The following is a 71,327-nucleotide window of genomic DNA, read 5'->3' as shown; positions in this document are numbered from 1 at the left end:
CATACCAATAATAACCATTATTAATAACAATGCTTGCATGGGCCATGAGTGAGCCAGCCTTAATTGCAATGACTAGTATCTTACTCTGCAGGTGGACCTACTGATTTCAGTGGGCCCGTATTACAACCACTTTATGAAATCCTCGAACGGACAGCTGAATTCTGCAATCTCAGTCCCAAAGTCCATGCATTTTGCACATGAGTGGGAGGGATCGCCGGACTTCTCTGTAGGGCTTCATAGTCCAAATCACAATTTAGCTCCAGGAGACTGGTCATGGAGCAAAGTTCTACTTAGCTGGAGTAAATTTGTCACAATCTGCCCCATGAAAATGAGCCCTGTCTCCTAGAGGCAATGGAGCCTGGATGGGAAGTCACTTTTATTCCCTAAAAAAACCCTGCCAGACGAAAATGATTTTTATTTTGTCCAAAACATTCATAGAAATGTTTTGGACTTTCACTAAAAGCCCCAAACCCACCATTTACTCACTCCTGCACTCTGTGCCCCAATTTTTGTCAGATCCGCTATTTCTTTCTTTTTAAATGTAAATTTCAGTTTGTAAAATATGAATAATTTTCAACTTTTAGCTTTAATGAATACCCCCACAATTTTCCATATTTCAGGTCAATTTCCAGTTAATAAAAAAAGACATTTTCTGGGGGTAAGAAAAAGCAAACAAACAATTGAGATGGAATTTCCCCCTTCAGTTCTACCTGTTTGCTTTCTTTTCAGAGAGAAAAGCAGTGCCATCAAGATCCTGTCCTCGTATCCCCAGAGATGCTGTAGTGCTCATTAGCCAATTGGTCTCAAGGAATAGCAGTACCAGTGAGAGAGGAAAAATAATCATGGGGATTGAAAATAAATAAATGGGAACTGGAAATAGAGTCATGCATTTGCCACAGGTATCAATCACTACATACAATCTCTATGCTCAGTTTCATTGCATGACATGGATTTCATAGATCTAAGACCGGGCATGGAAAGATCATTGTTACATTAGTATAACTTATTACTTTTGAGACTAGTTCACTAGATGATCCATTGCTAGATATCATAGATCACATGAAATTTGTATCTTTGTTCAAACGCCAGGTGAGTGAGCAGCCACCATGGAGAACCAAACTGCAGTGACAGAGTTTATCCTTCTGGGCTTCACAGACGTTGTCTGGCTGCAGATCCTGCTCTTCGTTTTGTTACTTTTCACCTACATCTTGACCATAGCAGGAAATATTCTCATTATCTCCATCACTCTGGTCAACCGGCGCCTCCACACGCCCATGTATTTTTTCCTCAGGAACTTCTCGCTTTTGGAGATCGGCTTCACCTCAGCGTCCATCCCGAAAGTTTTGTTCAATGTGGCGTCGGGCTGCCAGTCCATATCTGTGGCTGGGTGTTTTTCACAATGTTTATTTTATCTCACTGTGGGCACTGCTGAGTTTTGCCTGCTGGCGGCCATGTCCTTCGATAGATACGTGGCCATCTGCAAACCCCTGCACTATACGTCCATCATGAGTAGTCATTTCTGTAACTGGCTGGTGCTGGGCTCTTGGCTTATTGGTTTCGGGTATGTGCTCGCCCCACTTGTTCTATTGTTCCGGTTGCCATTCTGTGGCCCCAACATCATTAACCATTTCTTCTGTGACAGTGCTGCATTGCTTAAACTTGCCTGCACAGACACCCGGCTCCTAGGACTCCTGGCTTTCCTCTTGGCCACAGGCAGCATATTGGGCACTTTAGCCGTCACTGTCTTCTCCTATTTCAAGATCATCTCCGCGGTGATGCGCGTCCCCTCCGTGGCTGGGAGGCAGAAAGCCTTTGCCACTTGTGCCTCTCACATCACCATGGTCTCCATGGCTTACGGCAGCTGCATCTTCCTGTACGTGAAGCCCATGGGGAGCAGCAGGCTGGACTGCAGCAAGAATGTGGCTGTTCTCAACAGCATTGTGTTCCCGCTGCTCAACCCCTTCATCTACAGCCTGAGGAACAAACAGGTGAAAGAGGCCTTGAGGGAGGCTGTCAGGTGGAGCACGGTATTTTCTAAGAACTCCAAAGTTTGACATTAAGGTGACAAGTAGAAACAAGGTTGGAATCTATCGAGCTAATAAAGGTACAGATCAATTTCAAATTATGCAGCAACAAAACTCAGGCCAGTTAAGAGCTTAATGCCAAATTGGGTCACCATTCTTCATGCCGATTGGTAGGCCCACTAAGTTCAATGGCTCTACTTAAAGGGTGAAGATGTCCAGCATGGGAGGAAAGGTCTCTGAATCTGGCCCTCTGCTGCTCTGGGTTTGGATCTTGCCTTTTTACAGTGCTTTTCAATCATCCACAATCTTTACCCTCCAGACAGCAAATCCACTTTCCTCAAACCACATGTCCACATACAGCTGTGCCGGCTGACTGCACCTCGATTCCAGGGGGTTAGTTTGAGTCAGGGTTGCCAATTTTGGTTGGATGTATTCCTGGAGGTTTCAGTACATGACACAGTCTTTAATTAAAGATTAATCTTGGATTCCTGGAGACTTCAGGACAATTCTGGAGGGTTAACAACCCCAGTTGGAGCTGAATTACTCCACTGGAGCTAGAGTGAGCGTGATCACACTGGGTATGTCTAGACTGCAGTCGCTGGGTATTTTTAATGTACATATAGGCAGTGATATTGTTTTCAGATGGTAGCTCTGTAATGCTTTTACCTTCAGAATACGTGTGCTGGCTTAGAAATTGGAAACTGCTGCCACTCCATTGGTCATAGCCTTTGGCGAGAAAGCAACACCCCGGCACTGTCCGTTGTGGCTTGCTGGGGATTTCACAGTGTATGGTGAGGGGCTGGGCATCCTTAATACCCTAGTCAGAATGGCATGGGGCAAGGGTCCCTTCCCCGAGACAGCAGTCGGCTGGAGACCTGATCCGGCATTCTTGGAACAGCCCAGGAAGGGGGACACAGGTGCAGTGACTCTGAATCTGCGACACTTTGCTCTAAGGAAGGGGAAATGTAATGAATGCTGGTGACCAAAGGTGACTGCAAAGATGCGTATGCTGCCTGTGATTTGGATAGGAAGGATGGCTTGTGCCTGAGACATCTGCCTAAGGCTATATAAGGTTGGGGGTCAATTCTTTATTCTGCCACAGAGTCCCTGCGTGGGAACGGGTAAGTCACTGCCTCTCTCAATGCCTCATTCCCCATCTTGTAGAATGAAGAAGGTGATATCTTATTTCTCTGCCACTTGGTGTGTCGGGAGAACACCATGAGCTCTGAACTTGGCTGGGGACTCTAAGCACAACCATACATTTTTTTTTTCATGAATGAGACACTTACATTCTGTGAATGGTACAAAATTACCAAAGTGTTGCAAAAATATGAGTAAACATAACCTGTAGGATGTGAAAGTTCTCTGCCAGTGCTGCTCGAGAAACATCTTAAAATGTGTAAAAAGCAACAGAGGGTCATGTGGCACCTTTAAGACTAACAGAAGTATTGGAGCATAAGCTTTCGTGGGTGAATGCCCACTTGCATTCACCCACGAAAGCTTATGCTCCAATACTTCTGTTAGTCTTAAAGGTGCCACAGGACCCTCTGTTGCTTTTTACAGGTTCAGACTAACACAGCTACCCCTCTGATCTTAAAATGTGATGTCAGATTATTTATCTATACAGAGTCAGAACTGTGCAGACCACAGAATTATGACCTTCTAGCTAGGCAGGGAAGTATTTTTTATTGGTAAATGCCTGTAAATGTTGATTTCAGCTGTACACACACAAACCTATGAAAAAATATTTCTGATGATAATATAAATTTTAAGATAGGCAAAGTAAGAAAAATCTGCTTGAGAACTTATTAGAGTTTCAGTTAAGGAGTTTATTTTGTATATTTTGACATGTAATGTTAACCATTTGTGTTTTCATGGCGATAAATCTTGATCTTTTTACTCTCAGTGTTCACTGTCACTAATCATTCTTGTCTGACTGCCACTCCCATATGTGCCTGGAATTGTGAACATTTAAATGGATAAAAATAAGTTAAAAAAAAAAAAAGCTTGAAACTCACTATTTTGTGACAATTTAAATCGATATCAATATGAAAAAATGCTAAAAAAGATACTTTGATATTTTCTATCAAAATTATAAAAAAAAATTAAAGTTGAATTCTGCCAAGCTTCCTTATAGAGCAGCTAAAGAACGGGCTGGACAATATTGGGGAAGGGAATCGAATGGTTAATCGTGCATGCCTTTAGAAATGGAGGTTCTCTGTCAGCGCAACAGCTGTTTCTGCAGGGCTAGTCTAATCTAATGAAGTCCACGGTCACCTCCACATGAGCTCACCTCTGCGGTCACTGTGGTGAAAGGTGTATTTATCTTTTACTTCACGGTATCTCACTTGTGGGAGCTGTGGCCCAAGGGTTTGAGTTCTAGCCGTTGTACTGGCACATCTGTGTTCAGTCCTTCCTCAGGCAGAGTGGACACTTGACTCCCAGTACTCTAACCACTGGAGGATGGGGGGGGCTCCACCATCTCCTCTTTTTGTTGAAGATCCTATCGAAATTTCATTTGCTTTTCATAAAAAAGCAGCTAAAATGCCCCAAATCAAAATGAAACAATTTGTTCTACCCAAAATGACTTTTAAAATGTTTTAAAACCAGAACAAAACCATGCACCCCACAGCAGTTTAAAAAAGAATAAGGTGGTGTGTGCCAAGATTCTAGCTGGAGTATAAAGACACTGGGGACCTTAGATCATCTAGTCTCATCTCCTGTACAAAACAGGGCAGAGAATTTAATCTGGTTATTCATGTACTGGGCCCAATACCTTGTGTTTGACTAAAACATAACTTCCTGTCTGATGGAATAATCATGTGAAGAGAGAATCTATCACTTGACTTCGTGATTTGTTCAATGATTGGTTGGTGTCACAGACTCACAGATCGTGCCCACTCTTGGCCCCGTGCGGTCTGTGGGGGGTGCCCCTTTTAGTGAGACAGCCCTTCTCGGGGGTCCACTCTCTCTCGGGGTCCGGCCCCTCCACCTCCTGGATCCGCATCTCTCCGAGCCTTAGCACGTCTGTCTCTGCCGTGGGCCCCCTCAGGGAGTCCACTCGCTCTGGACCCCCGGGGCCTCCACCCCCGAAGGGGTTGATGCAACCCTGTTCTCTAGACCGGAGTGACTTTCAGCCAGCATGAAACAGGAGGGTTTATTGAGAGTTGAACACAGCACAGGAAACTCTCTGACCCTCAGGCCTGGCCTCCCTCAGCCCAGCACATCCCAGTCTCTCTGCATCCAGGTGGGCTCTGCCTGCTTCCCCTCTCCAGCCCAGAGCCCCCCTGCTCCCAGCTGGGCATCTCAGATCCCCGGCCCCAGGCCCCGCCTCTGTCCATTGTCTTCCCTCCAGGTAAACAGGGTCATAAACCGGGGCCTCCTCTCCTGCTTCTCCCTCTGGCTGGAACCGGCTGGTTAGGTCACTGGGTCCTCACTCTGCAGCCCATTGTCCTCCCACTGGCCAGAACCGGCTGCGTCTCCTCAGCTGGGCCTCTGGGTCACCAGGTTGCCAGGTCACCGGTCACTGGGGTATCCATCCTCCTGGCCACCGGCTGGTCCCCACGTCCTCTCTCCGGTCCTCTGCAAAACACACTCCCTCTCCCCTCACCTCGTTAAACCAGTAACACCCAGGGAAACTGAGTCCCACCCCCTCTGCATGCAAACCATTGAAACCCCACAGAAAACAAGAACACCCCCCACTTCATCACATCTCTCCCCCCTTCGAGGCTGAACGGAGCAGGGTCACTTAGCCAGTGACCTGGGGAAGTTCAGGGTCCCCGCCCCGCGATAAAGCATCCGCTATAACATTGGCACTCCCCCTCACATGGACCACCTCCATGTCATACCCCTGGAGGAGCAGGGCCCACCTCAGCAGCTTGGCATTAGCCCCTTTCATTTGGTGCAGCCACGTCAGGGGCGAATGGTCGGTGTACACGGTGAAGCGCCGCCCAAATAGATATGGCTGCAGTTTGTTAAGGGCCCACCCCATGGCCAGGCATTCCTTCTCTATGGCCGCATAGTGCTGCTCCCGGGGCAGCAGCTTCTTGCTCAGGTACACAATGGGGTGTCTCTCCCCCTTAGTATCAGTTTGCATCAGTACCGCCCCCAGCCCTGTGTCCGAGGCGTCGGTGAACACCAGGAAGGGTTTGTTAAAATCCGGGTTTACCAGCACTGGCCCCTGGATAAGTGCCCCCTTCAGCGCACAGAGAGCCCTCTGGCACTGCTCGGTCCAGACCACCTTGTCCGGCTTTCCCTTCCTACACAGCTCCGTGAGGGGTGCTGCCAGGGAGCTAAAGTGGGGCACAAACCTCCGGTAGTACCCTGCCATCCCAATGAAAGCCTGGACCTGCTTCTTAGTCTGGGGGGCGGGCCAGGCCTTGATTGCCTCCATTTTGGCCGGCTCCGGCTTCAGGTGGCCACTCCCAACCTTGTGGCCCAGGTATAAAACCTCTGCCATCCCCACCTTGCACTTTTCCGCTTTTATGGTCAGTCCTGCATCCTGGAGGCGACCCAGCACTCTCTTCACCTGGGACACATGTTCCTCCCAGGTCTGGCTAAAGACACAGATATCGTCAATATATGCTACTGCAAAGCCCTCCATCCCCCTTAGTAACTGATCCACCAGGCGCTGGAAGGTGGCAGGTGCCCCCTTGAGGCCGAAAGGCAGGACCAGGAAATCGAAGAGCCCTATTGGTGTGGTGAAGGTGGACTTCGCCCTGGCCTCCGGGTCCAAAGGCACCTACCAGTAGCCTTTGGTAAGATCCAGGGTAGTGAGGTACCGGGCACCCCCCAACTTGTCTAAGATTTCATCAGTCCTGGGTATGGGGTAGGCATCGGACACGGTAATGGCATTGAGCTTCCGATAGTCCACACAGAACCGGATCGACCCGTCCTTCTTGGGGACCAGCACCACGGGTGAGGCCCAGGGACTGGCGGACGGCTGGATCACCCCTAAAGCCAGCATGTCCCCGACCTCTCTCTCCACGTCCTGGACTGTTTTCCCAGTGACCCTAAATGGGGAACACCTGATGGGCGGGTTGGTTCCCGTCTCCACCCGGTGGACAGCCAGGTTAGTGAGCCCAGGCCGGCAGGAGAACAGCTGCCGGTATGAATGCAGCACGGCTCTGATCTCTGCCTGCTGGGCAGGGGTTAACTGGTCTGAGAGGGGAATTGATTCTAGCGAGGGGTTAGCCCCAGACTCAGGGAGGAGTCCCACCAGGGGGTCCTCTCCTTTCTCCTCCCACTGCCCACACACAGCCAGCACCAACTTCTCCCTGTCCCAGTACGGCTTCATCATGTTGACGTGATACACCCGGTGGCTGTGAGCCCGGTTGGACAGTTCCACCACATAGTTCACCTCGTTTACCTGTCTGATGACCATGAAGGGGCCGTCCCAGGCCGCTTGCAGCTTGTTCTTCCTCACGGGGATGAGGAGCATCACCTGATCCCCGGTAGCATATGAGCGGGCACGGGCTGAGCGGTCGTACCAGACCTTCTGCTTCCTCTGGGCCCTTGCTAGGTTCCCCCTAGCCAAGCCCATGAGCTCCACGAGCTTTTCCCGGAAAGTCAGTACATACTCTACCACTGATTCCCCATCGGGAGAGGCCTTTCCCTCCCACTCGTCCCTCATCAAGTCCAGGGGCCCCCTCACCCTCCTTCCGTACAGCAACTCGAACGGGGAGAACCCTGTGGATTCCTGGGGCACCTCCCTATATGCGAACAGCAGGTGGGGTAAATACTTGTCCCAGTCCTGCGGGTGCTGGTCCATAAAGGTTTTCAGCATCCTCTTTAGGGTCCCATTGAACCTCTCCACTAGCCCGTTGGACTGAGGGTGGTAGGCTGAGGCCCAGGTGTGTCGGACCCCACACTTCTCCCACAAGCACTGGAGCAGGGTCGACATGAATTTAGACCCCTGGTCTGTAAGGACCTCCTTGGGGAACCCCACTCTGCTGAAGATGGTCAGCGGCACATCTGCCACGGTGTCTGCCTCGATAGAGGACAAGGCCACCGCCTCGGGGTAGCGCGTAGCAAAATCTACCACCACCAGGATGTATTTCTTCCCTGACCGGGTCACCCTGCTGAGGGGCCCCACTATGTCCATGGCCACCTTCTGGAAAGGCTCTTCTATGATAGGCAAAGGTCTCAGCGGGGCTTTACACTTATCCCGGGCCTTTCCCACCCTCTGGCAGGAGTCACAGGTCCTGCAATACTGTCGGATAGCGTCGAAGTCCCCGGGCCAGTAAAAGTTCTGCAGCAGCCTCTGCCTGGTGCGCCGGATGCCCTGATGCTCCGAAAGGGGGATATCGTGGGCCAAGAACAACAGTTTGCGGCGGTACCTCTGGGGAACCACCAGCTGCCTCCCGACTTTCCAAGATTCAGTTCACCCTGGACCAGTCCATTCCCGGTACAGGAATCCCCTCTCCCACAGGAATCGCTCCTGGCAGTCCTCCCCCTGGGATCCTGCACTGTCGTGGCTAGCCAGGGCCCTCAGTTTCTCCAGGGAGGGATCCACCTGCAGCTCCGTTTGGAATTCAGCTGCTGGGTCTGAGGCTACAGCCCTGGCTGGTGGCGCCTCAGTTTCCCCACCCTGGGACGGAGGCTCCGGCCCAGCCCTGTCGAGCCCTACCCTTGGCGCTTCAGCCCCCCCCCCCTCGGGAGGTCCCGCGCCCCTCTCTGGCTCCGGGTAAGGACCAGGGCGCTATGAGTGTCATCCGGCCAATTCTCCAAGTCATTACCCATTAGCACCTCGGTAGGCAGGTGGTCGTGCACCCCAACTTCTTTGGGTCCCTCCTTAGCCCCCCAGTTCAGGTGTATCCTCGCTACAGGCACCTTGACGGGAGGCCCAAACACTCCCCTCAGGGTCAGGTAGGCATCGGGCACTAGCTGGTCAGGGTCCACCACCTCGGACCGCGCCAGCGTCACCTCTGCACCCATGTCCCAGAACCCCTGGACACGTCTTCCCCCCACCTCAATGGGGATGATGTGGCGATTGTTCCCCGGGGCCTGTCCCACGCTCACCTGGCGGATTGGGTACGGGTGCTCTGGACCTGGGGCCCCACCTTCCCCTGCTGGCCTGGCCTGGCGGTCCCCTCCCCCTGGCACGGCCCTCTCGACTGCAGCCCCTGGGCCCGGTGGTGCCCCCTCTCGGTGGGCTTCCACCCAGTTAACACCCCGCGGGTTCTGCTTGGCTGCCATTTCCTTCATCTTCAGGCACTGTGCCACCTTGTGCCCCTTTTGGCCACAGTAATTACACCTCACGTCTCTCAAGTCCCACGACGGGGGTCGCCCCGCCCCGGCAGTCCCGGGCACCCCTGAGTTGGGCTTCCTGGAGTCCCACGGTTGAGAGGGCTCAGGGTGACTCCCCTTATGAGTCCCTGTCAAGGCTGTATCCCTACTTTGAACTTTAGGGTACAAATGTAGGGGCCTGCATTAAGACTTCTAAGATTAACTACCAGCTTAGTTTTGGTCCGCTGCCACCATCCCAAAGCTAATTTCCTTCCCTGGGTAGCCTTGAGAGACCTTCACCAATTCCCTGGTGAATACAGATCCAAACTCCTTGGATCTTAAACAAGGAGAAATTGACCCTTCCCCCCTCCTTCCTTTCACCAACTCCTGGTGAATACAGATCCAAACCCCCTTGGATCTTAAAACAAGGAGAAATTAATCTGGTTCTTAAAAAGAAGGCTTTTAATTAAAGAAAAAGGTAAAAATCATCTCTGTAAAATCAGTATGGAAAATAACTTTACAGGGTAATTAAACTTAAAGAGCTCAGAGGACCCCCCTCTGTCTTAGGTTCAAAGTACAGCAAACAAAGATAAACACTCTGGTAAAAGGTACATTTACAAGTTGAGAAAACAAAGTAAATCTAAGACGCCTTGCCTGGCTTTTTACTTACAAGTTTGAAATAGGAGAGACTTTTTAGAAAGATGGAGAGAACCTGGATTGATGTCTGGTCCCTCTCAGTCCCAAGAGCGAACAACCCCTTAAACAAAGGACACACACAAAAGCCTTTCTCCCCCCCAAGATTTGAAAGTATCTTGTCCCCTTATTGGTCCTTGGGGTCAGGTGTCAGCCAGGTTACCCGAGCTTCTTAACCCTTTACAGGTAAAAGGATTTGGAGTCTCTGTACACAGAGAGCTGTTACCCTTCCCTTTGTAGTTATGACACGCCCCCCAAATCACAGATAGTGTTGGACGTTCGGTTCCACACTGGCTGTGATTTCTTCCTGGAGTTCTAGGAGAAAACAGAGTTAACAAGACACATGTACCTTTAGACATACTACTGATTATATAAAAACTAACAATATGTTTCATTCCAAGAACAATTGTTAACCAGTTAACTTTGGGAAACTTTCCCAGGAGAGTGCATCAGCCACTTTGTTAGAAGCTCCCGAAATGTGTTGTATTTCAAAATCAAAATCTTGGAGAGCTAAACTCCATCGAAGAAGTTTTTTCTTATTTCCCTTGGCGGTATGAAGCCACTGTAGCGCAGCATGGTCTGTTTGTAGTTGGAAATGCCGTCCCCAAACATATGGGCGTAGCTTTCCCAGCGCGTACACAATGGCGTAGCATTCCTTTTCGCTGATTGACCAGTGGCTTTCCCTCTCAGACAGTTTCTTGCTGAGAAACATGACAGGATGGAATTCTTGATCCGGTCCTTCCTGCATTAAAACTGCTCCCACGCCTCGCTCGGAAGCATCTGTGGTTACTAGGAACGGTTTGTCAAAGTCTGGGGCCCTTAGCACAGGGTCAGACATGAGTGTTGCCTTAAGCTGGTTAAAGGCCTTTTGACACTTATCAGTCCACTGAACTGCATTTGGCTGTTTTTTTCTGGTTAGGTCTGTCAGCGGGGCGGCGATTTGGCTGTAGTGTGGTACAAATCGCCTATAATATCCGGCCAAGCCTAAGAAGGATTGGACCTGTTTCTTTGACTTTGGAACCGGCCACTTTTGGATAGCATCCACTTTGGCCTGTAGGGGATTTATAGTTCCTTGACCCACCTGGTGCCCCAGGTACGTCACTCTGTTTTGGCCTATTTGACACTTTTTAGCCTTAACAGTTAGTCCTGCCTGTCGGATCCGCTCGAAGACTTTTTCCAGGTGCTCCAGGTGTTCTGTGTCAATGGAGTGGTATGCCCGTTCGGTCCGGCCTGGAGTGGCTGAGAAAATCGGTGCAAAGCTTGTGCACAGCTCCTTGATCTGCTGTCGCTGCAGACGTCCCAGGGTCGTGGAGAGGTTCACCTCTTCCACGCCACCATTCCTTTTTCCTTCGTAGTAGACACCTGCAGGCCACTCCGCGTCATCTGTTTCCTGGGCTGTAAACTGGCAAACGTTTAATTCTCTGGAATAAAAGGGCTTAAGAGAATTAACATGGTATACCTTAGGCTTTATGTTGGATGTGGGGGAGGCTATGAGATAGTTAACAGCTCCTAGGCACTCCTGGACCGTGAATTGTCCTTCCCACGACGCTTCCATTTTATGGGCCTGGAGCGCCTTTAAGACCATGACTTGGTCTCCTACTTTGAAGGACCGTTCTCTGGAATGTTTATCATACCAGGCCTTTTGCTCTTTCTGAGCATCCTTTAGGTTTTCTTTAGCAAGGGCTAAAGAGTGTCGGAGGGTGTTTTGTAGGTTGCTTACAAAGTCTAGAATGTTAGTTCCTGGAGAAGGCGTAAACCCCTCCCATTGCTGCTTCACCAACTGTAATGGCCCCTTAACCTCACGGCCATACACAAGTTCAAATGGTGAAAACCCTAAACTGGGATGTGGTACAGCCCTGTAGGCAAAAAGCAACTGCTGCAACACTAGGTCCCAATCATTGGAGTGTTCATTTACGAATTTACGTATCATGGCCCCCAAAGTTCAATTAAACCTCTCCACCAGACCATTGGTTTGATGGTGATGAGGGGTGGCAACCAAGTGATTCACCCCATGAGCTTCCCACAGGTTTTTCATGTTCCCTGCCAGGAAATTAGTTCCCGAATTTGTAAGGATGTCGGAGGGCCAACCTACCCTGGCAAAAATGTCTGCTAATGCCTGGCACACACTTTTAGCCTTGATGTTGCTTAAGGGTACAGCTTCCGGCCATCGGGTAGCAAAATCCATGAAAGTCAGTACGTACTGCTTTCCTCTGGGTGTCTTCTTTGGGAAAGGACCCAGAATATCCACAGCTACTCGCTGAAATGGGACCTCAATTATGGGTAGTGGCTGGAGAGGGGCTTTAACCTGGTCTTGGGGCTTTCCCACTCGTTGGCACACCTCACAAGACCGGACATAATTAGCAACGTCCTTGCCCATTCCCTCCCAGTGGAAGGACTTCCCCAACCGGTCTTTGGTTCTGTTCACCCCAGAATGGCCACTGGGATGATCATGGGCTAAGCTCAAGAGTTTTACCCGATACTTAGTGGGAACTACCAGCTGTCTTTGAGGATGCCAGTCTTCCTGGTGCCCACCAGAAAGAGTCTCCTTGTATAAAAGTCCTTTTTCTACAACAAACCGGGATCGGTTAGAAGAGCTGAGAGGCGGTGGGGTGCTCCGCGCCACCACCCAAGCTTTCTGAAGGCTGTCATCTGCTTCCTGCTCGGCCTGGAACTGTTCCCTTGATGCTGGAGACATCAGTTCCTCCTTGGACTGTGGACTGGGGCTTGGTCCCTCTGGAAGCGATGCAGGTGCTGGGGCTGTTTCCATTGACTGTGAACCGCTGTCCGCTGGTGCACTATGTGGTATCTCAGGCTCTGGCTGAGCCTCTTGGGTAGGGTTATCTGCTGCTTCCACCAGTTCAGGCTCGCTGGTGCCCTCTGGCATTGGAGTTGTAGACGGGGTTGCAAGCGCTGGACTCAGTGTTGGCAATGGTTCTGGTGCTGGTTGCGTTGCCAGTTCCGGTTCTGGGACTGGCTTTGACTGGGTCTCTGGGATTTGAGCCACTACGGCTGTTGCAGTCGTTGGCAGGGGATCCGGTTTCACCACCTGTGTTTGGGTCTCCGGTAACACAGACGGGGCCCTGGTGGACGGCTCAGGAACTGGGATGGGGGTGAAAGCTTGCTTAGCCTGGCTGCGGGTGACTATTCCCACCCTTTTGGCTAGCTTCACATGGTTGGCCAAGTCTTCCCCCAGGAGCATGGGGATGGGATAATTGTAATAGACTGCAAAAGTCCACCTTCCTGCCCAGCCCTTGTACTGGACATGCAACTGGGCTGTAGGCAAGGTTACAGACTGTGACACGAAGGGTTGAATTGTCACTGTAGCCTCCGGGTTGATGAGTTTGGGGTCCACTAGGGATTGGTGGATAGTTGACACTTGTGCCCCAGTATCCCTCCAAGTGATAACCTTCTTTCCGCCCACTCTCAAGGTTTCCCTTCGCTTCGAGGGTATGAGAGAGGCATCTGGGTCTGGGGATCTTTGGTGTGATTGGGGTGTAATGAACTGTAATTGGTTGGGGTTCTTGGGGCAGTGAGCCTTTATATGCCCCAGTTCATTACATTTAAAACATCGCCCTGCTAAGGTATCACCGGGTCGATGTTGGTTGGTGGAGACTGGTGGGGTGGGGTGAGAAGGCGTCTGGGGTTTCCCTTGGGATGTGGGTGGGGCCTTGGGTTGTCCCCGGTGGTAAGGTTTTGTTTCGGCTTGCCCCTTCTGATATTCGCTCCAACTGCTACTAGCTTTTTTTTCTTTTCTGTCACCTCCACCCATTTGGCTCCAATCTCCCCCGCCTCGGTTACAGTTTTGGGCTTCCCATCTAGGATGTACCTTTCTATTTCCTCAGGAACACCCTCTAAAAACTGCTCCATTTGCAATAGGAAGGGCAACTCTTCCGTAGATTTAACATTTGCTCCTGATATCCAGGCATCCCAATTATTCCCAATGTGGTAGGCATGTCGGGTAAATGACACATCAGGTTTCCACCTTAGGGCTCTGAACCGCCGACGGGCATGCTCAGGTGTTAGCCCCATTCTGATTCTGGCCTTGTTTTTAAAAAGTTCATAACTGTTCATGTGTTCCTTAGGCATTTCAGCCGCCACCTCTGCTAAGGGTCCACTGAGCTGCGGCCTCAGCTCTACCATGTACTGGGTTGGAGGGATGTTGTATCCAAGGCAGGCCCTTTCAAAATTTTCTAAGAAGGCCTCAGTATCATCGCCTGCCTTGTAGGTGGGGAATTTCCTGGGATGGGAAGTGGTACCTGGAGAGGAGTTGTTAGGATGGTCTGATGCACCCTGCCTAGTCCTTGCTGCTTCCAGTTCCATCTCTTTTTCTTTCAGCTTCATCTCTCTTTTATGGGCCTCCTGTTTGGCTTTTTCTTCTCTTTCATGGGCCTCCTGTTTGGCTTTTTCCAGCTCCATTTCTCTCTTGTGGGCCTCCTCTTTGGCTTTCTCTTCCCTGTCTTTCAGCTCCATCTCTCTCTTGTGGGCCCCCTTTTTGGCTTTCTCTTCTCTGTCTCTCAGCTCTATCTCTTTTTCTTTCAGCTCCATAGCTCTCTTGTGGGCCTCCTCTTTAGCTTTTTCTTCTTTGGTAGTCATTTTCCTGGTTTTCTTGTGCTGGGTCACACCCCTCTGCAGTTGACTGAAACTGGGATGTACTTAGCTCAGGCTCCTGCTGAGTGCTGCTGAGTTAACAGAGACTTTCTAACTAGCTACTTCCGAGGATGTAAAAAAGAAAAAAAAACACAATTCAGCTTGTAAATTATCTTTACCAGTTCAAAGTTTGTTTGCTTATTTGAACACTTCTCTTAACAAAGCCCCTGTTAAAAAAACTTAACACCTCTGCCTTCAGGCAAGGAGAGATAAGATATGCATCTACCTTCAGCTCTGCTTTCCAAGCAGCTAGAAGGAAAAAAAAAATCTCTTACTGGCTTTTGGGTTTAAAATGTATCCCACCGCTATGCCACCATGTCAAGGCTGTATCCCTACTTTGAACTTTAGGGTACAAATGTAGGGGCCTGCATGAGGACTTCTAAGCTTAACTACCAGCTTAGTTCTGGTCCGCTGCCACCATCCCAAAGCTAATTCTCTTCCCTGGGTAGCCTTGAGAGACCTTCACCAATTCCCTGGTGAATACAGATCCAAACTCCTTGGATCTTAAACAAGGAGAAATTGACCCTTCCCCCCTCCTTCCTTTCACCAACTCCTGGTGAATACAGATCCAAACCCCCTTGGATCTTAAAACAAGGAGAAATTAATCTGGTTCTTAAAAAGAAGGCTTTTAATTAAAGAAAAAGGTAAAAATCATCTCTGTAAAATCAGTATGGAAAATAACTTTACAGGGTAATCAAACTTAAAGAGCTCAGAGGACCCCCCCTCTGTCTTAGGTTCAAAGTACAGCAAACAAAGATAAACACTCTGGTAAAAGGTACATTTACAAGTTGAGAAAACAAAGTAAATCTAAGACGCCTTGCCTGGCTTTTTACTTACAAGTTTGAAATAGGAGAGACTTGTTTAGAAAGATGGGGAGAACCTGGATTGATGTCTGGTCCCTCTCAGTCCCAAGAGCGAACAACCCCTTAAACAAAGAGCACACACAAAAGCCTTTCTCCCCCCCCAAGATTTGAAAGTATCTTGTCCCCTTATTGGTCCTTGGGGTCAGGTGTCAGCCAGGTTACCCGAGCTTCTTAACCCTTTACAGGTAAAAGGATTTGGAGTCTCTGTACACAGAGAGCTGTTACCCTTCCCTTTATAGTTATGACAGTCCCTGATGTGCGTCTCCCCCCTACCCCCGATCTACTGTCCACAAACTTATCTGCCAGCGCCCCTGCACGGCGCAGATCTTTGGGCTTCCGGTCCACTAGCCTCATCTTAAGGTCCGGTGGGCAGATGTCATACAGCTGCTCCAACCCCACCAGGTTATACACATCCTCTGCGGTAGTGGCCCCTGCGCCCTTCCCCCACTTGCGGAGATATTCCCCCAGCAAGTTGGTGACCTCCTTGTAAGAGACACCTGAGGCCTTGCGCACACCCCGGAACCGTTTCCTGTACGCCTCGGGGGTCAGTTCAAACTTCAGCAGCAAAGCCTGTTTGAATAGGTCGTAGTCCCCCGTCTCAACACCATCCATTTGGCTGAATGCCTGTATGGCTTTGGGACCCAGCAGGGGGGTCAGACAGCGAAGCCTGTCTGCAGGGTCAATCTGGTTCAGTTCACAATCCTTCTCAAAGGCTGTGAGGTAGGCATCAATATCCCCCCCCTCCTTGAACTGGGGCAGCAGTTTGGTGTCTAGATTCCCCACACCATTGGTGTCTCGGGGCCCTTCCCCACTTACCCCGCGGCAGGCCCTCTTGGCCCGCCTCTCGTCCATCTCCAACTCGTGCTTCCGCTGTTCTACACGGTCCGCTCGTTCTCTCTCTCTGTCCACCAGCCTCCGATCCTCTAGCTCCAGCTCCTTTGCTTTCAGCTGCAGCTCCAGTCTCCGCAGCTCCTCTAGGGGGGAACCTGACTGGAGTCTCCCTGTACTGACTGGGGAGTCAGGTCTGACCCACTCCCGGTCACTACACAGACTGCCCCCACTACTACTCCCCGGTTCTCCGGGCACCCCGGGAGCCCCCCTGGGGGTCTGGAGCCTGCGCCTCAGATGGGTCATTCTCTACAAGCTGAGCAATCAGCCACTCCTTAGTGAGCCTCCCCACGCTCAGCCCCCTCTCCCTGAAGAGAAGTGCCAGGTCGCTCTTACGGAGCTGGTTATAGGCCATTTCCAGGCTGGTTCCGTTCAGTACCCTCGTTCTATCGCTGGCAGCCACTCACTGCAAAGCGCCTGCGCCCGCAGCCAACGTCTACAGGGCGCATCCGCGAAAGATCCCACTTCTTACACCATGTTGTCACGGACTCACAACGTGCCCACTCTTGGCCCCGTGCGGTCCGTGGGGGGTGCCCCTTTTAGTGAGACAGCCCTTCTCGGGGGTCCACTCTCTCTCGGGGTCCGGCCCCTCCACCTCCTGGATCCGCACCTCTCCGAGCCTTAGCACGTCTGTCTCTGCCGTGGGCCCCCTCAGGGAGTCCACTCACTCTGGACCCCCGGGGCCTCCACCCCCGAAGGGGTTGTTGCAACCCTGTTCTCTAGACCGGAGTGACTCTCAGCCAGCATGAAACAGGAGGGTTTATTGAGAGTTGAACACAGCACAGGAAACTCTCTGACCCTCAGGCCTGGCCTCCCTCAGCCCAGCACATCCCAGTCTCTCTGCATCCAGGTGGGCTCTGCCTGCTTCCCCTCTCCAGCCCAGAGCCCCCCTGCTCCCAGCTGGGCATCTCAGATCCCCGGCCCCAGGCCCCACCTCTGTCCATTGTCTTCCCTCCAGGTAAACAGGGTCGTAAACCGGGGCCTCCTCTCCTGCTTCTCCCTCTGGCTGGAACTGGCTGGTTAGGTCACTGGGTCCTCACTCTGCAGCCCATTGTCCTCCCACTGGCCAGAACCGGCTGCGTCTCCTCAGCTGGGCCTCTGGGTCACCAGGTCGCCAGGTCACCGGTCACTGGGGTATCCATCCTCCCGGCCACCGGCTGGGTCCCCACGTCCTCTCTCCGGTCCTCTGCAAAACACACTCCCTCTCCCCTCACCTCATTAAACCAGTAACACCCAGGGAAACTGAGTCCCACCCCCTCTGCATGCAAACCATTGAAACCCCACAGAAAACAAGAAAACCCCCCACTTCATCACAGTTGGTAGATAGATATCACATTAGCAGGCTAATTCCATAAATCAAGGTTAATACACCTCTACCCCGATATAACACAAATTCGGATATAACGCATTAAAGCAGCGCTCAGGGGGGGGGGGGCTGCGCGCTCCGGTGGATCAAAGCAAGTTCGATATAACGCAGTTTCACCTATAACGCGGTAAGATTTTTTGGCTCCCGAGGACAGTGTTATATCAGGGTAGAGGTGTACCATAAATCCCCAAACGTCAGTCTGAAATCCGATCTCTTTAATTCAGGCTCTTATACAGGGTAAATGTGATCTCCCCCATTAATGAGAAAATTAAGCCTAATTCTCCCTGACTGAAATATTGTCAGGTACTTTCTAGATGTAAATAATTGAAGCACAATCAATTGCTCATTGCCACATTAAATAAATTACACCCATCGGTAACCTGCAGCTGTTTCCTTGTTGTAGGGATGGGTTGTCCATGAGCATCTCGGAATGACAGCAATCTTTTTTTTTTGGTGCTCACATGATAATAATTCAGCTTCCCCTTTTCTTTACACTATGTCTAGCTCTTTTCATAATCCCCGTCTCCGTGGCATCTAATCCTCTCTCATTGAACAAAGCCCCTGTGAGATAGAACAGCATCATTACTCCCATTTTCCAGAATGGAACTGAGACACCGAAAGATAAAAGCTGCAGTTTTCATAGAGGACTAAGGGAGTTAAGCAACCAAATCCCATTGAATTTTTAGGGTTTTAGGCTTAAATTCCTTAGACACCTTTGATAATTCCATCCTATATGTGTAGTACAGTGACAGTGGGGAATAAAATGTGGGTTTCACCCACTGCAAATGTTTACCCCCCACCCTTAGGTAAGTTGTTTCCCTTAAGGGATTTGGATGCCCAATGCCCTTTAATTGTAATGGGAATTGAGTGTCCCATTTCTTTAGCAGCTTTGACCCTGTCAGACTAATTGGTCATAAAGCAGAATCACAATATTGATGACAGGAGCAACTCAAAGAATTTGGGGTTTACTAGAAAGAATACTTTTATTATATCACACAATTGCTTTATTCATTATCAAAAAACATCACAAAGAGACACTGAATGGAGAGTCATAACAGAACAAAGCACATTTAGGACACATAAACAGTTGTAAGAACCAACTTTTAACCAAGTAACAGAAAATGACCAGTTCATAAGGCAATTTTTTTTTAAACAAAAAAATCACCAATTGCCATCAGTTTTACAGACACACTAGTTATTTCTATGGTACCCATCATGATGATGTCTACCTTCCAAGCAACCATTAATGTCTTTACTCTTACAACCCCTCACTGAGTAAGGAAAACCAAATTAATTACAAATTAATTAGATGAAGAATTGAGACATAGAGACACTAAATTGCTTTGTGACAGGTTTGGTCACAGAGATCTCCTTGGGACTGTCACCTGATGTGCTGAAATTACCTCTGAGTCCATTTTCCCTACCAGCTTGGGACTCCAGAACCCTGCCTTGTTGAGCCAGAGATGCTAGCCTGCTGCAACACAGACCCAGAATTTAACTAAAACCAGCTCAGCAGGTTACCTGTCTCCAGCACCCAGACACCTAGCTCTGAATGGGATCCAAACCCCAAATAAATCCATTTTACTCTATATAAAGCTTATACAGGGTAAATTCATAATTTTTTCACCATCTATATCACTGATAGAGAGATGCACAGCTGTTTGCTCCCCGAGGTATTAATCACTTACTCTGGGTTTATTAATAAACAAAAGTGATTTAAGTGGTTTCAAGTAATAACAGACAGAACAAAGTAAGTTACAAAGCAAAATAAAACAAAAATAAAGTCTAAGCCTAATACGTTAAGAAACTGATTACAGGTAATATCTCACCCTCAAATATGTTCCAATAAGCTTCTTTCACAGACTAGACTCCTTCCTAGTTTGGGTCTTTGTTAGATCCAGCAGACATCTCAGGTGGTAAGCAGGGGTTTTCTCATGACTGGAAGCCTCCTTTGTCCTCCTCCACCCCCTTTTATAGCTTTGGCACAAGGCGGGAATCTTTTGTCTGTGCTTGTCCCCACCACCGCTTCATCAGTGGAAAAGTACAAGGATTAAGATGGATTCCAGTATCATATGATATGGTCACATATCACTGTAAGTCCCTTATTTTCCATTCTTCCTGGGTTGGCCCACACATACACTGGAAGATTTGCAGATAAATAAACCATATACAACCAATTGTCCTAGTGAATTGGAGCCATCGAGATTCTAAACCACCATTAATGGCCCACACTTTGCATAATTACAATAGGACCTCAGAGTTATACTTCATATTTCTAGCTTCAGATACAAGAATGATACATGTATACAAATAGGAGGAATATATTCTGTAGGTTATAACCTTTGTTATGATACCTTACAAGAAACCTTTTGCATAAAGCATATTCCAGTTACATCATATTCACACTCCTAAGCATATTTCCATAAAACATATGGAGTGAAACATCACAGGCTTGTTAAAGGTGAGGCAGAGAGAGTAAAGCAAAGAACTGATCCAGGAACTCCAGAAGGCAATGGCTTCTATATTAAGAATTTTTGTTCTGCTGCTCAGCACCATCATAAAATACCAGGAATGGGGTTGGGATTTTCAAAGGAACCCGTGGAAACTAGGTACCCAACTCCCATTCAATTTCAACAGCATCTGGGAAACACTCTCCCTTAGAGTCATTTGAAAATAAGAGTCTAAAATATGAAATGCCTCATATTACCCATATAATATAATTATTACCCATAAAATAGAAAACCTCATATTATCCATACCTTCAGGTGTACTGAGGGTATGGGTAAATCTCTGCTCTTTCAAGCACTGAAGAATTCAGGATAGATAGATAGATAGATAGATAGATAGATAGATAGATAGATAGATAGATAGATAGATAGATAGATAGATAGATAGATAGATAGATGGTATCTATGGGGATGGATGGATAGATCGGTGGGTGTCTATGGGGATGGATAGATTGATAGATTGATAGGTGTCTGTGGTGATGGATGGGTTGATAGATTAGATAGGAATTATTTGCTCTTTAATATAGTTCTCTCTCCAATCTCCAGGCTTTCACCGTCCACCCACTATTAAATATTGGGGTCTTTACAAAACACTGCACTGCCAACAGCCTTCCTCACTGCCTCCTGAACTTGCCTGTTCCTCAGGCTGTATATGAAGGGGTTGAGCAGAGGGGACACCACCGTGTTGAGAACAGCCACAGCCTTGCTGAAGTCCAGCCTGCCACTCCACATAGGTTTGACGTACATGAAGATGCAACTCCCGTAGGTGATGGAGACCACAGTGATGTGAGAGGTGCAGGTGGAGAAAGCTTTCTGTCTCCCCTGGGCAGATGGGACGTGCATCACAGTGGAGATGATCTTGATGTAGGACACAAGGGTGATCACTAGAGTGCCCAGCACTGAAAGCAGAGCTGTGATGAAGCCCATGTACTCTATGAGCCATGTGTCTGCACAGGCAAGCTTAATCAATGGTGTGCTATCACAGAAGAAATGGTTAATCACATTCGGGCCACAGAAAGGCAACTGGAACAGTAAAATCATCGGAGCAATAATAAACAATATGCCTCCAATCCAGGAGCCCAACGCCAAGAGAGTGCAGACTTGACTGCTCATGATGGCTGTGTATTGTAGACGGTTGCAGATGGCCACATATCTATCAAAGGACATGACTGCTAACAGAAGGAACTCGGTGGTACCCAGGATAAAATAGAGAATGGATTGAGCAAAACACCCAATTAAAGAAATGGTTTGACCACCTAATGCCATGTTGGCCAATGCTTTTGGGATGATAACAGAGGTGAAGCTGATTTCCAGGAGGGAGAAGTTCCGGAGGAAGTATTACATCGGGGTTTGGAGTCGCCGGTCCACCAGGGTGATAGTGATGTTAAGAATGTTGCCTGCGATGGTAAAGAGATAAGCAACTAGGAGCACCAGACAAATCAGGAGCTGTAGGCGGTGGTCATTGGTGAAACCCAAGAGGATGAACTCCATCACCACAGTTCGGTTCTCCATCTTTCGACATACAAAAGCAGTTAAAGAACAGTGAATAGCACAATATGGAAGAGGGAGCAGTCACGAGCCTACATCCCCAAGACCTCATTCCCCAAACCTGCCTTCCATCTGCATCTCTAGGGGCTTCTCTCGGCCCTTGTGTCTCTGAGCGAGTCTCCAATGTCCAGTATGAGTCCTGGGCCTTGTTCGGGAATTGTCACTGGAAATCAGACTCCGGAAAAATGTTAAACTCCTTGGGGAAGATCCTAGCACAGACTCTCTAGCCTCTAGGTTCTTCTGTAATAATAAAACGAATGGAACTGATCTTAATTATAATAATGGAGAAACTGAGCTTCAATCGATAGAGAATATATATCTATAGTTATATCTCTTTTCTCATAATGGAATGGGACAAGTAGAAAATCTGTTCAGTTTTTAAGTTTCTCAGGGCAGACACTGTCCTTTTGAAATACATATATATGGAGTTACCAGCAGGCTGATGTCAGATTGGGGGATCAGCATCTGAGGTAATATATGGGCAACATTTTCGAAGGAGCCTAAAGGAGCTAGGCACCCTAACCTTGATGATTTTCAAACCAAGAAATAAATTCATAACAAGAATTGTTTTTTTTTTTAATGCAGAGCTCAAAAAGGTGGAGAGATTGCTGCCCATCATGCTGCCCAATGTTGCCTCATTGTTTCCTTGTGCTCCCCTGTCTGGCTGTATCTGTTTGTCAGTCTCTTGTCTTATAGAATTGTAGGACTGGCAGGGACCTCGAAAGATCATCTAGTCCAGTTTCCTGCCCTCATGGCAGGATACGTATTATCTAGAACATCCCTGACAGGTGTTTGTCTAACCTGCTCTTAAAAATCTCCAATGATGAAGATTCCACAACCTCCCTGGGCAATTTATTCAAGTGCTTAACCACCCTGACAATTAGGAAACTTTTCCTAATGTCCAACCTAAACCGCCCTTGCTGCAATTTAAGCCCATTGCTTCTTGTCCTATCCCTCAGAGGTTAAGAAGAACAAATTTTCTCCCTCCTCCTTGTAACAACCTTTTATGTACTTGAAAACAGTTATTATGTCCCCTCTCAGTCTTCTCTTCTCCAGACTAAACCAATTCAGTTTTTTCAGTCTTCCCTCATAGGTTATGTTTTCTAGACCTTTAATAATTTTTGCTGCTCTTCTCTGGACTTTCTCCAATTTGTCCACAACTTTCCTGAAATGTGGCACCCAGAACAGGACATAATACTTCAGTTGAGGCTTAATCAGCGCGGAGTAGAGCGGAAGAATTACTTCTCATTTCTTGCTTACAACATTCCTGCTAATACATCCCAGAATAATGTTTGCTTTTTTTGCAACATTGTTACACTGCTGACTTATATTTAGCTTTTGATCCAGAAATGACCCCCAGATCCCTTTCCGCAGTACTCCTTCCTAGGCTGTCATTTCCCATTTTGTACTGTGAGCTGTTTGGGAGGAGGACCCTGTTTTTGTTCTGTGTTTATACAGCCCAATTGGATCCTGTTCCATGACTGGGGCTCATAGGTGCTACCTCAATACAATTAATATGTCAGAATAATAACAATTAGCCTGTGGAACTCACTGACGCAAGATGTCATTGAGGCTCAGAGTTTAGTTTAACAGGCTTAATAAAAGGCTTCAATATTTACATGAATAAGAACACCCCATGCACGTCCATCGGAGAGGATGTTTTCAACCAGTTTGAAAGGACTATAAATCCTATTGCTTCAGGGGATAAGCCAACTTCATTGACTCATTTATTGCAGGACCAGGGTTTTGGCCACCTGTGTGTTCTATCTAGGGACAATCCCGATATTCAGGGCTTTGTCTTATATAGGCTCCTATCACCCCCACTCCCTGTTCTGATTTTTCACACTTGCTATCTGGTCACCCGAGGTCTATCAGTCCCTAAACTTGGGCTTGTCACAGTTCAGGGAAACTGCACCTGTATTCCCACTCTAGGCTCCCAGCTTTTCAGCTGTCACTTTTCTTGGGCAGAGACCCATGACTCTCACCTTCCTGTCTGGGTTTTTTCCAGGCTGCATAGTGCCCTGCAGACACTGTGAATTCCCCAGCAAGTCAGACTGCCTCAGCAGGTCGGCTTTGTCTTCTCCTCAGAGCCTATCAACAGTGTAGCCATCCATAGGTGTAAGCTATCACCTAGTCCTGTCTAAGCAAGCACATTTATTCTTAAAGTGAAAACATTAAAACATTAACATTACAGAGAAAACATTAAACCAATAAAAGACCCTGCACGCATGCTAAGAAGCGGTAATCAGCCAGCCAGCATTCCCCTCCCAGGGCGATGTTTCAAAAGGGCACGTCTTTGCATAACTGGTAATTTGCATTCATCTCCCCCCAAGATATTTCCTAGGAACCCTACTTTACTCTGTTTGTCCAGCACATTGTTTAAAATAGTCCTTTTATGCTCATAACACTTCCCCAGGGTCATGCCAGCCAGGGAGCCCCATGAGAGACGGTATTCACAATCCCTCAGTCACAGATAAACTTTGCATTCTTAATACACTGGACCCCAAAGATACTTAAACTTAATCCAGTTAGGTTTGTTCAGGAAATGACCATTCTCTTCAGAAGCTCTGCTGTCTTTTTTATCATGGAGTATTTTCTTTGCACTGGTTCAGACAACATGAGCAGGAGGATGTGTCCTTCCTCCTAGAACATTAAATACATGTAGATACATGAATGTGAGGCATAGACACACATACTCACCATTCAGGGGGTTGATGGACGGATGGTTCTGGGACAGAATTCCTTCATACTTTGGGGATTGTGGTATCTTCTTCGTGTGTGTGTGTGTGTGGGGGGGGGGGGGGATGTCACAAAATCTCAGGCAAATGAAGTATCCCCAGGCTAGGACAATCTCCTCTGACAAGGTTTCCTTGGTAACAATTAATTGTGTGCTGTCTCCAAAGACACTACAAACCTGATTCTTCAACTCTGCAGACGCGTATGACCTGGAGACACATCAGGTGCTGCCTCTTATAAACCTACACAGCAGTGGTTTTCAACTTGTGGACTGCAGACCCCTGGGGATCTTCAGACTGGAAATCTTAGATATAAAGTGGTCCACACCTGCATGCAAAATCTTTAGGAGTCTGCAAATGAAAAAAGGTTGAAAACCAACTGCTAACCACCAAGAGCTGCACCATTCATCTTGCTTTAGCCAGGAGGCTCTCTCGATCCCTCGGTGTCATTGCAGTTGAAGACAATGCAGGGTTCCTCTATGCTAGCAAACAGTTCCTGCTTCACTCACTAGGAATATATAACATTTGGGATCACCAGCATTATTCCCATTGGTCATTAGTAGGCTCCCAGGAGACAACCCAGCTGGCAAATCGGCGGAGATCCCAAGTGTGTGTCACTGTTGTGTGAGGACGAATCAATCCATTCTTTATCTTAATTTATTTCCAATTCCTCTCTGGCCCAGCTGCACATGTAGTTCACCATCAGTCAGAGGTTCTTTGGGAGATAGAACGGTTGTCACAGAACTAGCATTCCATGGTGTTTGGAGAGAAAGGAATGTGCAGGGGGTTGGAGGATCTGCCTTTGAAGACAGGGAGAGGGAGGTGCAGGGACAAAGGGGAAGCAGACTATGCCCCAGTACTAGAAGAGGGGATATCTGGATAAGCTGAGTCTACCTAAGCTTTAGATAGGGCAAATATGCACACAAGTTCTTTCTCTTTCTCATGCTTTGATTCCTATATGAACATAAGAACAGCCATACTGGGCAGACCAATGGTCCATCTAGCCCAGTATCTTGTCTTCTTGCATTGGCCAGTGCCCGGCATTTCAGAGAGAATGTACAGAGCAGGGCAATTAATGAGTGCTCCATCCAGCTGTTGAGAGCAAATCACACTTGGTTTTGAAAAGGCTGATTTCTGCCACTGGGTTCATGTCAGAGCTCCTGAAGGGATGTCTGGTGGGCAGCCAAATCCAGTTGGTCCTTCTGAGTAAACCCTGTCGATACACAGGGACCTGTAGGGGCCCAGTCTGAGAGCGAAAGAATCATGAGATGCCACCTCAGTGATGTGAAGGCAACTTTAGTACTTGATGTCCTTCATGACCTCGGTAGTTCAGGTTTTTTGTTTGTTTGGTTGGCTGGTTTTTCCAGTTTTTCCTAATAATGAACCTTGAATTTTGTTATTTATCTGCTATTTCCATCTCAGGCGTGTAGTTACAGATGTTTCATTTCCTTATGTGTTTATATTTCCTATCAAAACAATAAAAAGAAGGTTTAAATAAAGGCTCACTCATTCACACCACGGCGGCTGGCTTTCTCCAGTCTTCCTAGTTCTCATTGCAATAGGAGAACCACTGGCTGCCAGGGTTAGAGAGACTGAAATAACATTGGAAATAAAAATTGAGACAGCGATGGCAATTTACACCAGCTGAGGATCTGCTTTTAGTTACCTAAATAAATACAACGGGATGGGAGATACAACGCTAAAAGAATTATGAGGATCTTTTCGCTATAATGCAGGATGCAGGATGCTTTGACAGACAAGAACTTGGGCCACCTAGATAGGTCCTTTCTGACCAGTGAATTGATTTATTCCATATCGATCAATCCCGCTGTACACCCTCCATTTCTGTAGAGGTCTCCTTAAGGGCCTCCTTAACCTCTTTGTTTCTCAGGCTGCAGATCAGGGGATTGATCAGGGGTGTCAAGACAATGTAAAGGGCAAAATACACTTTGTTTGGGGCTCTCGTGGCGCTGGTGTTTGGTAACATATAGACAGTCATTAGGGTCCAATAGAAAATAATAACCACGATAAGGTGGGAGAAGCAGGTGGAAAAGGCCTTTTTTCTCCCGCTGGTGGAAAGGTTTTCTCAGGATGGTGGAGATGATATAAACATAAGATGTCAGGGTCAGCAGAAATGGGGGAGCACTGTCTCTGGAGGTGAATATACAGGTCACTGGGGTAACCAAACTGGTGTTGCTGCAGGAGAGTTTAATCACTGGGGTAAGATGACAAAAAATGATCAATTTCATTAGGGCCACAGAAGGCTAATTGTGGCACAAAATATATTAATTAATTAATATGGTAATAACTATGAGGACCTTATCCAAGATCTGGCTGCTAGCTGGATACATACGGGTGACGTAGTGCAGGGGTTTCCATCCCGGTAAGTAGCGATCATCAGACATCACAGCTAGCAGGTAACACTGAGGGGTCACTCACAGATCAAAGCAGGAAAACTGTAGGATGCCTTGGCTAACAAATGGTTCTGTCCCCCGCCGGGAGACTGGGCAGGAGGGTGGAGGGGTAGCAGGTCTCCAAGCAGGACAAGTTCCCCAGGAAGATGTACATGGGGTGTGAAGGGGATGATCAGCCACAGCCAGTACAGCAATGAGCATGTTTGCCATCCTGGTGACTACCGAGGTCACTAGAAAGAGCAGGAAGAAAAGAATATGGCAGTTCATGGGGATTCCCGAATCCCAGCATGATGAATTCTGATCAATGTTTGATTTCCCCCTTCTCCTCTCGCCATGAGGTGTACGTCGATTTCCTCTTTCGCCTCTCTCCATGTGGTGTATTTAGTCATAGAGAAAAAGTACTAATTCACTAGGGAGTTTGCTGCACAATGAAGTTGGGTGGATTTCCATCCATTTGAGTCCACAAAAATTCACCTGGCCAACTGAGATTAGGGTTTATATTCCCTCACAACCAAGAAACGGTTTCACCCCCAGGCTTTGCACCAGGTTTTGGAATGGAGAATCCCCACTTGCCTGCCCAAAAAAGCAACAACGCAGTTCATTGATCACTTTCTGCCCCTGCCCACAGGTGGTTTTTCATTTACAGATTAATAGTGGTTCTGGGGACCTTCAAGTGTTTAGCATCTCTGCAGGCCACAGAGAACTTTCAAGAGCTCAATAGGGCTAAAGGAATCCCTAAAGTGTAATAATCGTAGAAAACACTTCAGCCAGGTGGTTATTGAACAATGCCCTGTATTAAAAGAGTCGTCATTTTAGTATTGGTAGTTAATTCTCTTCTCACCAACAAAGATCATTTTGCTAATACCACCACTTTGGGATATACGAATGAATGAACAAGGTTTGATTATCAGTACCTAATAAAAACTTGAAATAGTTCATGTTAAATATAGAGCGTTAACCTCGCTATTGTCAGCTGCCTTGCTTTATTTTTCTTTTGGTAACTTTTTTCTGTTAATGCAATCTATACATTCAAGAATAGTCTCAATTCTGCGTCTGGTTAAACAAGAAGGAATCCAATAAACTTGTGACAAATTTGGTCTTGTTAATCTTAATTTAATACCTTATTTCATGACATTTTGAAGTAACTGCTTTTTAATGATGGAGGGATCATTTTTCTCTTGCTCTCGGGGACCACACAGTTTTTCGCAGACTGCCATGTGACCTTGAAATGAGGGTGAAGATGTCACTTACACTTAGGTGCCCAGGAGTGGGACTTCATGTGGCCCCTGCCTGTTTTGCCATTGTGCTGTAAAACTCTGATGTAGATGAAGCACTGCAGTGTTGCTAAGTGAGGTACGTAAAGGCCAGCTGAGGCTAGTGCTGACTGTAAAAACACCTGTTTTGACAGGGAAGAGAACACCTCAGAGCAGGTCTAGAAGACACTGCAGTAAAAACATCAGGGACCACCCGAGTCCAGGCTGCACTAATACCCTCACTGGTGGAGATGCACCTATGGGCTGCAACAGTGGGAGGTCTAGAGTAGACAAGGCATAACGGAGAGGCTGACCCTGTGGCCTGAACTGAGATCTTTATCCATGACGCATCAAATTCACCCTCATGCAGAGGCCTAGCATAAGGCCTATGTGCCACTATTTGAGCACTTATGTGGGACATTAGTGGTGTCTAGGCCTTGATCTGGCCCTCTGCACATGGCTGAATTTCACTTTATTTTGCCAGGCCGGGCAAGATTATATTGTTTTATCCTGTTCCCTTGCAGATAATTTTACCTGTTCTTTCTCCATTGCAAACAAAATCCCATGTTCTCAACATATTGTATGTGTTACCTGGGGTATGCCTAGGGCAGCCCTCACAGAAAATGCCACAATCAGGGCAGGCCGCAAAAGGAGAGCAGATAGTCCCAAAGACTGGTGGGTAGCACTGAAGTTAAACTCCCCAGCCAGTCCCAAACTCTGCTTATGATCCCCCCCCACTGATTATCGAGAAGCTGAAAAAAGAACTCACACAGCCCCCTTATTGCATTCCAGTCTCTGGCTCCCAATCAGCACCTAGGTCCTGTACAGTGAGGAGTTATTTTAAAACTCTGTTCACATATAACCAAACGTTCTGCTGCCCCCAAAGGGACAGCCGCATCACCAGGTCAGTGTAGGTTTGAATCTTACCCAAAATACCACGCTGCCAGCCAATCCTTTAGTGTCTAAAACGAAAGGTTTATTATAAAGAAAAAAGAAAGAACAGGACGAGAGATGTTAAATGGTAAAACAGTCACATACATATAAAGATTCAAAGTCCATGTATCAGGTTCTTAGTAGTATTGGTGAGTTTGCTGGCTTGAAAGTTCCTGTGGAACACATTCACAGCTTGGATGGGTCATTCAGTCCTTTGGCCAGAGCTTCAGTTTGTAGAAAAGTCCCTCCAGAGGTAAGAAGCAGGATTGAAGACAAAATGGAGATGTTGCAGCTGCCTTTTTATATTCCTTTTGCCATGTGGTTTGTACTTCCTGTGTCCGAAACACAAGCTGCCAAGCACATGGCATGGAAAAGCCTTAGAGTTCTGTCCATAGACATGCCCCTACATGGCTTGCTGACTCATAAGGTGTATCCCCGGCTCATTTCCATGGGTTCATTGTACAGCTGATGACCCTTGATGGGCTGTCAAGCAGGCTAGGCAGTTCTGATGCCAATCTGTCTGGGGATGTCACCCAGAAACACAGCACAAGTTTGGAAATATAGATGTACCCTACATATCTATAACTCACCATACGAAGGTGATACAAACATATAAACAAAATTATTGTATTTGGCAAATAATAACATTTTTGTAGATACCTTACATGGCATATCTGGCCCGATTCACTGCAATTTTACAATATTGGTATCCATAATATCATAAAGTGTCTCCCATATTCCATACAGCATCACAGTATGCATCGCGGAAAAGCCTAGGTTTTGTTGCCCTGTGAAATAACTGGGTAATATTCATTCTACTGTCTTTAGCAGAAGTGTTTCCCTTAAAGATAGAATATGCAAAGTTAAACAGTCTGTGAGGTGTGAATTATTTAATTCCTATCTCATTGTCTACTTTTTTTATTTGTTCTCTCGCCCCCTTCCCCAACACCTTTTTAAAAACTAGGTATCTGGCCCGTTAATTGATGAAGCATTTGTAAACACTTAACAAATGAACAATCGTGTCAGATGAATAAAACATCTGGAAATCCGTACTCCTTTTTTGCCCGTTGACACTGTCAGGGAGCAGAAAGTGAAACCAGTGGCTCCCATTAACTTTACGCACAACATTGCTTAATGTGAAAACAAGGTTGGGAGAAAGGGAGGGCCCTGCATGTGACCTCGCAGGGACCTGCAGTGGAATTACACCTGATTTATCCGGGTGTACCTCTGAGATGGATTATCCACTCTCCTCAGCATAACTGGCATCTCTTCTCCAAGGGCTGGTCTACACACTGTATTTTTAACAATAACCAGATAGTTCAAGTCCATCAAATCAGCATTTTCCAGCAGAAAATTCTCAGCCATCTTTCCTGTGGTGCTTGAACACAACTCCATCTTACTGCCAATTCCAGCTGATGGGGATCAGTTCCATGTGTCTCCTCCGCCCAGTAACCCAGTAACCCCTCCCCTCCTGCCCCAGCACCCAGTCCTCGGCCACCACGCTCTCCGGGCCCCATGCTATCGGGGGGGAGGGGGGACTCTGTCCTTCTCCCGCTATGCCTCCCCACAGCTAGTTCGGTCGCTCTCCCCGGCAGCTGGGCCCAGGTGGGGAGCGGGACAGAGCAGCTTCTCACGTGGCTGGAGCTGGTCGCTCTGGTTCACTGCCTCTGTGTGGCTGGGGAGGTGGTGAGGGGCCCAGCTGCCGGGGACAGGGGCAGAGCGAGCTGGAAATGTGCCGAGTGGGAGAGGGGACTCGGGCTCGCTCGGCCCTTGTCCCCGGCACAGAAAGAAAACAAATCTGAAGTGGTTGAGCTGATTGGAAAATAACATTTTCTTACATGGCTACATAAGACACAGCCAAGCAGCACTTGAAAGAGGATAGAAAGCAGCAGCCTGTGTTATGCAAGGAGATCAGACGAGATGATCCAAGTGGTACCTTCTAGCCTTAGACTGTGCAAATCAAACTTAGCCTTTGTCACATACACACCCTGTATGGCCTTGGGTGAAGTCTCTCAAACTCGCTAGGCCTCCGGTTCCCAGCTGTAAAACATGGATGATCAAATTTTCTCAAAATATTTGTCTGTCTCGTTGACTCAGGGATTATCTTTTACGATGTATTTGGACAGCGCTCAGCACAATGGAGGCTGCAATCTCATTTGGGGGTCTCTGGAACAAAATGTAGTTAGGGCTAGTTGAAAATTTTACTAGACAAATTTATTTATTAGAAAAATGTATTTACACCATATACAGTAGAAGAAGAGGCTGCCTAGAAACGCTGAGATCATTCAAGGATTTTGTTCCCTGTTATATAAAATGTGATGGAGTATGTGATATAGGAGTTTGGCGTTACATTTCTATGTAGATTATTCCACGTACATAGTAGATATAAGGAAATACATGAGGGTCCAAATCCTGGAATTGTGGAGTGAATCTACAATAAAAAGGGCTGGTTAAAAATAATTTAATTTCAATTAATTTTCAAAGTGTTTTGGGCAAAAAACAAAATATTTTCACCATTTTTTCAGGAACTTTACAATATTTGAATTTCTGTCAAAAAAACAACAACAATTTTTGTGAAAAAAAGAAAAGAAAATAGCTATAATGGTAGAGTATAAACAATTAAGTCTGATATTTTCAAATCCATTGAATGATTGATTAATTTCTAATGGAAACTGGTGATTAAATTTATTTTGCAAATTCTAAAATCTCATTCTGTAAGTTTTATTACATTATTATTATTATTATTTAATAAAATACACTCTGTCCATAAAAACTGCCTTTCCTAAAAATGTTTTTTCCTCCCAAAAATGTTGATATTGTTGAAATGTTTATTAGATATGGTGAAAAACGACATAAGAACATAAGAACGGCCATACTGGGTCAGATCAAAGGTCCATCTAGCCCAGTATCCTGTCTTCCAACAGTGGCCAGTGCCAGGTGTCCCAGAGGGAATGAACAGAACAGGGAATCATCAAGTGATCCACCCCCTGTCGCCCATTCCCACCTTCTGGCAAACAGAGGCTAGGGACACCATCCCTGCCCATCCTGGCTAATAGCCATTGATGGACCTATCCTCCATCAACTGATTTTTGCAAAAAGTATAAAATGCTAATGTTGTTTCCATTTCTGCCTTTGAAATGAATCAGTTTTTCATGTGTGTAAATAATTTTAGATTTAAAAAAATACTAAAAATGTTGTCAATTTTATTTTAGTGAACAAAAATGTAAATAACCAGTTTGATAAGGTTTTCAGTAGCAAAAATCTGCAAAAAGCATGAAATTTTCCATGAAAGGTTTCAACAGATGGCAATTTTTGATGGAAAAAAAAAAGATTGGATTCTTTTTCAATCAAAAAGTTTTATTTGTGATGGTCTTGTTATCTTTATTTGGTGGAGTTTTTATCCTAACAAGCACGTGTGATCAGGAATTGGCTTCAGGTTTTTTGTGAAAAACAACATATTCATCACATCCCTCTCTATCTACTTATCCCCATGCTCTGACCCAGAATACTCCTACTCCACTCTCCTACGAGAACCAGGGATAGATCCCAGAAATTCCAACTCCCAAGCAGCTATTCTGTCTACGTTGGCTATGGTTACATTGGATATGTTCTGTGTCTTTCTGAAGTGGATATATTTGGTGTCTCCCTCACACCCTCTGGGAAAATTTCACCTTATGCTGCCGGAAAGCATCCTGCAAAACCTCCTTCACCTTGTCATTCCTGAGGCTAAAAATGAAGGGGTTCAGCAAAGGTGTCACGATGCAACTCAAGGTTGCAGCCACTTTATTGAGAAGCAAAGACTTTCCCCACGATGGCCTGACATAGAGGAATATGGAGCTGCCGTACACCATCACCACCACAGTCAAGTGGGAAGAGCAGGTGGAGAAGGCTCTCCGCCTCTCTGAGGAGGATGGTATCCTCAGGATGGTGGAGATGATGTAGGTGTAAGAGACCGTGGTGAACGCCAAGGAGCTTAGCAGCACGAAGGAGGACAGCACAAAGTCCACCCGTTCGAGGAGTCGGGTGTCAGAGCAGGAAAGCTGCAGGAGGGGCCAGCTATCACAGAAGAAGTGGTCGATGGTGTTGGGCCCACAGAAGGTCAACCTGGTTAGCATAACAGTCGGAAAGAGGACACACAGGAAGCCGCCTATCCATGAACCCAGGACAAGCTGGGTACAGACTTTGCTGCTCATGATGGCTTCATACCGCAGCGGGTTGCAGATGGCTTGGTAACGGTCGAAGGACATGACAGCCAGAAGGAAGAAATCGGTGGTTCCCAAAAGGAAGTAGATATAGGACTGGGTCATGCAGCTAGCAAAGGAGATGTTGACTCTCCCAGCGAGGATGCCGGACAGCAATTTTGGGATGACGACTGTGGTTAACACTAGCTCCAGAAAGGACAAGTTCCCCAGAAAGAAATACATGTGGGTGCGGAGTCTCTGGTCACTCAGTATCAACAGAAGAATGACCAAGTTTCCAGTTACTGTAAGCACATAGGTCAACAAGAGGACAATGAAGAGCAGGACCTGCAACCCCCATAGATTGGGGAACCCCAGGAGAATAAATTCTGTCACCCGAGTTTGGTTTGCCATCCCCGCGGCTATTCCAAATGTTGATTCTGCACAAGGAAAAAGAAAAACAATTGAAAGTGGGTCATGACTCTGTGTAGTCAAAGCTGAATAGATGGAAGCGCAGGTATTTTCAACAGTAATTAATGCCTCATTTTTATGTGCCCAAACTGAGATACCTTAAATGAGCTTGATTTTCCGGAAGTACTCTACGCCTGCCCTTTGAAAATGAGGTAGCAACTGGTGACACCCCAAAATGATTCATCCAGAATTTCTATCCGCTTTTGAAAATCTTGGTCTAAACTGGCAATCAGCTTTCAAGAGGTAGTTTTGAGTCACTATTACCAACAATTGTTTGGGAAGTGATTTCTTCCCATATTTTTTTATTATGTGAATGAGAATGAAAACATTTTTTGTCAAAATATTTCTTCATTTTTTTTTTTTTGGCAAATCTGAGAAAATGAAAACCAAAACCTTTTCCCTTTAGAGTTTTTCAGAAAAAAAAAAAACAGTAAAAAAGAATTAAAATGGGATATTTCTTGTGAAAAAAAAATAATGAAAAGACATTTTTCATCCAACAAAAAAAAGTTTGACTGAGTAATGTTGACCAGCCTAAAGCGTTGTATAGGTAGGTTAGTGAGTCTCTTTCTAACGCTGTGTCTGTCAAAAACAAAGCAAACAAAAAGCTCAAGGAGATAAAGCCAAGATTTTTTCAGGTTGCTTGATCCACATCTCTAAATATTATTAGTGATTTTGGGTGCCTCACTTTTTGTATCTAATATAACTGTGGATAGTTTCATTAGTCATATGAACATCTGGCCACTTTCAGAACCCAGTTGACACTTTTCCTGGGACCTGCCCTCATATGTAAACACTGAAATATATCTTCAGGATGAGATAGGCAGGAGAGGTCAAAGGACAGGCAACCAGGAATGGAGTCAATAAACCTCCATTCTCTTCCTAGCTCTGTCCTGCTGTGTGACCTTGGACCAACAGCTCCGCTGTTTCCTTTCACACCTTGTTACTGAGCCAGGAAGCGTTTCAACGTCTATTATATGTTTTTGTACAGCACCCAGCACAATGGGGCCCCAATCTCAGTTGGAAAAAGTCTCTGTGCTACTGAAATACAAACAAGAAATGATTAGACTTATACTTACATCCCCGATTTACGGTGGGTTGCAGTTTCTAAATAAAACATTGCAGGAGCAGATCCTGTTTTCTTGTGACAGTTCTGAAGAGATGTGTGTTCGTTTTGCTCCAACTTACAAATGAATATTCCTTGGAATTATGTCTAAATCCATGCTGCTGTCTAAGTAGAGCACTCTGCATTTTTATTCTAAGGTCAAGATGTTATCTCTTTGAACTCCACAAGGAGTATGCAACGTGCATCTTTAACTGTAGTAAAAAACTTCATCAGAATAAAACACCAAAATAATGATCTCAGAATTAAGATAGAATCATAGAGCTATATGGTTCTGATTTCTGAATTAAGATGTTGTATCTTAATTGTAGAAATTTGTTCTATTTTAAAAGTAGAAATCAAAAAAATATGTAATAAGCCCCACAAAAAACAAAGGAAAAAAACCAAAACGGAACACCCTGTATCTAGATTTGAAAATAATTAGTTGATAACAAAACCCTGATAAGAAATCTTCTCCGCCTCATCTGAAAATATTCTGAATTTAGTTTCAACTAGGATGGTTCCAACATCACATGAAGAGATGTGCTCATTTTACCTGGTGCAGGGTTATTTTATAACCTCTATGTCTCCTAGAGGGATGATCCTGATTTACCTCCTAGTTGCTCAGGGGAGATGAGTTTCATAACATGTCACAGCTCTGACTTCTCTCCAACTTCCGAATATATACTCCACCAAAGTTTCTGTTTCTCTGTCAATGGGTGCAGCTGCCCTTGCTGAAATGAAGTTTTCTCTCTTTATTGGGAGAAGTTGCCCCACCCTTTTAGAAACGGAGTTTAAAGGAAACTCTGGTAAAATAAAACCTTACGTGGGAAATAAAAGCCAACCTACACAACCCCCTGCACAAAACAATCTTAGCCATATGTGCCTCTTTATACATGGACTGGGAAAGCGGACACCCCATCCATAATGGAGGTTCAAATGGGGTTCAGCAGAGGTATGCGTGTCAGGAACCCAGGACTGGAATAGTTGAGGGTTGGGACTGAGGTACATCAGAAGAGATGAGTCCAAGGTTGGGATAGCAGAGGCGCTATGCGTAATGACTCATGGGCATCAGAAAGCTCTATTTGTAGAGGATCCCAGAACTGGAAAATCAGGTCAGGGGAGAAGCTACAGGTCAGAATTGAGAGGCATTGGCAGAACTGTGTGTAGAGAAATGAGGAATGGAAAAGTGGGGGGTTGCAAGGTAGGACCGAGGGAGAGGGGGACAGAGCTGTGGAGGAAAGCCCAGGGGAGGGGGGGATTGCAGGTTAGGATTTGGGGACATCAGAGGAGCTCTGTGGAGCTGGGAGGGAATCCCAGGGCTAGAGCTGGACACAATTTTCTGATTTTTTTTTTTAACTGAAAAATACAGATCGGGGCACTGAAGCATTTTGAAAATTTGTGTAAATTTTACATAATTGTTCACTTAGAATTTCTTCAGAACTTCTCACCCTTGGAAATGATCGACACCTCCATCATCACCCCAAAAGCCTCGGTCAGCCTGGCAGTAGAACTAGTTCTGTAAGTGGATGTTTTGCTCAAGTCTCTCTCTATTTTGCCGTGGATATAACTGGATCCCCCTCTTTACAGTGATGTCTTTTCAGAGGTGCGTTGCCCTCCGCCATCCACTGCGCTACTCCGCCACCATGAACACTCAGGGATGCACCTTCTTGTCCTGGGTTCTTGGGTTGATGGGTTTTTTGCTTATCATTGGCCCATCACCTGCATTATTCCAGTTACCACTTCTGCAGCCAAAACACCATTAACCATTTCTTCTGTGATAGCGCGCCACTTATCAAACTTTCCTGTGCCACCACAGCATTGGTAGAATTCACGTTTTTCATTCTAGCATTGATTATTCTACTGGGCACCTTAACCATCATCATCATGTCCTATGCAAACATAATCTCCACCGTGTTGCATGTCCCATCTAGCACAGAGAGGCGGAAAGCCTTCGCCGCCTGCACCTCTCACCGCATCATGGTCTTCATCTCCTACAGTAGATGCATCTTCATGTATGTCAAGCCCACACATAGCAGCCAGCCAGATCTGAGAGAGGCAGTGGCTGGTCCCAACACTGTGGTGTCCCCTCTGCTCAAGCTCTTCATTTCCAGCATGAGGAACAAGCAGGTTCAGGAAGCTCTGTGGCAGGCTATTGGGCAGATCCAATGGCCCAAATATTTAACGTGAGTTAGGGGGAATAAGCAATGGAGGAAAAGGCATGAGTGTGAAAATGTTTACATGTCCTGAATCGGTATCTGTTGTTTTCCAAGTCAAATAAAAACAAATATTCTATTGTCCCTTCATTAGTACCCTGTCTCCATCTCATTAATTTAAATATCATTGTTTTCATGGAATATCTATCTATCTATCTATCTATCTATCTATCTATCTATCTATCTATCTATCTATCTATCTCCAAATACCCCCTCTATCTATCTATCTATCTATCTATCTATCTATCTATCTATCTATCTATCTATCTATCTATCTATCTATCTATCCTTTTCATTGTATTTGAAGTGCACTTATGAGCCCTGGGCACAGAGTGATCTCAGTAAAAAAAAAATTAGTTTATTTTTTTAATCTCTCTAGTATTAGTCAGGGGAGTGGGGTGAAATTCTTCCACCAAACTTCTGCAATTCATGTTCATTTTGGCAATTTTTTACAGTCAAAAAGAAAAAAAAAACATCAAACACTGATTTTTTGAGTTAGATGCACAAGGGGACATAGGCATCATTCCCAGAACCCTAGAGGACGTGATGGTGATACCACAACCCCTATCTTATACCCGGTTATAGCACTCATGCATGACACGGGAGTCCTCACTTCAAATCCCATGTTTCAAACCCCCTTTCCGGTGAGCGTGCAAACCCCCTTTCCGGTGAGCGTGCAAACCACCAGGTTATAGGGCATTCTGGATTTGATTTTTCTCAATCTCTCCTGTTGATACTGTTCCACTTTGCATACACACTTAAATGCTCATTAGATCAGGGACAGGAAACTGGGTGTCTTCCCCTCCTCCCTCATAAGAGTGCCCACCTCACCAGTTATTGAGTCATTATTTATCTGGTCCAATGAACGTTTAAGTATTTATAAAATGTGGAACAATTTTAACAGGCAAGACAGAGAAACTCTATCCCTAGAATCCCTGAGAGCCTGGGGCTTAGGGCTCTCAGCTGGCTGAGGGGAGACCAATTAATCCTAAAACACAAAAAAGTAAAAATTTAATATTGTCAAACCTGTTTATAAACCATTTTATAAATCAAACCTTAATACACTGTGGGAAAGCCTGCATTAATTGCATGAAGTCAATACTTATAAAATATGCCAAGTCTCACATGTTAGACTTCACAATTATCAATAAAAATTGAACATCCATTTAAGATGTCTATTAATCCTTTATGTGCTATTTAAAAATGAGACTGTAATATGAAGTGTGATCTCAATATATTACTGAGTTAATGTGCATGTTGTTGGAAGATTCAGTGCCAATATTTGAGCTGGCCTAAATCACCATACTTCCTTTCAACTCAGCTTCCACGGTCAATTTGCTATGGGAAGAGGTAAATTCATCATCACTTGAAATCTTTAAATAAAGATTATTGATGCTCTATTTCAACCACAAGTGACTGGACTTGATAGTGTCTCTTATTGTAGGAAGAAAGAACAATTCCATCATTTGCAGGAATCAGCGGATGGAATTTTATGGTCCATGGTCCAAAGGAAGTCAGATGCAGAGCTTATAATGTGACTGTCTGGTATGGCCAATGTACATGGCAGAGGGGCATTGCTGGCACATGATGATATTATCTCACCTGCCTTATCACTTAATTACGGTAATTCTTACATCCATACGGGCTTGCTATTCCCAACTTCCTAAGCTTCGTTTGACTCTGACAACCCTAATTTCCCGGATGCTCGAACCCCACATTTTCAAGTGGGGCTGGTGACTTGGGATCTTCGATGCCTGAGCCTGAGATTGGCCCTGATTCCACCCTCTGAAAATCTGGACTCTTTACGGTGTTTCTAGTCCAGCACCAAAAACATCCAGATACCCAAAGTTACTAGTCACTACTGAAAATGAAGACCTGTCTTCCCCTCCCCCTTCTCCATAGCATGTAACCAGCTTGTGGAACTCACTGCCCCAATATATCATTTCCACCAGAACTTAGAAGGAGTAGTCCATATTTGGACAATTATGGCTAAGATTTTCAAAGGAAAATAAAGGAATCTGGCTGTGACGTTGCACCCCATGATGCTTTATGGGAATATGCTTATGAATGTACATATGCCATAACTGGAATGTGTTTTATGCTACATATGCCATGAACATATCTCTGTAAAGGTTATGATTGACTGAATCTATTCATCCTATTTGCATGCATGTGTCATTTTTGTACTCAAAGTTATAATAATAATATAATATAATATATGGAGATATACCTATCTCATAGAACTGGAAGGGACCCTGAAAGGTCATCGAGTCCAGCCCCCTGCCTTCACTAGCAGGACCAAGTACTGATTTTGCCCCAGATCAGTAAGTGGGCCCCTCAAGGATTGAACTCACAACCCTGGGTTTAGCAGGCCAATGCTCAAAACACTGAGCTATCAATATTCAATCGTTATGAATATTGGATGTGTACTTGCTTGATTTTAAGTAGCCTTAGTAAAGCATTTGGTCAGCTTCTTGAGAAAGGAATGTGCAAATTAAGTGCCCAATCAAGAAACACTTAACGAACACTTAACGAACAATGGATCTTGGAAGACTCCAATCCACATAAGAAGTCTTCTTGGAGACATTCAAGATACCATGTGGCAGTGGCTGCTGCCTGTGAAAACTGAGTCATGCATGGACATGTGACTTGCCCATGTGACTCCAAAACTCCATCTTGGAGCTGGACTCCACCCACAAGAGAAAGTCTATTTAAGCCCCTGGGAGACCCCTCCATTTTGTCTTCAGCTGGCTCAAGAGAGAGCCTCTCCACCCCCAAAGGATACCTGAAAGAAACTGGAACAAAGGACAGTAACCACAGGAGGTGTGACTGATTGCTGAACCCAGCCTAGAAGGAGGCTAGTCTGTAAAAGAGGCTTATTGGAACATCTCTGAGGGAGAGATTTTATCTGTATTCAGCTTCTTACTGTATTTGGTTTAGACTTGCATGTTTTATTATATTTTGCTTGGTAATTCACTTTGTTCTGTCTGTTATCAACTGGCAGGGCCGCCTTTAGGCCGATTCCCCCAATTCCCCGGAATCGGGCCCCGCGCCTTAGGCGCCTTTTAAATTTTAAAATTTTTTTTACTCACCCAGCGGCGGTCCGCTTCGGGTCTTCGGCAGCATTTCAATGGCAGGAAGACCCGGAGCTGAGTGAAGGACTCCCCGCCACCGAAGTGCTGCTGAAGACCCGGACTGCCGCTGGGTATTCGAATCGGGCCCTGCAGGTCCTAAAGCTGGCCCTGCACCTGGAACCACTTAAATCCTACTTTTTGTATTTAATAAAATCACTTTTTACATATTAGTTAACCCAGAGTATGTATTAAACCTGGGGGGAGGGGGGCAAACAGCTGTGCATATCTCTCTATCAGTGTTATAGAGGGTGAACAATGTATGAGTTTACCCTGTATAAGCTTTATACAGGGTCAAAGGGATTTCTTTGGGGTTTGGACCCATTGGGAGTTGGGCATCTGTGTTAGAGACAGGAACACTTCTTACGCTGCTTTCAGTGAAGCCTGCAGTTTGTGGGACGTGGTTCAGACCTGGGTCTCTGTTGTGGCCGGCAAGCGTGTCTGGCACATCCAGGCAGGGTGCTGGGGTCCCAAGCTGGCAGGGAAAGCAGGGGCAGGAGGAGTCTTGGTACATCAGTTGGCAGCCCCAAGGGGGTTTCTGTGATCCAACCCGTCACAGTGGCATCTAAATCCCATTAAAATTCATTGGGAGTCGGGGGCTTGTCTTGTTTAGGTGCCTTTGAAACGAGAATACTAGAACTTCCCTACCTCACAGAGATGTTATGAGGACAAATAGATTACAAATTGTGAGATGCTCACATGTTATGGCAATGGGGGGGTCATAAGTACCTGAGGTAGATAAATAATTGTGTTGACCCCTTTGCATAGTGTAGTTTTTCAACTGTAATCTTTTCATAATGCAATGCACAATGTTTTCATTATCCCTGAGGGCTGAGATTTTCAAGATCCCTGAGGTTCAGTGATATTAAACGTTCTGCCCAAGTCTGCAGTAGAGCAGGGAACTGCATAGAGGTCTCCCACGTCCAACTCTAGTGCCCTAACCACTGGACCATTCTTTCACTGCCCCAGCCATTCTCAAGAACTTACACTGTTTCGATGGCTTAAAAGAGGCACAGTCCTGTCTACGTTGGTGAATCTCCTACAGCAAAACCCTAGATATTCCACTCCTATGTTTATCTTAAGAATGGGATTTGCAAAGGAGCCTAAGACCCAGATTCTTCAAGGGATTTAGGTGTCTAATTCCCATGGGCTTTAGAAACAGGGTCATTTGGCACCTCTCTCTCTCTCATAAATTCCTAGGATAAATGTTGGCCTAACTCTCTGAATTCCACTGAAAGTCACTTCAGAACTTCATGCTTTAGGCCCTGATTCTGTGTCCATTGGAGTCACTGGTAAAATTTACATTTAACTTTAACAAGTGTGCTTGCCTTCCTTGGATTAGTAACTGAACTGTTGTCATTATACAACCCATAATAAGAAAAATTAATGAGGCTCCAAGGGGAGTGTGGTCAATTAGCCCTTGTGTTTAAATGGCATGGCTATTTCCATGCATGCGGAATTGTGGCTTCTTATAGTGAAGTGAAATTAGAGATAATACATTGATGGAAAACAATAAAAAAAATCCTAGCACAGACAGGCCTTATTAGGAGAATAAAGAGCAGTGACTCTAGCTCCACCCAAATTAAAAGACTCTTTTCAAGGCAAAGGCATGCCAAAACACAGCGCATGCAGGACATTCAGCAAGAGATGCCAGATTTAGTCGGTGGAGACCTTACTACACCTTGGGAGCAATACCTGAGCAAAAATCAGAAGCAGAATCTGATAGTTTATTTTCAGTTCGGGGGAGGCAGCTCTTTGGAAGGCTTCTTGGTGGTGTGTCGGGCCTGCTCTTCTGATTTCTTCTGACTTTCTGGCTTCAGGAGGGGCTTTGTTAAAAGGGGAGTTGATGGCATCACCACAAGGATTAGAGTCAGCAGCCCTGCTGTAAGTATTTTCATTCTCGGTTTTTCATGTGTGCTTAAGGGACACTGAGCACTTGAATATTTCGTTTCTCTTTGCCAATGCGGTGTTGGCTATTGTTACAAACAACACCTAAGATGACTAAGGTCAAACACTTACATAGAGGTGTAATTCCACTCACATAAATGATCCTACTAAGTCAATGAGACTGGTCTTGTGAGGAATGATATTCTTCTGCCTGAGATCCTGTTTCATCCCGGCAGACCTCTGTGCCCACAGAAATCAGCTAGAAGAATCCGGGCCAAAATGTTTTCAGGATCAAGCCATAAAACTGAACGAATATGGGGGCGGGAGAGAGAAGAGAGAGAGACAGGAAAACATTTTTTCCTTTTTTCCATGTAGTTAATTTCTACATTTGACAGCACTTTGTGAAGTCAGTTTCACTGTGCCCATCTACAGTTAGTTAATAACATGCCAGAAACTGGTTAAACACCTTTAGATTCATCATAGGGGGAGAAGGAAAAACTATTTTAATTAATAAAAGACATAAACAATGAAAAATAATCTGGATTTTGGGCCACAAATTCAACCATCATAGAAAAGACAGCACAGATCCATTGATTTGCATGTAGCAGTGCCAAATTACACTTGCTGAGGATTCAAGAAAACTGAGTTTTTGAAGGCGATCAATTAAAAAAAAATCAAGTTACAGTATAATTTTAATTGCTTCCATAATTGTATTCCTTTGGAAAACATGAAATGTATGACTGATATTTCCAGGGGAAAGGCTCATGAATGGACAACGTAGGCATTCTGCAAAAAGGGGCTAGAAATGGTTTTGGTTTTAATAGTATTTTTGAATTATTTGGTGTATGGCCACTTGGCTGTTTTAGAGATTATTGTGTTGATTTTAAGTGAGTTGTAATAGGAGTTGTGTTGGCTTTATGTATATTCAAGAAGTCCAGAGAAAAGTTGTATTGTTAGTTTGCTGTTTGGGAATTTAAAATGAGAATGTATTATGGATGATTAATATAGTTTGATCAGATATCAAAACTCATACTAATGCTGATAGTAATTGGAGCAATTCTCTGGCTTGTGTTATTGCAGGAAGTTAGGCTTAATGGTGCCTTCTGGTCGTAAAAATTGATGAGCATATAATGTTACTACTTCAACATTGTTACAGTAACATCAAGGTCAATTATCAATTTGATATGAATACAAATATGAGATGCTTTGCATTGATGTTTTCATAGCTCTGACCATCATTGGAGGTTTTTAAGAGCAGGTTAGACAAGCACCTCTCAGGGATGGTCTAGATCAGGGGCGGGCAAACTGTTTGGCCTGAGGGCCGCATTGGGTGTCAGAAATTGTATGGAGGGCCGGTTAGAGGAGGCTGTGCCTCCCCAAACAGCCAGCTGTGGCCCGGCCCCCGCCCCCTATCCGACCGCCCCTGCTTCTTGCCCCCTGACAGCCCCCCCCCGGGACTCCTGCCCCCCCCACTCCCTGTACCCTGACGGCCCCCCCGGCACTCCTGCCCCATCCAACCCCCCCGCTCCCTGTCCCCTGACAGCCCCCGGACCTCCTGCCTCCCCATCCAACCCCCGTCTCCTTCTTGACTCCCCCCCCCCAGGACCCCTGCCCTGTCCAACCACCCTTCTCCCTGTCCCCTGACTGCCCCCGGAACCCCTGCCCCTGACTGCCCCCCTGGCACCCCTACCCCCATTCAACCCCCGTTTCCCACCCTCTGACTGCCCCAACCCCTATCCACACCGCTGCCCCCTGGCCCGCCTCTGAACTCCCCTGCCCTCTATCCAACCCCCCTGCTCCCTGCCTCCTTACAGCGCTGCCTGGAGCATCGGTGGCTGGCGGCGCTACAGCTGAGCCGCCCAGAGCAGCAGGACAGGCAGCCGTGCCGCCCGGCAGGAGCCAGCCACACCACCGCGCAGCGCAGAGCACCGGGTCAGGCCCCGGCTCTGCAGCTGTGCTGCCCCAGGAGCTCACAGCCCCGCTGCCCAGAGCATTGTGCCCGCGGTGCAGTGAGCTGAGGCTGCAGGGGAGGGGCTGAGGTCTAGCCTCCCGGGGCAGGAGCTCGGGGGCCAGGCAGGAGGGTTCCGCAAGCCGGATGTGGCCCGCGGGCCGTAGTTTGCTCACCTCTGCTCTAGATAATACTTAGTCCTGCCATGAGTACAGGGGACTGGACTAGACGACCTCGCGAGGTCCCTTCCAATCCTATGACTCTATGAGTCTATGATCTGCTTCAGTGAGAATGAAAGAGTCATGATGATATCTTATCTTCTGACGTTTTAAATACTTGTTGCTAATTGAACTTGATTTCTCCTGATTTGGTGATAAAAATATTGTCCAGTAGAACATTAGAGACAGATTAGAGAAATAGAAACAGGATGCATCGTATTTCGCTCCTAATAGTCTGCAGAACTACAAGGTACTAACAAGTTGTAAGTGAACAACAGAAGTTGAGCAAAAAGGTCTAATACTGAAATTATATTAGCATTATACTGTAATATGATAATTATATCATATTAATGTGATATGAATACAAATGAATTGCTTTCTATTATTTTCCATAGCTCTGAGCATCTGCTTCGGAAAGAATGATATAGTCATAAAGATGTATTATCTTCCTATGTTTTATTAAAAACTCACTGCTAATTGAACTTGAGTTCTTTTGATTTGGTGAGAAATGTACTTCTGTAGATTGTTAGGACTGGTCTACACTAGGCGTTTATGTCGAATTTAGCGCCATTACATCGAATTAACCCTGCACCCGTCCACACCACGAGGCTATTTAGTTCGACATAGAGGTCTCTTAAATTCGACTTCTGTACTCCTCCCCAACGAGGGGAGTAGCGCTAAATTCCACATGGCCATATCGAATTAGGCTTGGTGTGGATGGAAATCGATGCTAATAGCTCCGGGAGCTATCCCACAGTGCACGACTCTGTTGACGCTCTGGACAGCAGTCCGAGCTCGGATGCTCTGACCAGCCACACAGGAAAAGGCCCGGGAAAATTTGAATTCCTTTTCCTGTCTGGGCAGTTTGAATCTCATTCCCTGTTTGGACAGCGTGGCGAGCTCAGCAGCACTGGCAACGATGCAGAGCTCTCCAGCAGAGATGGCCGTGCAATCCCAGAATAGAAAGAGGGCCCCAGCATGGACTGATCGGGAAGTCTTGGATCTCATCGCTGTGTGGGGCGATGAGTCCGTGCTTTCCGAGCTGCGCTCCAAAAGACGGAACGCAAAGATCTATGAGAAGATCTCGAAAGCCATGGCAGAGAGAGGATACAGCTGGGATGCAACGCAGTGCCGCGTGAAAATCAAGGAGCTGAGACAAGGCTACCAGAAGACCAAAGAGGCAAACGGACGCTCCGGATCCCATCCCCACACATCCCGTTTCTACGAGGCACTGCATTCCATCCTTGGTGCGGCCGCCACCACTACCCCACCACTGACCGTGGACTCTGAGGATGGGATATTGTCCACGGCCAGTTCCTCGGACATGTTAGCGGATGGGAAAGATGAGGAAGGAGATGAGGAGGATGAGGCAGTCGACAGCGCTTACCAAGCTGATTTCCCCGACAGCCAGGAGCTCTTCATCACCCTTACAGAGATCCCCTACCAACCCTCCCCAGCATGTAACCCGGACACAGATTCAGGGGAAGGATCAAGCGGTAAGTGCTTTAAACATCTAAACATTTATTTTTTACAAAACTGGAATATTAAGAATAAGAACAATGTGTGCTTCATGATTTCTTTACCCTGGGCGCTTAAGTAATCAGTTCCAACTATTTAAAAAAAATCAAACAGTGTCCGGTTGTGCATGATTCTGCTGCCCAAGCTGCTCCACTCTTTAGTCCCTGCCACTGCAGCTATATGAAAATCCGGTCTATATGTCCGGGGATAGAGCAATAATCCTCCACTGACATCTCAACGAAGCTCTCCTGCAGGTAATGGGAAAGCCTGTTCATCAGGTTCCTGGGGAGAGCGGCCTTATTGGGTCCTCCGAAGTAGGAGACGTTCCCGCGCCAGGAGACAAGCAAGTACTCCGGTATCATTGCCTTGCACAGCATGGCGGCATAGGGCCCTGGTCTTTGCAGGCTTTCTCGAAGCATCCTTTCCTTCTCGCTGTCCGAGATCCTCATGATAGTTATGTCGCTCATGATGACCTGCTTTGAATTAGGTAGGGGACTGTTAGTATTGGGACTGCTTGCAAGTTCCTTTACAGAACTGTAACCGCTGGTTTGCAGCCACGCGGTGGATGCGGGAGACGGGCAGCATACAGGGATCTTTCCCTGGGACATCCGCGAGGGGGTGGGACAGAGCCAGAGTTCATGCTTGGCCGATTGCTGGCAGCAGAGACTGGCATTGCTTTCAATGTGAAAGGAGGCCAGTGGTACTACTAAAGTTTTAAGCAGCCACAAGTCTACGGCTTACCATCTTTGCCTGCTACAGAGATTACGGTGTCCTGCCACACTTCCCAGATCTGCAGTGCAAAACCCCAGGCACTGAAGGCGAGGTCCGAAAATTCGACCTTGTCCCGAGTGCGCATGTGATAGGTGCGGTGCATGGTCTTGTTCACAGAGAAAGACTATGTTCTTTGTTCATAACTACATTTATCTTTCGGAGGAATTCACTACCTTTTTCTCATTCCCACAGCCACATCTGCGACTGTCTCCCAACCCAGCCTGGCATCACACTCCCAGAGGCTAGCGCACATTAGGCGGAGGAAGAAGAAGACGCGAGAGGACATGTTCTCAGAACTAATGGACTGCTCCCGAGCCCAGGCAGCACAGCATAACCAGTGGAGGGAGAATTTGTCCCAAATGCACCGGACACACATGGAACGTGAGGAGAGGTGGCGGCAGGAAGACCAGCAGGCGACTCAAACGATGCTTGGACTTCTGAGGGAGCAAACGGACACACTCCGGCGCCTTGTTGATGTTCTGCAGGAACGGAGGCAGGAGGACAGAGCCCCGCTGCAGTCTATCAGGAACCGCACTCCCCCGCCACCAAGTCCCATACCCCCCTCGCCCAAAGTCCAAAGAAGGAGGGGCGGGAGAGTCCGTGAAAACTCTCACTCCACCCCTGCAGACTGCTCAAACACCAGAAGGCTGTCATTCCCCAAAATTTGAAAAGTCCTTTCCTGGCCGCCTCAAGCAAGCCCCCGTCCAAGTTTCACCCCCCAGTTTCATGTGTGGTTGTTAATAAAAAATATGTTTTTGTTCATTACTGTTTCAGTCATGCTGTTTTGAGGGAGAGTCTGTCTGCAGGGGGGGAAGGGGCTTGGTAATTGGTCAGGACAGTCACCTTTAGCAGGGTACAGAGGCGGGGGCAGATCCAGCAGCAGGGCACATACACAGTGCACTGACTAGTTACCCTGGTCAGTCTGGGAGGTGGTTTTCATGTTCTGTGCGTGGGGTGTGTGGGGGGGTTGCTCTATGACTTTGTGGCGGGGTTGCTCTATGACTTTGTGGCGGGGGAGGGCAGTTACAGATGTTATGCAGCGGTCCTTGTCCTGGATCACAGAGCCACGCAGCAGGGGATCTGTAACCCTCCTCCCCCTGCCATAAAGTCACATAGCCCCCACATACATGCAGTCCCGCTCAGGAGGGCTGGCAGGCTCCGTGGAAACAACCAATCCGCCACTGCGAATCCTGTCATTCCTGGAGTTTAGAAGGATCATTTGCATCAGTACACTACACCCGCTCCCCACCACAGTCTGTGTCCCAGGTTTAAAACATTCCCGCGAAAACAGTAATAAAGACAACGCTGTTCATTAACAAAATAAAACTAAATTTATTTTTTTGGAAGGGGGTGGAGGGGGTCTGTAACTGGAGAGGATAGTCATCCTTAACTGGGTAAAGAAACGGGGGCAGGTTCAGCTTCTCTGTACAGAAACTTTAAAGTCACTGGTCACCCTGCTCAGTGTGGAACCAGGCTTTCAAAGCCTCACGGATGCACAGCGCGTCCCGCTGTGCTCTTCTAATCGCCCGGCTGTCTGGCTGGGCGTAATCAGATGCCAGGCTATTTGCCTCAACCTCCCACCCCACCATAAAGGTCTCCCCCTTGCTCTCACACAGATTGTGGAGCACACAGCAAGCAGCTATAACAATGGGGATATTGGTTTCGCTGAGATCACAGCGAGTCAGTAAGCTTCTCCATCTCCCCTTGAGACGGCCAAAAGCACACTCCACGACCATTCAGCACTTGCTCAGCCGGTAGTTGAAGAGTTCTTTTTCAGAGTCCAGGGCGCCAGTGTAGGGCTTCATGAGCCAGGGCACTAGCAGGTAGGCTGGGTCCCCAAGGATCACTGTAGGCATCTCCACATCCCCAAGAGTTATTTTGTGGTCCGGGAAGTAAATACCTTCCTGCAGCCGTCTAAACAGACCAGAGCTCCTGAAGACGCGAGCGTCATGAACCTTGCCCGGCCATCCGACGTTGATGTTGGTAAAACGTCCCCTGTGGTCCACCAGTGCTTGCAGCACCATTGAAAAGTAGCCCTTTCGGTTGACATACTGGCTGGCCTGGTGGTCCGGTCCCAGGATAGGGATGTGAGTTCCATCTATAGCCCCACCGCAGTTTGGGAATCCCATCGCCGCGAAGCCATCTATGATGACCTCCACGTTTCCCAGGGTCACTACCTTTGAGAGCAGTACCTTAATGATTGCATTGGCTACTTGCATCACAACAACCCCCACGGTAGATTTGCCCACGCCAAACTGGTTCGCGACAGACCGGTAGCTGTCCGGCGTTGCAAGCTTCCAGAGGGCTATGGCCACTCGCTTCTGGACAGTCAGGGCTGCTCGCATCCGGGTGTCATTGCACTTCAGGGCAGGGGACAGCAACTCACAAAGTTCAAGGAAAGTCCCCTTCCGCATGCGAAAGTTTCGCAGCCACTGGGATTCATCCCAGACCTGCAGCACTGTGCGGTCCCACCAGTCCGTGCTTGTTTCCCGTGCCCAGAATCGCTCTTCCACAACATCCACATGACCCATTGTCACTGTGATGTTCTCGGCGCTGGGTCCCGTGCTTTGTGACAGGTCTGTGCCACTCTCAGACTTCAGGCCCTCACCGCGGTGCCGTAGCCTCCTCGCCTGGTTTATCTGCATCTGCCTCTGGGAAAGGTGGATGATAAGCTGCGAGGCGTTGACAACGGCCACAACTGCAGCGATGGTCGCAGCGGGATCCATGCTCGCAGTGCTGTGGCGTCCGCGCTGTCACTGACCTGAAAAGTGCGCGAACTGATATCCCGCCGGCGCTTTCAGGGAGGGAGGGAGGGCGATAGTGACGGACGGATGACGACAATTACCCAAAAGCACCCTCGACCCTTTTTTTTTACCCAGCAGGCATTGGCGGCTCAACCCAGAATTCCAATGGGCAGCGGGGACTGCGGGAACTGTGGGATAGCTGCCCACAGTGCACTGCTTCCAATGTCGATGCTTTCCCCATTAGTGTGGACTCACAAAGTCGAATTACTGTCCTTAGGCCTGGTCTACACTAGGCGTTTATTTCGAATTTAGCACCGTTAAATCGAATTAACCCTGCACCCGTCCACACCACGAGGCTATTTAGTTCGACATAGAGGTCTCTTAAATTCGACTTCTGTACTCCTCCCCAACGAGGGGAGTAGCGCTAAATTCCACATGGCCATATCGAATTAGGCTTGGTGTGGATGGAAATCGACGGTAATAGCTCCGGGAGCTATCCCACAGTGCACGACTCTGTTGACGCTCTGGACAGCAGTCCGAGCTCGGATGCTCTGACCAGCCACACAGGAAAAGGCCCGGGAAAATTTGAATTCCTTTTCCTGTCTGGGCAGTTTGAATCCCATTTCCTGTTTGGACAGTGTGGCGAGCTCAGCAGCACTGGCAACGATGCAGAGCTCTCCAGCTGAGATGGCCATGCAATCTCAGAATAGAAAGAGGGCCCCAGCATGGACTGATCGGGAAGTCTTGGATCTCATCGCTGTGTGGGGCGATGAGTCCATGCTTTCCGAGCTGCGCTCCAAAAGATGGAACGCAAAGATCTATGAGAAGATCTCTAAAGCCATGGCAGAGAGAGGATACAGCCGGGATGCAACGCAGTGCCGCGTGAAAATCAAGGAGCTGAGACAAGGCTATCAGAAGACCAAACAGGCAAACGGACGCTCCGGATCCCATCCCCACACATCCCGTTTCTACGAGGCACTGCATTCCATCCTTGCTGCGGCCGCCACCACTACCCCACCACTGACCGTGGACTCTGAGGATGGGATATTGTCCAGGGCCGGTTCCTCGGACATGTTAGCGGACGGGGAAGATGAGGAAGGAGATGAGGAGGATGAGGCAGTCGGCAGCGCTTACCAAGATGATTTCCCCGACAGCCAGGAGCTCTTCATCACCCTTACAGAGATCCCCTACCAACCCTCCCCAGCATGTAACCCGGACACAGATTCAGGGGAAGGATCAAGCGGTAAGTGCTTTAAACATATAAACCTTTATTTTTTACAAAACTTGAATATTAATACTAATAACAATCTTTGATTCATGATTTCTTCCCCCTGGGCGCTTAAATAATCAGTAACAAGTATTTATAAAAAAATCAAACAGTGTCCGGTTGTGCATGATTGTGCTGCCCAAGCTGCTCCACTCTTTTGTCCCTGCTACTGTAGCTATATGAAAAGCCGGTCTATATGTCCGGGGATAGATCAGTAGTCCTCCACAGACATTTCAACAAAGTTCTCCTGCAGGTAAAGGGATAGCCTATTCATCAGGTTCCTGGGGAGAGCGGCTTTACTTGGTCCTCCAAAGTAAGAGACGTTCCCGCACCAGGAGACAAGCAGGTACTCTGGAATCAGTGCCTTGCAGATCATGGCGGCATAGGGCCCCGGTCTCTGCAGGCTTTCTCGAAGCATCCTCTGGATCTCGGTGTCCGGGATCCTCATGAGGGTGATGTCGGTCATGACAACCTGCTTTGAATTAGGTAGGGGACTGTTAGTATTGGGACTGGTTGCAACAAGTTCCTTTACAGAACTGTGACCGCTGGTTTACAGCCACGCGGTTGGGGCAGGAGAGGGTCAGCATCCAGGGATCTTTCCCTGGCACATCCGCGAGGGGGTGGGACAGGGCCACAGTTCTTGCTTGGCCGATTGCTGGCAGCACAGACTGGCATTGCTTTCAATGTGAAAGGTGGCCAGTGGTACTCCTAAAGTTTTAATCTGCAACAAGTCTACGGCTTACCATCTTTGCCTGCTACAGAGAGTACCGTGTCCTGCCCCGGTTCCCAGATCGGCAGTGCAAAACCCCAGGCACTGAAGGCGAGGTTCGAAAATTCGACCTTGTCCTCAGTGCGCATGTGATAGGTGTGGTTCATGGTCTTGTTCACGGAGAAAGACTATGTTCTTGTGAATAAAGGTTCTTGATTCACAACTACATTTATCTTTCGGAGGAATTCACTGCCTTTTCCTCATTCCCACAGCCACATCTGCAACTGTCTCCCAACCCAGCCTGGAATCACACTCCCAGAGGCTAGCGCACATTAGGCGGAGGAAGAAGAAGACGCGAGAGGACATGTTCTCTGAACTTATGGGCTGCTCCCGAGCCCAGGCAGCACAGCATAACCAGTGGAGGGAGAATTTGTCCCAAATGCACCGGATACACATGGACCGTGAGGAGAGGTGGCGGCAAGAAGACCAGCAGGCGACTCAAATGCTGCTTGGACTTCTGAGGGAGCAAACGGACACGCTCTGGCGCCTTGTTGATGTTCTGCAGGAACGGAGGCAGGAGGACAGAGCCCCGCTGCAGTCTATCAGGAACCGCACTCCCCCGCCACCAAGTCCCATACCCCCCTCGCCCAAAGTCCAAAGAAGGAGGGGCGGGAGAGTCCGTGAAAACTCTCACTCCACCCCTGCAGACTGCTCAAGCACCAGAAGGCTGTCATTCCCCAAAATTTGAAAAGTCCTTTCCTGGCCGCCTCAAGCAAGCCCCCGTCCAAGTTTCACCCCCCAGTTTCATGTGTGGTTGTTAATAAAAAATACGTTTTTGTTCATTACTGTTTCAGTCATGCTGTTTTGAGGGAGAGTCTGTCTGCAGGGGGGGAAGGGGCTTGGTAATTGGACAGGACAGTCACCTTTAGCAGGGTACAGAGGCAGGGGCAGGTCCAGCAGCAGGGCACATACACAGTGCACTGACTAGTTACCCTGGTCAGTCTGGGAGGTGGTTTTCATGTTCTGTGCGTGGGGTGTGTGGGGGGGTTGCTCTATGACTTTGTGGCGGGGGAGGGCAGTTACAGATGTTATGCAGCGGTCCTTGTCCTGGATCACAGAGCCACGCAGCAGGGGATCTGTAACCCTCCTCCCCCTGCCATAAAGTCACATAGCCCCCACATACATGCAGTCCCGCTCAGGAGGGCTGGCAGGCTCCGTGGAAACAACCAATCCGCCACTGCGAATCCTGTCATTCCTGGAGTTTAGAAGGATCATTTGCATCAGTACACTACACCCGCTCCCCACCACAGTCTGCGTCCCAGGTTTAAAACATTCCCGCGAAAACAGTAATAAAGACAACGGTGTTCATTAACAAAATAAAACTAAATTTATTTTTTTGGAAGGGGGTGGAGGGGGTCTGTAACTGGAGAGGATAGTCATCCTTAACTGGGTAAAGAAACGGGGGCAGGTTCAGCTTCTCTGTACAGAAACTTTAAAGTCACTGGTCACCCTGCTCAGTGTGGAACCAGGCTTTCAAAGCCTCCCGGATGCACAGCGCGTCCCGCTGTGCTCTTCTAATCGCCCGGCTGTCTGGCTGGGCGTAATCAGATGCCAGGCTATTTGCCTCAACCTCCCACCCCACCATAAAGGTCTCCCCCTTGCTCTCACACAGATTGTGGAGCACACAGCAAGCAGCTATAACAATGGGGATATTGGTTTCGCTGAGATCACAGCGAGTCAGTAAGCTTCTCCATCTCCCCTTGAGACGGCCAAAAGCACACTCCACCACCATTCTGCACTTGCTCAGCCGGTAGTTGAAGAGTTCTTTTTCAGAGTCCAGGGCGCCAGTGTAGGGCTTCATGAGCCAGGGCACTAGCAGGTAGGCTGGGTCCCCAAGGATCACTGTAGGCATCTCCACATCCCCAAGAGTTATTTTGTGGTCCGGGAAGTAAATACCTTCCTGCAGCCGTCTAAACAGACCAGAGCTCCTGAAGACGCGAGCGTCATGAACCTTGCCCGGCCATCCGACGTTGATGTTGGTAAAACGTCCCCTGTGGTCCACCAGTGCTTGCAGCACCATTGAAAAGTAGCCCTTTCGGTTGATGTACTGGCTGGCCTGGTGGTCCGGTCCCAGGATAGGGATGTGAGTTCCATCTATAGCCCCACCGCAGTTTGGGAATCCCATCGCGGCGAAGCCATCTATGATGACCTCCACGTTTCCCAGGGTCACTACCTTTGAGAGCAGTACCTTGACGATTGCGTTGGCTACTTGCATCACAACAACCCCCATGGTAGATTTGCCCACGCGAAACTGGTTCGCGACAGACCGGTAGCTGTCCAGCGTTGCAAGCTTCCAGAGGGGTATGGCCACTCGCTTCTGGACAGTCGGGGCTGCTCGCATCCGGGTGTCATTGTGCTTCAGGGCAGGTGACAGCAACTCACAAAGTTCCAGGAAAGTCCCCTTCCGCATGCGAAAGTTTCGCAGCCACTGGGATTCGTCCCAGACCTGCAGCACTATGTGGTCCCACCAGTCAGTGCTTGTTTCCCGTGCCCAGAATCGCCGTTCCACAAGATCCAGATGACCCATTGTCACCGTGATGTCCTCGGAGCTGGGTCCCGTGCTTTGTGAGAGGTCTGTGCCCCTCTCAGAGTTCAGGCACTCACCGCGGTGCCGTAGCCTCCTCGCCTGGTTCATCTGCATCTGCCTCTGGGAAAGGTGGATGATAACCTGCGAGGCGTTCACAAGTGCCACAACTGCAGCGATGGTCGCAGCGGGATCCATGCTCGCAGTGCTGTGGCGTCCGCGCTGTCACTGACCCGAAAAGCGCGCAAACTGATTTCCCGCCGGCGCTTTCAGGGAGGGAGGGAGGGCGGTATTGACAGACGGATGACGACAATTACCCAAAAGCACCCTCGACCCTTTTTTTTTTACCCAGAAGGCATTGGCAGCTCGACCCCGAATTCCAATGGGCAGCGGGGACTGCGGGAACTGTGGGATAGCTGCCCACAGTGCACCGCTTCCAATGTCAACGCTTTCCCCGTTAGTGTGGACTCACAAAGTCGAATTACTGTCCTTAGTGTGGACACACAAGTTTGACTTTGCAATATCGATTCCACATATTCGATTTAAGTGAAATCGAAATACCCTCGTAGTGTAGACATACCCTTAGTGTGGACACACACGTTCGACTTTGCAATATCGATTCCACAAATTCAATTTAAGAGAAATCGAACTACCCTCGTAGTGTAGACATACCCTTAGAGACAGACACACATGACAGGTCTGATTTTTGGCTGATTTAATAGATTATAAGTGCAGAAGGGACCATTGTGATAATGAAGTTCGACCTCCTGTAAAACAAAGGCATAGGACTTTCGAAAATAATTCCTGAAAATAACTGAACTAGAGCATATCTTTTAGAGAAACATCCAGTCTTGATGTAAAAATCGCAAGTGATGGAACATCAACCACAACCTTGGTACACTGTTCCACCAGTTACTTTACCAAAATTTTGCACCCTATTTCTAATCTGAATTTGGGCAGCTTAACTTCCACCCATTACCTTTGTCATCAAGGCAGAAGAACTCATCATCAAATTTCTGTTCCCCAGGTAGGTACTTATACACTGTGATCAAGTCACCCCTTCACTTTCTCTTTGTTAAAACGAACAATTGAACTCTCAGAGTCTATCCCTCTACGGCACATCTTTCAGTCCTTTATTCATGACCATGGCTCTTCTCTGAACCGTCTCCAAAATTATGAAAACTCTTCTTGATCTATTTCAGACAGTTGAGAATTGAGCTGGTAATTTCCTACAGGACTTCATTTCTCACCAGAGGTCCCTGACTCTGGAAGCAATAAGATTACTCAGTGTGTAGAGTTAAACACATGCATAAATCATTGCAGGGTCAGGCATCCAGTGGCTGTGTGTATGTACAGCACCTAGCACAATGGGTATCTCTCTCTTGGTTACCACATTTTTTCCTTTTTTGCAGACATTATATTCCACACCAAGAAGTGGTAAAAATAAGCAACGAGAGCGGAGTGACCGAGTTTATCCTAATGGGATTTCCCCTCAGCCGCCAGATGGAAATCTTCCTCTTCGTCCTCTTCCTCATGTTCTACCTGGTCACCCTCTCAGGCAACCTAGTCATCATCACCATCACCTTGGCCGACTACCGGCTCCGAACCCCCATGTATTTCTTCCTGTGGAACTTCTCCTTCATGGAGATCTGGTTCACTTCAGTCACAGTGCCCAAGCTCCTCTCCGGTTTGCTCTTTGGGAGCAGGATCATCTCCTTCACTAGCTGCATGGTACAAAGCTTCTTCTACTTCTTTCTGGCGGTGATGGAGTTCCTCCTTCTGGCCGTCATGTCCTTTGACCGATATATTGCCATCTGTAACCCATTGAGATACACAGTGATCATGAACAGTCACGTCTGCTTCGTGCTGGTGTTTGGGGCCTGGACTGGGGCCTTCTTGTATATCCTTGGACCACTCAGTGCTGTCGCCAAGGTACCCTACTGTGGCCCCAATGTGGTCAACCACTTCTTCTGTGACCTTACACCACTGGTTAAGTTATCCTGCAAGGACACCCATGTCCTGGAGTCAGCCATTTTCATCATGGCATCAGTGCTTATCCTGAGCTCCTTGGTGGTGACTGCAGTGTCCTACACGTACATCATCACCACGGTGCTCAGGACCCCCATGGCTCAGGGCAGGCAAAAGGCCTTCTCCACCTGCACCTCTCACATCACAGTGGTGAGCATCGTCTACAGCACCCACATCTTCATGCATGTCCGTCCCATTGAAAGCAGCTCCTTGGAGCTCAACAAGGTGGTGGCCTTGCTGACCTCCGTGGTGACACCATCCCTCAACCCCTTCATCTACACCCTCAGGAACAAGCAGGTCAAACAAGCCCTGAAGGAGGCTGTAGCCCAGAACAAGGTCTTCCTGTTCTACAAAAAGTGTATCCCCTAATGCAGTGGTTCTCAACCAGAGATAATAGTGTGACTGTGACACTTTTGTATTTTTATGTCTGATTTTGTAAGCAAGTAGTTTTTAAGTGAGGTAAAACTTGGGGGTACACAAGACAAATCAGCCTCCTGAAAGGGGTATAGTCGTCTGGAAAGGTTGAGAGCAACTGGCCTAATGGGATGTTTAACCACTGCTGGTCATTTAGTATATCTCTAAACCAGGGTGAGAGGAATTTGAGTGGTTCTCAAGACCGGTAATTATGAGACCAAGCAAACAATCACAACACTAAGTGAAAAATCACTAACTCATGCTTAATTTTAAGTCCAGGAATGCAGTTCTCTCTTGATTCAGCAAAGCATTGAAGTATTTGCTTAACTTTGTGAATTCAGGAGTTCCCAGAGCCACAGATTTCAAAGCCATTAGATCCACTAGTTTGAACTCCTGTATATTACAGATCAGAGAATTTCATCGAGTCACTCCTGGACTGAACTGAATAAATTGTGTTTGGCTGAACCATCTTCCAGAAAGGCATCCAGTCCTGATCTGAAGACATCAAGAGATGGAGAATCCATCATCCCCTTTGGTATTTGGTTAATCACCCTCAATGTTCAAAATTTGTACCATATTTCTCATTTGATTTTTCTTGTCGTTGCTTTAACTTTCTGATATTCCTGATATTTTCTCCTGGTGAAGGTATTTCTACATCATAATTAAGACACATCTCAATCTTTGTGTTGATAATCCTAACGGACCAATCTCTTTAAATCTCTCACTCTCAGGTATCTTTTTTTCCCTGGGACATGAATGATTTTTGTGGTTCTTCTCTGTACCCTCACCATTTTTTCAAAATCTTTTAAAATATGCCGGGCACAGTATTTCAGTGTTGGTCTCATCAATGCCATGTACATTGGTCATATCACTTGCCTGCTTCTACTTCCACTTTCATTTCTGTTCCTCACAACACTTAAACCCAGGCTTAATTTTAAGATAGTACATAGTCCCATCTCCATTCAGCAAAGCATTTAAGCACGTTCTTAAGAATAAGCATGTGCTTTCCCCAGTTTAAGTTGAATGGGAATACTCATGTGTCCCGAGTAAAGAAATTGCTTAACCTGAGGATTGGAAACTGAAATTCAGTGGCGTTGGGAAGCCAACTCAGGTTTCTTTGAAATTCCTTCCATACGTGATTGGCTGAGCTAGGGCCTTTTGGAGTTTAGGTTAATTTTCAATATAATCGTTGTGGTTTCTTCATGCCTTTGTAATAGGAAGTCTTTGGGTTGGGTTTTCTTTGGCCACCGTCACTCTCCTCAAAGGTATCACCCATCTTGAGTACATCTGATTCGGGGAGTAGCTTTTTGGGTATCTACATACTGGATTTAGGGTTATTTTTAATTGTTAGCCATATTATAAATTAATGGTCATGCACACAAACCAGGGCCCACAGCTGTTGATAATGGATAAAATATTCTCAGTCAGCAACTATGCTTCTAATAACTGATGGATCTCTGCCCATCACTGTCTCCTTTTGTCTAACTCTTCAGCTCCAATAAAGCATTAAAAACCTTACACGATGCAAAAAGAAGCCATTCCAGTTTGTACACGCACACAAGATACCTGGCCCATAAAACCAAGGAAATGAAAAGTTAGCCACTGAGCAAGTACCAAGCACAATGCTTTACCATGACCGCAACTACTGTTCACAGCTGAGCAGGCACTGCGCCATTAACTCTGCACCCTCTAGAGAGGTCAGTCTTCCATCAGCCCACTGAACCACCATGAGAAAGTCATGGGGTTGATCAGTAATAGTTTATTAATACTGTATGGGACCTGGTAATTGAGCTAGTTACTGCATGGCCATACTGGGTTATTGGAATATGCATATGTTGGTTTTGTTTAACAGCAGGGCTCTTAGGAAACATAAGAAGGGCCAGACTGGGTCAGACCAAAGGTCCATGTAGCCCAGTATCCTGTCTCCAACAGTGGCCAATGCCAGGTGCCCCAGAGGGAATGGACCGACCAGGGAATCACCGAGCGATCCACCCGCTGTCGCCCATTGCCAGAGAGATTCTCCCCTTCCCCTCTCTGGATCTCTCACCGAGATGTCTCCTTAGTGGACAGGTTACATTTGGAAGCAGGCATGTGATACGCTCTGTAGAGGCACCGAACTGAAGTGTAAATTAGGCTGCTAAGTCCCTTAGGGCCACACTTGTAAAGGTATTTGGGTGCCTAACGGGGTTTTTCAAAAGCACTGTGGAGCCTGTGACGGTGCTGAGAGCTGGCACCAGAGCAAGCTCTCTGGTCACCGTTCGTACTTGTGGGTCTGGGTGCACCTGGTTACTGAGCCACACCATCGGTAGGAAGCTGATGAGCGAATTAGCCCATTCTCAGGCAGAGGAAGGCAGCATTCAAGGCTAAGGGGTGGGGTCCTAGTGAAGGCTTGGCGAGGAGCTGCCTTATCTGCGCTGGTGAAGAGCCAGTGGAAAGGGTTGGAGTCTGGGCCCCGGAGGAGCTATTACAGTGGCCCAGAGAACAGCAGAAGGTGATGGAGAAGACCCTGCAGGCCTTCCAGCAGTCCTACCACTGGGAGACACAGGTCCTGCCAGCCTGGTCAGTGGAGCAGCTACAGAGCCTGCAGGAATCTATAAGGGAACAAGCCCACGTACAGCACCGACTGCTGCAAAGTTTGGTGAGTCCTGCAATGGACACTGGGTACCGGGGCCAGCTCACTAAGGTGAGGGCCTGCAGGTGACCCTGGTGTGTTCTTGGTTACTTTCGATACCAGCCTTTGGAGCTGGTTGGGACAGAACAATGTGAGTTCTTTGGCAACACCCTATGTAACTGGGCAGCAGAGGCAGCATACGTGTCTCCCTGTGATCTTCATGCAAGAGACTCTGGTGTGGTTAAGGCAGCCGTCCTGGACCAGGTTGGCTTGTCCAAGGAGGGAAAATATCACCAGCAATTTAGCATGGCAAGATGGGGGAATATGGCCCCATGTGTTTGCACAGAAACTAAACTGTGGCCCAGTCTGGAAAGGCCAGATCTCCAAACTGGGGGGCAGACTATGGACTCTGTGATTCGGGAACAGTTTTGTCAACGTCTTCCTGACAATAGATGGGTTAGGAGGCATCAGCTAGTCAATCTGCATGCTGCAGTTAAACGGAATAGATGTGTTTGCAGGGCTGGGCCTTCCCAGCGTGAGTCAGATGTTTAAGGCACTTGTAACGGAGCGGTCACCCCGCTCCGGCCCAGAGGGCTTAAAAGCAGCCCTGGGGAGGGCTGTGGCTGAGGAAAGGCTGATTGCGGAAGCAGCTTCAGCTGGGGACACGCCCCAATCAGGGCCCAGCTGGCCCATATAAGAAGGCAGTGGGCCAGGAGCAGGACACACTCTCCCTCTAGCTCTTGAGGGAGAAGGGCCTGGCTGCTGGGTACCTAAAGTGGAGCAGGGCTGAAGGAAGTCCAGAGGAGCTGGGAGAGCTCCAGCCTGGAAACCCCCCAGGCTGCAGGACTTGTTAAAGGCTGGAAAGGGTACTGGGGCTGCAGGGGGCAGCCCAAGGGTAGGCAGAGGCAGCAAGTCCAACCCCTCCTTGCCAATGATTAGTTTGAACTGAACCTGGGGAGAAGGAGTGGAGGAGAGTCTATGGCTGGAAAGGGCACCGAGGAGAGAAAGAGGAAGGAGCCCTGAGGTGCTCAAGCCGTAGGGTGTTTTCAGTATGTACCTGAAGGACATATAAAAAGTGACTGTCCATTCATGGCCTGTGGGTTTGCACTGTTCAGTGGTTGGGCTGAGACCCCGAGGCAGGGAGAAGAAAGTCCCTGCTCTCTCGGTAACGGTAGGGAGAAGGCACCAAATGAGGTGTAGTGGGCACTGCTCCCTCCTGTTGGCCAATCAGGTGAGAGCTGATGAATCCCCACTGGATGCTTCCTGGAGCTAGGGTCAAAATCAAATGTGTAGACGGGGACAAGAAATTCCATCCCATGGCCAAGGTGCCCTCGGGCATCAAGAGGCCGTTCAGGGGGAAAGGCGTAGGTGTAGTGGATGGATTGCCCCATCTCCATGTACTGGATGGGGATCCCTTCACAACAGGGAAGTAAAGTGGGGTACAAGGGCCCTAGAGGGTGGAAACAAAACCCACTGGGCAAGGTAAAGAGGAAAGAAATGTAGAGGGGCTGGAGGAACCTAGACATGCTCTTGCAAACCACTGAGATGGTAAGGAAGGAGACGTCCCCGGAGACACAGAGCAAGAAGAGAAAGAAAACAAAGATGAATTAAGTGGATCCATTGGAGTCACGCACTTATCAGAGCCCTTATCCCGGGCCTCTCGGGAGGAGGTTGCACCCATAGGATACTTGGAGGGATGGACGAAACACGGGCCCTGGATAACCAGGAGGGGTGAGAAAAGACCTTGGCAACAAGCCAAAAGGGTGTAGGTGGGGGGGATAGCTCAACAGACTGCCCTTGGGCTGATGAGCTGTCGGCGGAGAGAGAAATATGGGGATGGGCCCCACCCACCAAATGCACTTTTTGTGTGAGGAGAGTGGATGAACCCAAGATGAACACCCTGAGGGCAAGGAGGGGCAGAGGCTAGTCGTCCCTGTGAGGAAGGGAACATGAGCTTATACCGTGGAAGGTGGTAAGGGACAAAGTGTATTTAATGGGTCATATATTGGCTAGTAATAGAGCAGCACTGTTGGCCTAGGTTTTAGTGTGGGGAATAAGACCTTTGACTAACGCTTCGGGGAAGGAGGGCAAACAAAACCTTCTGGGTTAACTAGATCTCCGGCTCCATTTTTGGAATGTCCCAGATTTGGGTACAGGACGAGGAAAAGGTGATTTTGACCTTCCTGGTACAATGGGGATAAACAAGGGAAATCCCGAAAATCCCTGTCAAATAGTCAGATTAATAGTTTTGTATTTGCTAGTAAGTCGGTAAGCACGTAACACAATCTAGTGTGCAGGGCAGAATTGCATATTTGGTTCTTTCATATTAATTAGATAAATCTGAAGGGGTTATTGATAAAACTAGGGTGTCATCCCTGGTTTGAAGAGTGTGCTGAGACTGACGTCTTCTGCCTTTGTGGACAGCTTGTGTGTGTGTGCAGCCAAACCATTGGCCTGTTGCACCTCAATGGTGTAAGCTCGAAAGCCCATCTCTCTCACCAACAGAAGTTGGTCCAATCAAAGATATTACCTCACCCACCTCTCCCTCTAATACCCATGACAATCAGATGATACTTAGTTTTGGGCAGAGACCTCACAACCCTTCAGTGAAATATTGAGATGGTGGTCAGACAGAGAGGTCATATGCCTGCGTGGGTATACCTGGGCATGTCTGTGTCACAGGCACCTAAATACCTTTCGAAATCTGCCGCCTAGGTGCTTTTGAAACCTTTCCTCCATTTATGTATTTATTTTGGTAAGGATAAAGATTTAAAGGAGTAAAACATAATGGGCTCTAGAGGGCAGCAGAGGCCAAGAAATGAGAAGCAGCAGCTGCAGTTTGATCACAGAAATAGAATTTTGAAACTAAAGAGAAACCACAAAGTTTTCACTTTACCTCCGCCTCTTTCCTCTCTCTGCCTGGCTACAGAGAGCTTAGACACCACTATTTGGCTCCATCTCGTCAGCTATCATGGATTGCTCTCGCTGCATTACTTCATCAATCCGTTGTGTCCAGACTCAATTTTAAACAGCTCCAGCAACAGGCTTTCCATTTTGGTCGTATTAAACATCTCCTTAAATTTCCAGTGTTGCTTCCCTCTTCCGTGTGGATCCAGACGGTCTGAACTGCGTGGGATGGATGTTAGGGTAATAACGACTAGAACAACTTAGGGACATGGTGGATTCGCCAGCTCTTGAAGTCTTCAAATCAAGACTGGATGTCTCTGTCCAAAAGGTAGGCTCTCGCTTAGAGAAGTCAGGAGCTCGATGCCGGAATCACTGGGTGAAATTACCTGACTTGTGTAATGCAGGAGGTCAGACTCAGATTCCAAGGCCTGAAGGGACCATTGTGATCATCTAGTCTGACCTCCTGTGTAACACGGGCCACAGAACTTCCCCATAATAATTCCTAGGGCAGGTCTCTTAGAAAAACATCCAGTCTTGATTTAAAAATGGTCAGGGCTTCCCGCCGCCCCCATTGGCCTGGAGCGGCGAACTGCGGCCAGTGGGAGCCGTGATCGGCCGAACCTGCGGACACGGTAGATAAACAAACCTGCCTGGCCCGGCCCGCCAGGGTGCTTACCCTGGAGAGCTGCGTGCCAAATGTTGCCGATCCCTGATCTAGTTATTTTGCTTAATATGCTACTGGAAGGTTCTGAAGCCCAGATACTCAAATGCATTTAGGTGCCTAACTTTCAAAGTGCCTAGCCCTCAGATACTATGGTGATGTAATCTGTATAAGAATGTGACTAGAGTCAACAGACTGAGTCTGAACATTTGAGATCTAGTCTAATCAGTCTAGGGTGACCAGACAGCAAATGTGAAAAATCAGGATGGGGGTGGGGGGTAATAGGAACCTATATAAGAAAAAGACCCAAAAATCGGGACTGTCCCTATAAAATCGGGACATTTGGTCACCCTAAATCAGTCGAAGGCATTTATGAGCTGCTGTCTAGGTTGATAAGTAAACCTCAGTCATCCTGTTTTCTAAGCACTGGATCACACAAGAACTGTGGTGTGATGAATTCACCTCTGATTTCCTGTTGGTGTGAATGGAGAGTGAAAATCTCTTGACATATTGGGTGTTAGAAAAGAAAAAACGATTAGTAATTTAAATTAGTAACATGTAGTGGGCACTAGATGACAGCAGAGACCAAGGAATGAGACGCAGCACCTGCACTTTGCAATGAGAGTGGAAACAGACTTTCAAAACACCAGAGAAACCGCAAAACAAGTCTCACTACTGGCCTGCTGGGCTCTGTCTCTTCCCCAGGGACAGAGAAGCTGTCAAGACTGTATCCCCACTTTGAACTTTAGGGTACAAATGTAGGGGCCTGCATGAGGACTTCTAAGCTTAACTACCAGCTTAGTTCTGGTCCGCTGCCACCATTCCCTTCCCTGGGAAGCTTTTAGAAACCTCTCACCAATTCCCTGGTGAATACAGATCCAAACTCCTTGGATCTTAAACAAGGAGAAATTGACCCTTCCCCCCTCCTTCCTTTCACCAACTCCTGGTGAATACAGATCCAAACCCCCTTGGATCTTAAAACAAGGAGAAATTGACCCTTCCCCCCTCCTTCCTTTCACCAACTCCTGGTGAATACAGATCCAAACCCCCTTGGATCTTAACACAAGGAGAAATTGACCCTTCCCCCCTCCTTCCTTTCACCAACTCCTGGTGAATACAGATCCAAACCCCCTTGGATCTTAGGTTCAAAGTATAGCAAACAAAGATAAACACTCTAGTAAAAGGTACATTTACAAGTTGAGAAAACAAAGTAAATCTAAGACGCCTTGCCTGGCTCTTACTTACAATTTTGAAATAAGAGAGACTTGTTTAGAAAGATGGGGAGAACCTGGATTGATGTCTGGTCCCTCTCAGTCCCAAGAGCGAACAACCCCTTAAAACAAAGAGCACACACAAAAGCCTTCCCCCCCCCCCCAAGATTTGAAAGTATCTTGTCCCCTTATTGGTCCTTTGGGTCAGGTGTCAGCCAGGTTACCCGAGCTTCTTAACCCTTTACAGGTAAAAGGATTTTGGAGTCTCTGACCAGGAGGGATTTTAGTACTGTACACAGGAGAGCTGTTACCCTTCCCTTTGTAGTTATGACACGCCCCCCAAATCACAGATAGTGTTGGACGTTCGGTTCCACACTGGCTGTGATTTCTTCCTGGAGTTCTAGGAGAAAACAGAGTTAACAAGACACATGTACCTTTAGACATACTACTGATTATATAAAAACTAACAATATGTTTCATTACAAGAACAATTGTTAACCAGTTAACTCTGGGAAACTTTCCCGGGAGAGTGCATCAGCCACTTTGTTAGAAGCTCCCGAAATGTGTTGTATTTCAAAATCAAAATCTTGGAGAGCTAAACTCCACCGAAGAAGTTTTTTGTTATTTCCGTTGGCGGTATGAAGCCACTGTAGCGCAGCATGGTCTGTTTGTAGTTGGAAACGCCGTCCCCAAACATATGGGCGTAGCTTTTCCAGCGCGTACACAATGGCGTAGCATTCCTTTTCGCTGATTGACCAGTGGCTTTCCCTCTCAGACAGTTTCTTGCTGAGAAACACGACAGGATGGAATTCTTGATCCGGTCCTTCCTGCATTAAAACTTCTCCCACGCCTCGCCCGGACGCATCTGTGGTTACTAGGAACGGTTTGTCAAAGTCTGGGGCCCTTAGCACAGGGTCAGACATGAGTGTTGCCTTAAGCTGGTTAAAGGCCTTTTGACACTCATCAGTCCACTGAACTGCATTTGGCTGTTTCTTTTTGGTTAGGTCTGTCAGCGGGGCGGCGATTTGGCTGTAGTGTGGTACAAATCGCCTATAATATCCGGCCAAGCCTAAGAAGGATTGGACCTGTTTCTTTGACTTTGGAACCGGCCACTTTTGGATAGCATCCACTTTGGCCTGTAGGGGATTTATAGTTCCTTGACCCACCTGGTGCCCCAGGTACGTCACTCTGTTTTGGCCTATTTGACACTTTTTAGCCTTAACAGTTAGTCCTGCCTGCCGGATGCGCTCGAAGACTTTTTCCAGGTGCTCCAGGTGTTCTGTCCATGAATCAGAAAAAATGGCCACATCATCGAGGTAGGCAACTGCAGATTCTCCCAATCCCGCTAAGAGACCATCTACAAGTCTTTGGAAGGTGGCGGGTGCATTTCGCAACCCGAAAGGGAGTACATTGAGTTCATACACCCCTGCCTGGGTGACGAAGGCTGACCTTTCCTTAGAGGGTTCATCTAGTGGTACTTGCCAGTACCCTTTGGTTAAGTCTAAAGTAGAGATGAATTGGGCATGTCCCAATTTTTCCAACAGCTCATCTGTGCGTGGCATTGGATAGTTGTCAGGATGAGTTACAGCATTTAGCTTACGGTAGTCCACGCAAAAGCGTATTTCCCCATCTGGTTTGGGAACTAGAACCACTGGAGATGGCCATGCACTGGTAGAGGGGCGGATTATACCCATCTGTAGCATGTCCTGGATCTCCCTTTGTATAGCAGCTTGGGCATGAGGTGACTCCTGGTAGGGTGGGGTTCTAATTGGGTGAGCATTACCTGTGTCAATGGAGTGGTATGCCCGTTCGGTCCGTCCTGGAGTGGCTGAGAAAATCGGTGCAAAGCTTGTGCACAGCTCCTTGATCTGCTGTCGCTGCAGACGTCCCAGGGTCGTGGAGAGGTTCACCTCTTCCACGCCACCATCCCTTTTTCCTTCGTAGTAGACACCTTCAGGCCACTCCGCGTCATCTGTTTCCTGGGCTGTAAACTGGCAAACGTTTAATTCTCTGGAATAAAAGGGCTTAAGAGAATTAACATGGTATACCTTAGGCTTTATGTTGGAGGTGGGGGAGGCTATGAGATAGTTAACAGCTCCTAGGCGCTCCTGGACTGTGAACGGTCCTTCCCACGACGCTTCCATTTTATGGGCCTGGAGCGCCTTTAAGACCATGACTTGGTCTCCTACTTTGAAGGACCGTTCTCTGGAATGTTTATCATACCAGGCCTTTTGCTCTTCCTGAGCATCCTTTAGGTTTTCTTTAGCAAGCGCTAAAGAGTGTCGGAGGGTGCTTTGTAGGTTGCTTACAAAGTCTAGAATGTTAGTTCCTGGAGAAGGCGTAAACCCCTCCCATTGTTGCTTCACCAACTGTAATGGCCCCTTAACCTCGCGGCCATACACAAATTCAAATGGTGAAAACCCTAAACTGGGATGTGGTACAGCCCTGTAGGCAAAAAGCAACTGCTGCAACACTAGGTCCCAATCATTGGAGTGTTCATTTACGAATTTACGTATCATGGCCCCCAAAGTTCAATTAAACCTCTCCACCAGACCATTGGTTTGATGGTGATGAGGGGTGGCAACCAAGTGATTCACCCCATGAGCTTCCCACAGGTTTTTCATGTTCCCTGCCAGGAAATTAGTTCCCGAATTTGTAAGGATGTCGGAGGGCCAACCTACCCTGGCAAAAATGTCTGCTAATGCCTGGCACACACTTTTAGCCTTGATGTTGCTTAAGGGTACAGCTTCCGGCCATCGGGTAGCAAAATCCATGAAAGTCAGTACGTACTGCTTTCCTCTGGGTGTCTTCTTTGGGAAAGGACCCAGAATATCCACAGCTACTCGCTGAAATGGGACCTCAATTATGGGTAGTGGCTGGAGAGGGGCTTTAACCTGGTCTTGGGGCTTTCCCACTCGTTGGCACACCTCACAAGACCGGACATAATTAGCAACGTCCTTGCCCATTCCCTCCCAGTGGAAGGACTTCCCCAACCGGTCTTTGGTTCTGTTCACCCCAGAATGGCCACTGGGATGATCATGGGCTAAGCTCAAGAGCTTTACCCGATACTTAGTGGGAACTACCAACTGTCTTTGAGGATGCCAGTCTTCCTGGTGCCCACCAGAAAGCGTCTCCTTGTATAAAAGTCCTTTTTCTACAACAAACCGGGATCGGTTAGAAGAGCTGAGAGGCGGTGGGGTGCTCCGTGCCGCCGCCCAAGCTTTCTGAAGGCTGTCATCTGCTTCCTGCTCGGCCTGGAACTGTTCCCTTGATGCTGGAGACATCAGTTCCTCCTTGGACTGTGGACTGGGGCTTGGTCCCTCTGGAAGCGATGCAGGTGCTGGGGCTGTTTCCATTGACTGTGAACCGCTGTCCGCTGGTGCACTATGTGGTATTTCAGGCTCTGGCTGAGCCTCTTGGGTAGGGTTATCTGCTGCTTCCACCAGTTCAGACTCGCTGGTGCCCTCTGGCATTGGAGTTATAGACGGGCTTGCAAGCGCTGGACTCAGTGCTGGCAATGGTTCTGGTGCTGGTTGCGTTGCCAGTTCCGGTTCTGGGACTGGCTTTGGCTGGGTCTCTGGGATTGGATCCACTACGGCTGTTGCAGTCGTTGGCAGGGGATCCGGTTCCACCACCTTTGTTTGGGTCTCTGGTAACACAGACGGGGCCCTGGTGGACGGCTCAGGAACAGGGATGGGAGTGAAAGCTTGCTTAGCCTGGCTGCGGGTGACGATTCCCACCCTCTTGGCTAGCTTCACATGGTTGGCCAAGTCTTCCCCCAGCAGCATGGGAATGGGATAATTGTCATAGACTGCAAAAGTCCACATTCCTGACCAGCCCTTGTACTGGACATGCAACTTGGCTGTAGGCAAGGTTACAGACTGTGACACAAAGGGTTGAATTGTCACTGTAGCCTCCGGGTTGATGAGTTTGGGGTCCACTAGGGATTGGTGAATAGTTGACACTTGTGCCCCAGTGTCCCTCCAAGCGATAACCTTCTTTCCGCCCACTCTCAAGGTTTCCCTTCGCTCCGAGGGTATGAGAGAGGCATCTGGGTCTGGGGATCTTTGGTGTGATTGGGGTGTAATGAACTGTAATCGGTTGGGGTTCTTGGGGCAGTGAGCCTTTATATGCCCCAGTTCATTACATTTAAAACATCGCCCTGCTAAGGTATCACCGGGGCGATGTTGGTTGGTGGAGACTGGTGTGGTGGGGTGAGAAGGCGTCTGGGGTTTCCCTTGGGATGTGGGTGGGGCCTTGGGTTGTCCCCAGTGATAAGGTTTTGTTTCGGCTTGCCCCTTCTGATATTCGCTCCAACTGCTACTAGCTTTTTTCTTTTCTGTCACCTCCACCCATTTGGCTCCAATCTCCCCCGCCTCGGTTACAGTTTTGGGCTTCCTATCTAGGATGTACCTTTCTATTTCCTCAGGAACACCCTCTAAAAACTGCTCCATTTTTACTAGGGAAAGCAGATCTTCCAGAGATTTAACATTTGCTCCTGATACCCAGGCATCACAATTTTTGTCAATGTGGTAGGCATGCCGGGTAAATGACACATCTGGTTTCCACCTTAGGGCTCTGAACCGCCGACGGGCATGCTCGGGTGTTAGCCCCATTCTGAGTCTGGCCTTGTTTTTAAAAAGTTCATAACTGTTCATGTGTTCCTTAGGCATTTCAGCCGCCACCTCTGCTAAGGGTCCACTGAGCTGCGGCCTCAGCTCTACCATGTACTGGGTTGGAGTGATGCTGTATCCAAGGCAGGCCCTTTCAAAATTTTCTAAGAAGGCCTCAGTATCATCGCCTGCCTTGTAGGTGGGGAATTTCCTGGGATGGGAAGTGGTACCTGGAGAGGAGTTATTAGGATGGTCTGATGCATCCTGCCTAGCACTTGCTGCTTCTAGTTCATGCTTCCTTTCTTTTTCTCTCGCCTCCTCTTTGGCTTTTTCCAGCTCCATCTCTCTCTTGTGGGCCTCCTCTTTGGCTTTCTCTTCTCTTTTATGGGCCTCCTCTTTGGCTTTTTCCAGCTCCATCTCTCTCTTGTGGGCCTCCTCTTTGGCTTTTTCTTCTCTTTCATGGGCCTCCGTTTCAAGTTTTTTAATTTGAAGCAGTCTCTGATGTTTTCTTTCATTTTCTTCTGCTTCTAGTTTGGCCAGTTCTATTTTGTTAGCTACTTCTTTGGTAGTCATTTTCCTGTTTTCTTGTGCTGGGTCACACCCCTCTGCAGTTTACTGAAACTGGGATGTACTTAGCTCTGGCTGCTGCTGAGTTAACAGAGACTTTTTAACAAGCTACTCCCGAGGATGTAAAAAGAAAAAAAAAAACAATTCAGCTTGTAAATTGCCTTTACCAGTCAAAGTTTGCTCGCTTTGAACCCTTCTCTTAACAAAGGCCCTCGTTAAAAAAAACTTAACACCTCTGCCTTCAGGCAAGGAGAGATAAGATATGCATCTACCTTCAGCTCTGCTTTCCAAGCAGCTAGAAGGGAAAAAAAATCTCTTACTGGCTTTTGGGTTTAAAATGATCTCCACCGCTGTGCCACCATGTCAAGGCTGTATCCCCACTTTGAACTTTAGGGTACAAATGTAGGGGCCTTCATGAGGACTTCTAAGCTTAACTACCAGCTTAGTTCTGGTCCGCTGCCACCATTCCCTACCCTGGGAAGCTTTTAGAAACTTTTCACCAATTCCCTGGTGAATACAGATCCAAACTCCTTGGATCTTAAACAAGGAGAAATTGACCCTTCCCCCCTCCTTCCTTTCACCAACTCCTGGTGAATACAGATCCAAACCCCCTTGGATCTTAAAACAAGGAGAAATTGACCCTTCCCCCTCCTTCCTTTCACCAACTCCTGGTGAATACAGATCCAAACCCCCTTGGATCTTAGGTTCAAAGTATAGCAAACAAAGATAAACACTCTAGTAAAAGGTACATTTACAAGTTGAGAAAACAAAGTAAATCTAAGACGCCTTGCCTGGCTCTTACTTACAATTTTGAAATAAGAGAGACTTGTTTAGAAAGATGGGGAGAACCTGGATTGATGTCTGGTCCCTCTCAGTCCCAAGAGCGAACAACCCCTTAAAACAAAGAGCACACACAAAAGCCTTTCCCCCCCCCCCAAGATTTGAAAGTATCTTGTCCCCTTATTGGTCCTTTGGGTCAGGTGTCAGCCAGGTTACCCGAGCTTCTTAAACCTTTACAGGTAAAAGGATTTTGGAGTCTCTGACCAGGAGGGATTTTAGTACTGTACACAGGAGAGCTGTTACCCTTCCCTTTATAGTTATGACAGAAGCAGAGATGTAACTGTTTGTTTTCTGGATCCATCCAGTTAATGACAGTCAGACCAGCATTGTTTTGGGCAGTATGAGTTTCACAATGTGCCTGGTTCTAATTTTAAACAACTCCAGCAAAAGACCTTCTATTTAGGTTGTAATGAACATCTCCCAGAATTCCCTGTGTTGTTCCTTTCTGTTGTGTGGTTGTAAACTATCCAATAATACCTGCCAGGTGCATTAGCAATGTGACTAGCATGTCTGGACAGGACCGGTTCCAGGGTTTTTGCCGCCCCAAGCGGCGGAAACAAACAAACAAAAAAAGCCACGATCACAATTGTGATCGGCGGCACTCCGGTGGCAGCTCCACCCCACCGCTTTCTTCTTCGGTGGGAATTCGGCGGCAGGTGCTTCCCTCTGAGAGGTACCCGCCGCCGAATTGCCACCGAACAGCCCGACGTGCCGCCCCTTCCCCTTGGCCGCCCCAAGCACCTGCTTGCTGGGCTGGTGCCTGGAGCCGGCCCTGTGTCTGGAAGGCGCTTGGATATTAATAAAATTAATGAAATTAATAGGCAGCAGGTTTAAAACACATGAAAGGAAGTATTTTTTCACACAACGTACAGTCAACCTGTGGAACTCCTTACCAGAGTATGTTGTGAAGGCCAAGACACTAACAAGGTTCAAAAAAGAACTAGATAAGTTCATGGAGGTTAGGTCCATCAATGGCTATTAGCCAGGATGGGCAGGGATGCAACGCCAGGCTCTGATTGTCCCTAGTCCCTGTCTGCCAGAAGCTGGGAATGGGCGACAGGGGATGGATCACTTGATGATTCCCTGTTCTGTTCATTCCCTCTGGGGCACCTGGCACTGGCACTGTTGGTAGACAGGATACTGGGCTAGATGGACCTTTGGTTTGACCCAGTAGGCCATTTTTATGGTTGTAAAATCAAGAGGTGACTTGATTGTGTTGTATAAATCCCTTGACAGGGATAAAATACTGGGTACTGAAAGCTTCTTTAAGCTAGCAAAGAAACATAACAAGAACCAATGGCTGGAATCTAAAGCCAGACACTTTCAAATTAGAAATAAGGTCTATGTTTTTGGCTGGGTGAAGTGAAGCCCTACATTCAATTTGGTGACACTTCGCCATTTGTATGTTTGTACGTAATATGATAACTTTTGAAAACCATGTCCGATCAATTCCAAATTTTAAGGAATGTTCTAGGCATCAGTGGGCCAAATCCTACTGTTTTTGGGGGGGGAAAGCAGAAGGTGGAAATGGGGAACACACGGAGCATCTTGCATCTGGGTACCAGACCAAGCAGCTTCCACCATCTTTAGCTGTGTATAGATTAAATAACTGGTTGATGGCCACTACTGACACATT

At 47.5% G+C, this 71,327-nt stretch overlaps 4 protein-coding genes across 4 annotated transcripts; 2 read left to right on the top strand and 2 right to left on the bottom strand.

Moving 5' to 3' along the window:
• The first annotated feature begins 1,106 nt into the window (after nucleotides 1-1,106).
• Nucleotides 1,107-2,054, top strand: LOC135886415 (olfactory receptor 6C65-like). Its single transcript, XM_065414168.1, has one exon. The coding sequence runs from the start codon at nucleotides 1,107-1,109 to the stop codon at nucleotides 2,052-2,054; it is 948 nt and encodes a 315-aa protein (XP_065270240.1).
• Nucleotides 2,055-20,782: 18,728 nt separating this feature from the next.
• Nucleotides 20,783-21,727, bottom strand: LOC135886893 (olfactory receptor 6E1-like). Its single transcript, XM_065414670.1, is given in 1 exon segment — nucleotides 20,783-21,727. A coding segment is annotated over 1 exon segment (945 nt).
• Nucleotides 21,728-32,745: 11,018 nt separating this feature from the next.
• Nucleotides 32,746-33,690, bottom strand: LOC135886617 (olfactory receptor 6T1-like). The gene has a single exon (XM_065414385.1). The coding sequence runs from the start codon at nucleotides 33,688-33,690 to the stop codon at nucleotides 32,746-32,748; it is 945 nt and encodes a 314-aa protein (XP_065270457.1).
• Nucleotides 33,691-36,305: 2,615 nt separating this feature from the next.
• Nucleotides 36,306-56,236, top strand: LOC135886892 (olfactory receptor 6M1-like). The gene is made up of 3 exons (XM_065414669.1): nucleotides 36,306-36,367; nucleotides 36,583-37,032; nucleotides 55,252-56,236. The coding sequence occupies exons 1-3, from the start codon at nucleotides 36,306-36,308 to the stop codon at nucleotides 56,234-56,236; spliced, it is 1,497 nt and encodes a 498-aa protein (XP_065270741.1).
• Nucleotides 56,237-71,327: the final 15,091 nt, after the last annotated feature.

This window comes from Emys orbicularis, chromosome 12 (genome assembly GCF_028017835.1).
Source record: "Emys orbicularis isolate rEmyOrb1 chromosome 12, rEmyOrb1.hap1, whole genome shotgun sequence".
Lineage (NCBI taxonomy): Eukaryota > Metazoa > Chordata > Testudines > Emydidae > Emys > Emys orbicularis.
This window is presented reverse-complemented; position numbering and strand designations above follow the sequence as displayed.

What these genes read in the sequence shown, in the direction of transcription:
- LOC135886617 (XM_065414385.1), bottom strand. Translation starts at nt 33,690, where the DNA reads ATGGCAAACCAAACTCGGGTGACAGAATTTATTCTCCTGGGGTTCCCC.
- LOC135886415 (XM_065414168.1), top strand. Translation starts at nt 1,107, where the DNA reads ATGGAGAACCAAACTGCAGTGACAGAGTTTATCCTTCTGGGCTTCACA.
- LOC135886892 (XM_065414669.1), top strand. Translation starts at nt 36,306, where the DNA reads ATGATCGACACCTCCATCATCACCCCAAAAGCCTCGGTCAGCCTGGCA. An exon ending in CTGGCAGTAGAACTAGTTCT is followed by an intron (nt 36,368 to 36,582) that starts GTAAGTGGATGT and finishes GCATTATTCCAG; the next exon opens with TTACCACTTCTGCAGCCAAA. An exon ending in CAATGGCCCAAATATTTAAC is followed by an intron (nt 37,033 to 55,251) that starts GTGAGTTAGGGG and finishes CCTTTTTTGCAG; the next exon opens with ACATTATATTCCACACCAAG.